The sequence below is a fragment of the Rousettus aegyptiacus genome, unplaced genomic scaffold, assembly GCF_014176215.1.
Source record: "Rousettus aegyptiacus isolate mRouAeg1 unplaced genomic scaffold, mRouAeg1.p scaffold_m13_p_3, whole genome shotgun sequence".
Taxonomy (NCBI): domain Eukaryota; kingdom Metazoa; phylum Chordata; class Mammalia; order Chiroptera; family Pteropodidae; genus Rousettus; species Rousettus aegyptiacus.
In genome coordinates, this window is record NW_023416306.1 from 47,896,554 (window position 1) to 47,963,745 (window position 67,192).

The 67,192-nt window shown below is 38.9% G+C and overlaps 1 protein-coding gene across 1 annotated transcript; it reads left to right on the plus strand.

The window, feature by feature from the left end:
• Positions 1-46,519: 46,519 nt before the first annotated feature.
• On the plus strand, positions 46,520-57,376 carry KCNV2 (potassium voltage-gated channel modifier subfamily V member 2). The gene is made up of 2 exons (XM_016138323.2): positions 46,520-47,936; positions 57,095-57,376. Exons 1-2 carry the CDS (start codon positions 46,560-46,562, stop codon positions 57,374-57,376), a joined length of 1,659 nt encoding a protein of 552 aa, XP_015993809.2. The 5' UTR covers positions 46,520-46,559.
• The last annotated feature ends 9,816 nt before the right edge of the window (positions 57,377-67,192 follow it).

Below are 67,192 nucleotides of genomic sequence, written 5' to 3' on the forward strand. Positions count from 1 at the left end.
AACAAACAGCTTTGAGACGAAAACAGCCTCCTCCCAGACATTAGCTCCAGTAGCTGTTTCCACTCAGAAAAGAAAACCAACCTCCTATATATCCTAGGATCCGAATCCGGTAACCTCCAGAAAGGACGAGACTGAGACCACGAGCTGCTCTCCCTCTCTTCCATGTCCCGTGCAGCAGGCATTGTGTTCCTAGTGCTCCCTGAACTTTCTCCATTATGAGACAGATAAGATTTCAATAGACCTAATTCATAGTGCCAGTTCACCCAAAGTGGCATACTAGCTTGCACAGAATCTCGAGTTCTCTCAGAAATCCAGTGAAAATGAGATAAGAAAGAAAGAAAGAAAAAAGAAAGAAAGAAAGAAAGAAAGAAAGAAAGAAAGAAAGAAAAATAAATTATTTAAAACCAAAACTAATTGTAGCTTCCTTTGCCCCAGCAGGAGGGCCTGGGAATGTCCTGGTGAAGGAAATTTCTATATTGCTACAAGAGGTGGAAAATCTTTGGGTTTGCCAAAGGAGGTTTGAGTTTGAGGAGTAAATGAACGAGTAGACTGCAGAATTGCTCTGCATTCTGTGAGGAGTTCTAGGGCGGGGCGGGGCGGGGCGGGGCGGGGGGGCGGGGTCGGGGACGTGGGGCCAGGCAGCAAAGTGAAGAGGGTGGAGCAACGTGGTGTGCGGTGGACATTTGGGGCTCAGAACGATGGACAACAAGAACAACTAATATACAATTCTGGACTGCTGACATTTTCTTCACTGTAAAGCTTTTCACCTCTCTAGTTCTTCAGTAAAGTGTGTGAGTAAGTGTTAATGAAAGTCCGAGAAAGGAGCCTAGTCCTAGATCTGAGTTGACATGGCGGCAGAACAGGGAAGAACCTTTAGGACAATCCATTAACTGAACTAAACTAACTCACTAGAGCTGCAAAAGCTTAGACCCAGAGAGCAGAAGCACCCCAGGGATTCAGACCTTGTCAGCTGGGACAAAGGACTTTCTACAGGATGTGAAACTGGGAGTTCAAGCCCATATATTCTGGAGCTTAAGGGGCAGAATGACTCCAGAGGACATCACAAATTATAAATTTATTAGGTGGGATCTGGTGGCTTTTAGATGGTATGTACCCAGGATTTTGCTAGTCTGTGTACAGAATTTATTACAGCAAGGGACTGTAGGAGCTGGGAGTATTTCAAACTATAGCACTGTTAAAATCAAAAGCAAACAGACCAGCCTTGAAACTTCCCTGAGCAGACAAAAACAGTTTAGTCATTAATTTAGCTTAAATGCCAATCACTGTAAAAACACTTTTTCACTATATAAGAAGAGTACACCCCTGAGCCTCATTCCATGTCTTAGTTTGAGTGTTCCCTGTTTGCAAACATTCTTTTTGGTGTGTGCACAATAAGTTTTTTTCAATTACTGCTTAAGTGATTCATTGATTTTACTTTGGCTATTTCTGAATTTTTGAAACAATCATCTTTTCAAAGTGCAAATGTGACAGCGCCACTCCCTATCTTAGATGACTTCTTGTTGCCCACAGAATGAAAGCTAAGGCCCTTAGGCTCAAGCTCGAGACCACCATGACCTGATTCCTGCTACTCAGTTCTATATCCTTCAGTTCCACAGCCCAAACTCCATGCTCTGATAATGCTCAGCTGTTTGTAATCCCTCCCACCTCCCACACACAGCTGTGCCTTTGCTTGTGCTCTTCCCATCTATCTCATTTGGCTCTTACTCCATTTAAGTTTTGGTTCACTATCACCACCTCCAAGAAGCCTTCCCTGTTTCCCCAGTTTGGGTCATGTGTCTCTTGTCTACTCAGTATGTAATTCTATAATATTATTCACATTTTTATTTTGAGGTTATCTTTTTTTATGTGTGAAGCTTCCTGACCGAATGAAATATAAATCTCTCTAATGTAAATTCAGTCTTGGTCCCCTTTGTGTCCCCTGACCTCCAGTGTATGGCACAAAGTTGGGCATTTTTTAGATGTGCAAATACTATTTGTTAAACAAATTGATCCCATGAATGTAAGCAATATTTTGTAAACAAGCATACAGAGCTCACACTTCCAGCTGAGCATTGTTCCTTGAGCTCGGTCCCCTTGAGAGGTTATTTGCTATTAACTGATGCCCCACACAAGTTGGAGGTCCTTTCATGGAGTACGTTCAGAGAGCACAATGCAACCTTTTGCATATACTATTACGGCAAATCTTATATCCTTGAGGGTTCCATGAGAGAACATCGTAATTTGTTGTGCTGGTTAACATCATTTGAGATATGGCCATCCTAATGAGGTACTCTCACAGAACATTCTTAGAGCCAATAGAACCATATTTGAAATAAACACATAACCAACCAAGGGAATGAGCCGTCAAAGGTAACACTATCCTGGTTACTATATACTGCTGAGATTATTTAAAAAATTACCCTATAATCTGATAATAATACCACCTATTACTTCATTTTTGTGTTTACAATTAACTTGCCACTTAAGTACTTTACATAGCATGGTTTCAAAAGGGCTTGATCCCACAAGCCTTCATGAGTTCTTTGATAAGGATTAAGAGATGGGAGGCCCAGTCTTAGTTTCATCACTTACTTGCTTTATAATCCTGGTAAATTCTCTTCCATCTCCAAGCCTCCATTTCTTCATCTGTAAAATGAGGCAATAAGAAAATTTGACTTAGTCCCTTCACATAGTTATTAGGACCAGATGGGATAACAGATGTGTACTATCCAAAGGTCAGTTTGTTGTTGTTGTTGTTTTTTTTTCTCTCTTTCAGGGCTGTTTGAAAGACATTTGCCTTTACATTTTTCAGGTTAACTTCTAAGGAAGAAGTTTTATTGAAGCTTGAGATCGCAAACTTTTGGTTTACAATGAAAATCACTGTGCAGGATGTTCTGTGTTTAAAATAACACCGCCCATATTGACAATGCCGAGTATTTCACACTGATGCCAAGTAAAAGTCTTTCTCTAATCTGTTGAATTTTCCATTGATGTGAACGATGTCTCTCTCCCAGTACCACATTACATTAGAACATGTCCTGGCTTTATTAACACATAAGCATTGTTTGAGTTGCAGCACCAATGAAAATGCTGAAAGACATTCTCATGAAACTTACGTTTTGGGAAATATTTTCACTCATGAGCTTGTAATATGTGGCCGTTTCAGTTCTGAAAACAAATCCATATTGTTATTTTTTTGCAGTTTGAGTTACTATGCTTTTTGGTTGGCATGGGCCTATCGTATCCTGAGAGCTGATGAAATAAAGTGAAACTCATTGAAAGTGGCTGCCTCAACCAGACAAATTGCAATATTGTCCTTAAAAAATACTAGACAGTGTAGAAGGAGATATGTAGACTACCATGTCCAGAACAAGAGATGGTGCTGATTCAAAATGACAAATCTCCAGTGTTATGGGGAGGCATCAACTTTACAGAGTTGCATTATGAACAAATCCTAAATATTTGTGTTTCTTTTATGATTCTTTAACCTGTAAAGATAAAAACAAAACAACAACAACAACAAAAAACCTCTCAAATAATCACTTTCCTTTAAAAGAAATTCCAGTCACTTAAAAATGCTGCAGCCTATCTCTGGTCTTGGCATGTCAAGAAGCAAGTGTCAAGCCAGAGTAGATTTATTTAGCTGAACTGGAAACCCTGGGCACCAAGAGTAGTTTTTCAATAACAATAGTTGCAGCCACCCCCCATCCTCCCATAGTCTCTCCATAAAGAAAAAGCATCTTCCAGCCTATTTGTAGCTTTCATCAAATGGGGTCATTTTCCTTTCTTGGGGGGAATTCCCTCGAGCCTGTGAAAGACTGAAGCTTTATCTGCAGGAATTTTGGAAATTAGAATATAATGTTCTTCCTGGTGCTTATATCAAGGCCTTCTCTGCCCACATATCTCCCACCCACAGCTGTCAGATTCATCTTCCCCAACACACTCTGCAAACATAATTTTTTTTTCTTTTTTTTTTACCATATAAATCAACGATGGTTTCAGAGCAAAGGCCAAGCTCTTAAGCCTGGCATTCGAGGCTCTTTAGATGGAGGACTTCTAGTGATACCTACCAAACATTTAAGAAAAACATAATACCTTTTCTACCCGATCTCTTCAAGAAAACTGAAAAGGAAGGAATCTTTTTTGACTCATTTCAAGAGACTTAGATACTAAAACCAGACAGATATTACCAGAAAAGAAATAGATTAAGACCCCTTATGATTATTGATGTAAAAATCCTTAACAAAATATTAGCAAATCAAACTTGACAATATATAAAAATGATAATATATCATGACCACACAGGATTTATCTTAAAGATGCAGAGTTGGTTTAACATCTGGAAATAAATCAACATAATTTATGACATTAATAGATTAAAAAGAAAAACATGATTGTCTCAATACTTAAAAGCATAAAAGCAGAGTATTCCATAAATGCCAGTGAGATCAAATTGGTTGATAGTATAGTTCAAATTTTCTGCATCTTTGCAGATTTTCTGTCTACTTGTTTTATGAATGATTGAGAGGTACTGAAATCTCTAACTATAAATTTGGAGTTGTCTATTGCGCCTTGAAGTTCTATAAGTTTCTGTCTATATATCTGATGCTCTGCTTTTGGCTAGAATTATCCAGTTCCACACTTGACAATGATAATTTGTGTGCATGCACACAAATATACAATCACACTCATACACACCCCTACAGATTATCGTCACTTATGAACACAAGTGAAAAAAATTTCAAATCAAATGTTAGCAAATCGAATTCAATGATATTGTAAAAGGCATAACTCATCATGGCCAAGTCACAATTCTAAAACTACGTTAGAATAATTTAATATTAATATGATATGGTATATTATAATAAAAAAATGCCCCAAGGGTGTTGTATAAAATTCATTAAGCATTTTTTAATAAAAATTCTTTTAAAACCAAGACTAGAAAGACACTTCTTTAAAATAATAAAAATACATAGCAATCTTAAACCAACAGCCATTTTCAAACTTAATGGTGAAATACATGAGAAACATTCCTTCTGAGGTCAGAAATAAAACAAAAATGCTGTTTTTTCTCAAATATTTTTGCAGCTTGCTCCCTTTCATTTTTCATTCATATGACTCCCAGGCCCAGGGTCCTTATGTTTCCTGAGTACATGCCAGAGATAATTGCTACAGAGTATGGAATAACTAGTATCATAGGGATTGTACCCCACTTCCTAATTTGGCCAAATAGTCACACAAAAGCATGTATGAGTCATACAAATTAAAAGATTAGAAGTAGAAAATAGCCCAAATGATTGGGAAAACTATTTCCTGATGTCTGTATTAGATGGGACAAAAACTTGAAGAGGCAACTTTTTAGTCTTATTTTTAAAGAGATCTATTCCCTGGATTATCTTAGCATATCTCTCCTCTTATTACTGAAATATTTATTGATAGAAAAAGTATATAGTGAGGAAGTTTTGGATTTTGTTTTAATAAGAACGCTATCATATTACACATATCTTATAGCCTGCATTTTTTTCACTTAGACATGCATTATGACCATTTTCCTATGTAATATATTTGTCTAATTCATGATTTTTATAGGGTATATAATGTTATAATACGGCTGTGCCGCAGTTTAATTCTTTGTCCCTATTCATGGGCATTAATATAGATTGAATTTTACTAAATTTGGGATTGTAAAGAATATTTCTACTTCCTCTGACTCATATAACAAAAGAAACCCCTGAGAATTTCTTCAGAGCACAGATGACTCTCTCCCTAATTCTGACAGAAATCTGAAAGTTTATACTCTGGAAAGAATAAACTAGAAAGACTTTGGATGAAAACAGGGCAATAAAGTTGGAAGTCAGTATTGTCCATTTTGAGATTCCCAACCCTGTTAGTTACCAGGATGATTCAACCAGATATACATTCCTGTCTATACACACACAAGAATTTGGAGGTTTAAATTTGACCAAGAAAAAAGATCTAGAATTACCAATTTTGGAATTCCGGCTAAAAATGGCCAGATCCTGGACCAAATCATGGATAGGGAAAACCATGAGTGAACACATCCTGCTCATGCCACAGTGTTTTGATTAATATTTTAGTCCCTTACTCTTAAGTATAAACGAACTGCCAAAGATCATCAAAATTTTTAGAAAAATATTCCACCAAGAAAAATTAACTAAAGAGGGAAAGAAAAATTTCAGAAGAAAGTGTCAAATGGAGAAAAAAGAAGAAATTGTTCAAAATATCTCTATAATTCATAGCTTTAAGACAAAAGATATTGCATGTATAAAATAAGAACAAGGTAGTATAAAAAGGAACTTTCAGAAAATAAGGAAAAGCTCTTGGAAGTTAAATACTATAACCAAATAAAAAGATTCATAGAAGGACCCAAAGATAAAGTTGAAAATATTTTCTAAAAAGTAGAAAAAAGTCAAATAGTAGAAAATAGGAAATAAAAATATAGGATGACTAGAGGATCAGTCTAGGAGATCCAAAACTCAAAGAGAAAGTTCCAGAAAGAGAGTTCAGAGCTAATGAAGATTATCAAAAAAATAATATAAGTATTTACTCAAAGAGAAAGGGAAAGGGCAAAGAGAAAGGGCAATCTGAAGATCCAGCACAGTAAACGCCCTGCCCCATACACACACACCACAACACATCGGCACAACACTTTAGAAAACTGTGGACAAAAAATTGTAAATATTTCTGGACAAAAAATAGGTCACAAATAAAAGATCTGATATCACAATGTCATTGAAATTCTCAACAATGCCAGACACTGGAATAAAACTTAATAATGGCTTTAACATTTTGGAGAAAGATTAGTTTAACTTAGAATTCTATACTTAAGTTTTCATCAAATGTGAGGATAAACACATTTTCAAACATCCAAGCTCTTTTTTTTTCATTAAATTTTTTTGGGTGACATTGGCTAATAAAATTATATAGGCTTTGAATGTACAATTAAACAATACATCACATATGTATTCACTACCCAAAGTTAAATTTCCTTCTGTAACCATATATTTTTTACCCTATATCTTTATCTACTCGTCCCCACCCTTAAACATGCAGTGTCTTAAAAAGATTTATAATGGACGATTATTCAGCAATAAAAAAGAATGGAATCTTGCCATTTGTGACAACATGGATGGATCTAGAAGGTCTTATACTAAGTGAAATTAGTCAGAAAAAAGCAAATGCTGTATGATTTCACTTATGTGGGGAATCTAAAACAAAACAAAACAAAACAATACCAATGAACAAACAGTACAGGTAATATATTTAATAATACCATAATAACTTTGCACAATGACAGATGGTTATTACATATATTGTGGTGAGAACATCATAAGGTATATAAATGTAGAATCACTATGTTGTACACCTAAAACTAATATAATATGCCAACTAGACTTTAATAAAAAAAAAAAGTAATTAAAAAAGATTTACCAAACAAAACATTAAATGCTTATCATTTCTAAGGAAATAAAAACTAATTCTACAAGAAAAATAATAAAAATACTACAGTTGGGAATAAAATGTAGACTGTTCTAAAAATATAAACACTCACTGTTAACAGAATCCAAAATTGTAAAATGAAAACATGTAGAGAGGAAAAATGTGGATGTAGAGAGTTGGGAAAGATTTTTGAGCAAAATTTTTATCCTGTATTGTAATAAGTCAATGGATAATATCTATCTAAAGAAGGAACTATAGCAATGAAGTCTTATCAGTTAGAAAGGAGGGTGAACAATTAGCAATAAAAGCAATAACAGTTAATGGTCCCTGTCCCCGAGTGTCTGGGATCAGGATTAAGGAGGAGACCACTGTTTTTCATTATTTTCATTTTAGAATTTCTTGACTTTTAAAACTATGCCTATATAATCTTTTAATAAAAATAAAAGATAGAGAGAAGCAAGGGCTCCAATAGCATCAACCCATAGAGTTAAGAAAATTTCTTATGTTTTGGTCTAAGGGAGATAAGGTGACCATCCAAGAAACAGATTTCACTGAATTCCTCACATTGAGGAATGTGATGCCAGAGGCACAACAAAAGGAACATGAGCTGTTTTGAAATAGCTACACAGAAAGTTTTCAAAACACAACCTGGACCAGGAACTGCTTTTCTTTGGGAACTCTTCCCTGAGCCCAGCCAGGGACAGAATCATCTATTAGAGATCTAGGCCCTGGATCAGCAAACCAAATTTTGTTAAATGTGAGAAAAAAATTAAAGAGTTGGAAGAGGATGGTGAGGATATAGGGATGGGGGAAAGAGTAGGAGAGATCTGGATGGAGCATTTATTGCCACCTACCAGGTGTCAGACACAGTGTTAAAGCATCTTAGAACCACGATAACTATTATTCTCACATCATAATAACCCGGTACTTCTATCACCTCCATTTTACCAATGAAAAAGCTGGAACTCAGAGATTAACTGGTGGGGCTTGAATCTGAGCCATTGCTTTGGTGCCAAAGTAGTTTGTAACATGGACAGAGGAAGAGTCAAAGAAAATAGAGTGTTTCCTTTGCTTCCTGGGCATATTAAAATATCAGGTTTTGTAGTTGTTTATTAATTGTGGCAAAATATGCGGAACACAGAATTTACCATTTGACCATCTCTAAGCATACAATTTAGTGTCATTAAGTATTTTCACAGTGCTGTACAACCATCACCACTATCCATTCCCGGGAATTTTTCATTATTCCAAATGGAAAATCTGCACTCAATAACTCCCCATTTCCCCTTCCTCAGATCCTGGTAACCTCTATTGTTTGCGTTCTGTCTCTATGAATTTGTCTACTCTACCTCATATAAATGGAATCACATAATATGTTCTGTTTATAGCTTGTTTCACTTAGCATAATGTTTTCAAGGTTCATCCATCTTACGGCATGTATCAGAAATTCATTCCTTTGAAAGACTGAATAATTTTGCATTGTAGGTATGACACATTTTGTTTATTCACTCACCTGTTGGTGAACATTTGCATTGCTTCCATCTTTTGGCTATTGTAAAAAATGCTACTATGAACATTGATGTACAAGCATCTGCTCAAGTCCCTGCTTTCAATTCTTTAGGATATCTACAGTTTGCTCATTTTTAAGGCTTTTCTTCTCCGTTGACCTTGATCTCTAAAAGTTCCAAGTTTCTCATATCTATCCTCAACCCATTCTTCCATCCTCACTCCAAGCTTCAAACTTCAGCCCATGAGGAAAGAACAGAGGAAAGTCTGCTTTTCCAATAGCTCCTCTACTCTCCAGAACTTAATGTCCAATACAGTTGCATCTTTAATCATTCATTCTTTTATTATTTAACACATATTTTAAACATTTATTCTGTGCCTGACATTGTTCTAAGTGCTGGGGATATTTCAAGTAATGAAACAAAAATCTCTACCATCATTAAGGTTCCATTCTACCTGCTGGCTTTCTAACCCATGTTTATCAGAACATCTCCAAAATCACAGGAACGGTTTCTACAGGACAGGAGAAAATAGGAGTGTTAATCATTCATGAATGCAATCTTTAAATATGAGTGAATTGATGGAAGGCATGGCCCTTCTGAAAAGATTTTGACCCCTTCAGAAGGAGAATGATCTCTCCTCTCCTCTCCTCTCCTCTACACACACACACACACACACACACACACACACACACACACACACACACACGAGCCATCCTAAAGAATTGGTGAAACAGAAAAACAGGATGAGAAAGAAGCAAGAGTCTACATTTGTTCTAGCAATGGCTTTGATAAGTCCCATTTCCGGGAGCAAGCTAAAAGGGCGTTTGGATCATTTCATCATGACATTTGAAAGTTTAGTTCCTCCAGTGCTTTAACTAGATCACTTAGTAGAGATAACAGACAGTATATTCTGCTGGATGCAAAGTCCACTGAGGATTCTAAAAGAAGTTGTCAGTCTCTAATAAATCAGAAAAGATGGCTTTTACTGCTTTGCTCCATATAAAGGCACAGCCTTGCACAATTTTAAAAAGGATTTTTTAAAAAGTTTCAGGCATCACTGTATAAAATACACCAATGAATCTGCAAACTATTTTATAAAGAGCCATAACTTTCTTGGCTCTGAAGTAAGTTGAAAAGAATCAGTACCGTTGCAAACTGGAGCATTAGGTTTTCCCCAAAAGGCATGGGTTTAGGGTTCAGTGACTGGCATTAACCCAAAAGCAAGTCTTGGACGAGTGCAGCCCCAGCTGGTCTGTGGTAATGCAGCGCAAGGGTTTCTTGATCTTTTCAGGGCACCAGAATTCAGTGTACTTTAGTATTTCCAGATTGAAATCAAGGTGACATATTAACACTGAAAAAATTATCTTGAAGAAGTGTGCTTCTCTATTGTGGGGCCAGAGAAATAAAGAACGGGTTACATTCAATGACACATACTGAAACAATACAGTTAAGGGCAAACATATTTAGCTAGTGTATTAGATCACTGAGTCTAGAAATATAGGTACAGGCTTTAACTAAATGTTTCAATTGCTTTGATTGTCACATAGTTTGTAGCCAAAGAGTAAGAAAGTATGTTAGTTATGTCCTAGAGGCCTGCCCGTAAAGCAAGTTCCAGGAAAAATGTTTAAAAGTGCATTTTGCTTGAGATAATTAAAAATGTAGCTAGTTAACCACAAAACAATGCTTAAACAACAATAGTCACGAGATGTTTAATTTCTGCCTTTTGCTTTACAGATAGTCACTGATGCGCAATCCTAACACATCTGCAGAATCTTGGTTTATTTAGATTACCCGACAGTAGTGACAAATGCAGCAGACAAGATGACATCAGGAACTGAATTAATCAGACTAAGGAAAACCACTGACACTTATCCGAGAACTAACCAATCAGCGTCACCCTTAATACCTAACCCTCAATCTCTGCCTCTAAAAACTCTTGATTAAAAAACCATCAAGGTGTTTAGATTTTGAGTGCTAGGTCTGTTTCTGCTGGTTTGGCACCTTGCCAATAAATTGCTTTAATTTCTCTACTGTAAAACTTGACGTTGGGCATCTGGCTCTGCTGCAGTCAGTGGGTGGACCCCCTTATTTGGTAACAATAACGACATTAATCCTCTCTGAAAAGCGAGCGAGGATTGCCAAAGTTGGAGCGCCATGTTCCAACACCAAACACTTGACTGGAAATTAACCTCAGCAAAGCAAATGGAAACAGGATAACCCACATGACACTGCTTGAAAACGTGTATTGCATTTACCCTCTAGCCCAGAAAGGAGCTGGAATGGCAGATTCCTTCTGCCATCTAACTTTTCTCAAAATGCAGATTCTCTTTAGCCTGATTTTTCTGGAACAATGATGTTCTTTAGCATACCAAGATAGAATAATGTTCTCAGGCAGGTAAGTCTCAACAAATGATTATTTAATTTTAAAGCCTGGGTTATCCTCAAGAGACTGTTTATTACATGAATATTTAAATAGTACCATCCCCTTGGAGGGTCTTAAGCGACAAGAAGTAAAAACACATGCTAAGATAAGGAAGAAAAGAAGTGGAAAGCTCCCTCAAAAGGGCATAAAATTGGTGTACTGTAAAGGTGATCTCAGTTACAGTGGATGGGCCCAGTTACAACTTGCTCTTTGTGCTAACTCTATACATTTAATAAGAGTGACTTGCTCAGAATACCCCTGCAATCGGAGATTATTTATTAGGTTATTCATTCAGTTATAAGTAACCAAGTAAATTACAAGGGGTTTTGAGCCTCCTAGCCCTGGTTGTAAAGTGGGTTCTGAATCTTTTCCCTCTTTGCAATCTCTATTTCAGTCTGCCTACTCTGTACCTGTCTTTACCTGTTGCTTGACTCATGGGCATCATCCTTTATTTCTAGTCTTCACTCACTTTTGGACTTCGCTCCTTCTACTGGTCTTTTTTTGCCACCTAATTTCAGACTTCTGCTTTAGAAGCCATAGGCCAACTGCTTTGCCCAGGCCTGCCAGTGACCCTTCAGCCAACACCTTCAAAGGGTCCGCCTGTGCCTCCTCACCCCAAGGGGAGAACAATGCTTCACATTTCACATTCTCTAATCCAGACCGTACTATTATGGGTACCCTTGCAGGCACTGAGGTTGAAGTCATTGTGTTAAGGTCCCATATAGAAGGAAACAAGAGCTCTCTCTAATGAAGAACATCTTAGCCTTGGATTTAGGTAATGTGGGTTCTACCCTAGATCTACCAACCACTTACAGGCTACGTGACCAAGTGAACTGGCTAAGTCCAAACTTCACATGTTAGTTCACAAGACCGTTTACTGAAACATTCCTGATAAATTCTCTGGTTTCATTTCTTATAACTACCTCCATCATTTCCTTTAATCCGGCTGTGTAGCCCCCATGGTAATCCTTCATACTCTGGTAAACCTTAATATCCTTATTACATGTTTTTCCTTCAACTCAAACTACCCTTCCATTCACTTCTCTACTTAATTTCTCTTTGTTCTTTGAAACACATCTCAGGGGGCATCACTGTTAGGAAGCCTTCTCGGTCACTATACCATTATCAGCACCATTACCTCTAGCCTCCTCTGTGCTTCTTTTCCTGACATCACAGATGCACAGGTCTGCCTTCACCAGTGGACTGCAAACTCCTCGGGGTCAGGCGCAGTGACATATTTTATTTTGTATTTCCTAATCCTTACATATGCCTGAGTCATACTCAATAAATGCTTGTAGTATGAGTAAGGGTTAAACTGCTTCCCATGCTCCCTCCCATTTAATCCTTACAAGGTCAGTATAAATATCCCATTTGGCAGGTGAAAAACTGAGGTTTCTCTTTTATTGGCTAGTTATCTGGTTTAAGTCATACAATTATTGAGTGGTAAAGATGCTTTGCGAACTCAGGCCTCTTCATTCTAAATCTCTATCTCCTTCCAATATATCAGACTTCATCTACCACATGAAACTAACCTCAGTGATGGATTTGAACCATGCAATTTACCCTAATGAGGGCTTAGCCCCCTCCAAAATCTTCTAGACCTTAATAGGGTGGAATATGACACATATCACAACTCTAACTAATGACTTCACAATTGATATAGGCCTTATATCTGTGCAAAGCTGAAAGACCATTTTTGTACTCTGGTAAGAAAATTTTCACTTCCTCAAACCTACAAGAAAGACAGAGGGAAAGCATATGAGTAGGAGAGAAGATATGGAATGGAAGAAAAAGCAAAATAAATAAAATAATAGTGGTTAAGAAAGTTATGATAGTTTGTGACTAAGAATGTCATAATCACAGAATTTAATGAAACACTTCTTTGCCACAACTGGTAGAACTTGTCCATCAAGGTTTCAAAGATCTTTTCTTCTAGCACAATCATCCAGTTGCTCTGTTTTTCTGTGACAACCTTATTTGCGTGGTTTTGGGACTATGATTTGAGCACTATGGTTCTTTCTATAAACAAAGATATTGCTGGAATAAGAGAGTCAGAGAAGTTTTGGATACCTGTCACCAGAATCCTGAGAAAATATACTATAACCATGTGCTTACCATGATTGACTGCCATTACTGTAGTCCAAAATGTGTGTGGGCGGGGGGGGGGGGGAGGCGCTCAAAAGAGAGAGAGGTGCTGTGCTGAGGCAGAGACGAGATGTATGTATTATCCAGCAATTAACAAATATTGACAGGTCTAATAATAGTTTATCCCCAGCTAATCCTATAATTTGCTCCTGTAAAACTATAGTTAGTTAATCGTATAGAGGCCTGAACGTCTAGCAAGCTTGTCTCAGCACCCAACTTCCTGCTGTGGGTGGGATGCCAAGGAAACACTGAATTGACACGTCTCTATTTTAATGATACTGATGCAGCTGTGTGTGCTTTGTCTGTATTTTATTGATTCAGTTATTAATGCCGGCATCTTGCCATGAATTTCCCATAAAATGTGGAACAAGTTGCTTTGGCCTACAACCTTAAAAAAAAAAAAATCAAAGCCAAAAAAAGAAAAAATCTATGTAACTAATTACAAATGTTACTTAATTTAAACTTGGGAATATTCGACCACATCTATTCCCACAAATCATTTTTAAAACTGCCCAGATCTGTGATATCTTTACATGGTTCATAAAATTGTGATGGGTATGTCTTTTTAAAAAAATTAATACTAGACTCTTCCCTGTTTTAGCAGTTTTTGCCTATGACTTTCCATAGCGTAAAACAAGAAAAATTCATCTTTATTTTTTACCCATTAAGCTCTAAGTTATAAGCAATGAAAACTTCAATTTTCACCAGAGCGAAATAATAACTATAAAAGTGACATATTATGATGATGATTTTGGCTGCAAGTAATAAAAAAAAATCTTGACTGTATTATAAAAAACGTATTATTTCACTTTATACAAAATCCAGAAGCAGAGCTGCTCCAGAGTTGGTTTCCGCAAGACTGCAATGCTGTCACATGGACTCAGATTCTTTCCATATTGCTGCTCTATCACTTTGGGCTTCTCGGCTTGTCCTCAACTCGTTCTCTCATGACTGAAGGTTAGCTACAATAGTTCCAGGACTCAAGTAGACAAAACAACAACAGGAAGACCGCTTTATTCAAGAAGTCCCTTCTTATCGGTGAAGAAACTTTCCTAGAATCCTGCAGAATTACATCACATGACCATGCCAAAGCAATCACAGGCACAAGAAAGGAAATCAGTGATTGGCCAGTGCCGTCTTTTAGCACTCGGTCTGAAGACCACATCCCTTGAAACTTATGGAAATGTGGAGGAGGACAGACATTTAAACAATTGAACAGAGTTTCACTACAAATGAGGAAGGAAGAATAACTGTTGAGTTGGAGACAACTAGAGTCTCCAACAAATGCAAAAGCAAAAGTTTCTGCAATATGGTCATTTGATGCATTCACTTTTCACTCATTTAACAAATATTTCCTGGGTGCCCACTACATGCTATATGCACTATTCTAAGCAGCAGCAGGATACCACACTAAGAAAAAGTAGACACAGTCTCTGTCCTCATGGGCCTCATGATCCACTGGGCATTTCTTGATTGTCTACATTTTGCATAATCCTGAAGCTGGAGAGGGCCATAGAGGGTAACTATTCCAATCTTCTCATTTTAGAGATGGGAAACCAGAAACTGGGAGTGACTAAGTCATTTGTTGGACCAGAGATAAACCAGATTTTGTATTATCTGTAGTTTTTGAGGCATTAATTATCCTAAGTGCATAAGCTTTTTACAGGTGTCAATACAACTTGTCATATGCCAACCCAAAATATGATTATAAAATAAACCACTTTAGGGGGAACTAGTTACTCTGTAAAATGATTTGCCACAAGATTATTTAGATGACATCTATAATTAAAATAAATTTTAATTTATAAAATTAGTGTATCATCATTTTTTGAAGGTAATTTCTTGGTAAATGATGAAAATTCAAATTTCTTCCTTTCATATCCCATCCAAAACTCCATCCCTCTCTCCTCTCCAGCTCTGCACAGTGCCAGTCAGGCTCTGTGGCTGGTAAGAAAGCCTGAGACATGCATGGAGTCCACTGAATACTCCTTCTCCCTCTACTGTGTGCGGTGGTTAAGACACACCTATACTTATAACTATAGGTCATGTCCTCTGGCATTGCTATAGACAAGTTACTCCTGAAAAGATTCAGAACCACCCAGGGCTTTGGTGCAGTCTGGACATAATTTGTAATAAACTGTGATAAAAGCGGACAAATCACAGCTCAGTAATTTTACTTATATTTATGCTGAATCATTAGTTCTGACTACTCCTTTGTGAATTGTTCCCCACAGACAGAACCACAGAGACGCACAAATGTGCAAGGATATCCACCGCAGCATTACTTTTAGAAGGCAAGATCAGAAACAATCTTAAAATTCTTCACTATATCTGAGGACATGTCTGAACATCATGTAACCAATAAAATGAAAGATGTAACTCTATGAACTGATATTGAATGACCACCAGGAAGCTTTAACAGAAAAAGCTCAGTGGAGAACATTACATACAACATGGAGCCTATTTATAAACCAATATATGAAGAAACAGAAAAAATATGTAATTAAGTATGCATGGAATGTCTCCTGAACAGGAGTCATCAAAGTATGGCCTGAGGGCCAACTCCAGCTTATTATCTCTTTTACATGCTATGATTTTTATATTTTTCACTGGTAGAAAAAAAATAGAAGAAGAAGAATATTCAAAGGAAGGATAACATAATTTCATGGAAATGACATTAAAACTCAAATTTTAGTGTCCGTAACTAACACAGATACACTCTCTGTGTTGCCAGCAGCTGCTCTTGGGCTACAATTTAAGAGTTGAATAGTTGCGAGAGAAACTTAAGCCCATGAAAAATAAAATATTTACTATTTGGCCTTTTATAGAAAAAGTCTGTTGAACCCTGCTCTAGAAGAACTTACAGCAACTAATAACTAGAAATTCCTCTTGGGAATTTTAAAATTCTTCACTATATCTGAGGACATGTCTGAACATCATGTAACCAATAAAATAAAAGATGTAACTCTATGGACTGATATTGAGCTGAAATATAAAGACAATGGCAGGAGGAACTTGTTTTACTTTCCACACTTCTGTATATTTTTAAATTTCACACCATGGGCAGTACTTCTCTTAAAAAAAAAAACAGTTTTTTAACAATAAATTAATCAATGCTTTTCTGAAACTAATTAATGATTCAATTCACTTTTAAACTGCTTGCTTTGGATAAGAAATGCCTTGACCTTGCTGGGTCACATCTGTCATTGGCTTGACTCCCTAAGGAGGCCCTTAGGGTGGCAGGGGACCAGAGAGGCGGGACATATATGTATGCTGTATTATTTTATTACTCCATTTAAAACAGCCATCCCAGTTCTGAGGGGGAAAAAGAAGGTGTTGTTAAATTTTCTTATTCCTTCTCATGGAGAAATAAAAATACATGGCTATTTTTATGTTTCATGCAAGTGCACAGTTCTTCGTGATCATTTTCTCTAGCTACACTGGAAAAGTCAATTAAAATCTTCCCCGTAATTGGCCAAACCAGGCTACATGGGCATAGAGGGTAACACCCTAGTCCTCTGATGGAGGAGGGAAGGCACTGGAGAACTTACAAATGAGTAATATAGGCAGCTTGGATCCATAAATGAACCTGGAGATTCAGAGGAAACCCAGTGAATACACCCCATTTTTGAGTGTTGATTAAAAAATGGTGACGACTGTTTTATGTCCTATGTTGTATTTCTGTTGCATTTGTTAAAAAGAATATTCTAAAACAACAGCATGAATTTGAACAATTGCTGGAGATGGGGGTCCTCAGATGATTCTGAACTATGTCCAGGGATAAAAACCCTTACTCTGAAAGAGAATCTTGAAAATTAATGTTAGCATAATTCAAAAGAAAATGTGAGCAAACATTGATTGATTGTAACCAAGTATCTGAAAATAACCTTAATGAGAAAAGTGTGTGATCTTATACACAGAAAATAAAATTTAAAAGGTTCGAATAAACACAGAACTCTATCTTCGATGACTAAATATTTGAAAGATGTCAAATCATTTCTCAAAAAAAAAAAATAACACCCACAGAATTTTTTAAATTTGATTGAGTGGTTCTTATATTATAGGAAAAAATAAGCCAAAATGTTAAAAATAATTGTGGAAAACATGGCAGCAGGGGGTGCCGGAAAGAGAGTGCACTGATGCACCCCGCCTTTCCGACACGCGGAACTCCACACCCAGGTTCATCTCACTTCTTCCATCAGTTCGGACAGTAGATAGGCAAACGGAACACTAGTAGGGTGCTTTAACCTCTGGGCTAGGTGGGAGCCTGGGGGGCAGTGGGTAGCAAAAGATAATGCCAGGCAAGCTTTGGGGGAGAGCTTGATCTGTAGGGACCTCTGGACTCCTGAAAGAAAAGGTGGCATTGCCTAATCTGAGTGTTCCCAGGTATTGGCTAGTCTCTGGAGGCTACCAGGAGCTGAGGAGGAGCTGAATGAGTGGACTAAAGGTTCCCCACCCTGAGGGTAGGACAGCCCTGTGGACCCAGTGCCATAATAGGGAGCTGATGGCTTTCCACTGCAGCTCTGCCAGCTTTCAAGGTCAGATCTCCACACCTTCTATTGCTTTCACAACCCCACCCCACCCTCTCTATCACAGGTAAGGTATGCCAGTAGCTGAATCCCAATAAGCAGCAAAGATGAAGAAACAGACTCTAAGGCAACTCTGTAGTCAGAGAAAGGGAGAATAAGGATTAGAGCAGATCCCTGATGAAATAAAGCTGACTAGAGTAGATGGCGGGCACCCTTTAAAAAAGAATTCAAAATAGTAATAATAATAACAACGACAACACTTAAAGAGTTTCAAGTTCGGTACATGAAAAAAGACTTCTGAGAACACATTTAAAACAATCGGTAAATGAATTTAAGGGGGAAAAGATCACCACTGACACTCAAATTCAGTGACCTGGAAAATCAAAAGAATGGAATGAATAAAAATCCAAGGCAAAAATTATAAGGTCGTGTAATAAGGAGGGGAAAGAAGGATAAGAGGCATGGACAATAGACTCGAGAAACTAACACGTGGATAGTGAGTCCTAAAAGAAAAAGGAAAAAGAGAAGAGATGCAGAAGAAACAAAATTTTAAAAAATGCTTCCCTGAAAAAAAAAAAAATCTGAGTTTCGGCTTGAAAGACCCTAATGAATTTTAGGCAAAATTATAGAAAGAAGAAGGGCATTTATCCTTATTCTGTCAAAATTCACAAACCCCAAGAGTAAAGAGAAAATCTTAAGTAGGAGGAATAGTTCTCTTAAAATGGAAGAAAATCTATAAGCTTGAAAAGTCTTCATCCTAGTGCTATTTAAAACAGAAAAAGAAAAAAATATATACATTTCCAACAGATGTATAACTAAGAAAATGGTAAATCTACATAAAATTTTATATAGCCATTAAAAACAATTATTAAAATTGTTCTGCAGTTACATAGAAAAGTAAAAATGTAAGACTTGACATTATAAAGTAAAACAGATAATGAAATGTGCAGTATGATTAAACACGCTTAAAAATGTACATGAAAAAGCTAGAAGGAATAGAAGAGCTGACGATAGTTGGGTTAGAGTAATTAAGACTGAAGTTTTTCCTTTTTTGCTACATAAACTTTCTATAATATAATATTATATTGATAATGTTGGAGTTAATAGTTAATATAAATTTAGTTCAGGGCTTTTTAAAGAGATGTTTTTAAATAAACAACCTGAAAAAAAAATCATGGCTATAATCTGTAGATGATATAGTAAATTTCACATATAGGAAAGTCTCGCAGCCAGACCAGAGGATTCAGGGCTGCAGAATCAATAAGCCAATATTAATTTTGAAGATTGATACTGCCTGGGGCATGGGGAGGTTTGCCCTAAAACATTTTTTTTTTTGAGGGAGGGTTTAAATTATTTTTTTGTCATATGGAATAAAAGCTGCTTCAATTCCCTCATTTTTCTGTGAGTTTGAGCAGATTCAAAGCAAGGTTTTAGGGGGAAAGCTTGTCCTTCCTTGAAAGCATTCTCTTCTCCCCCTCATTTAGTGGGGTACCTGTCCTGGTGGGGATCTTTGACCTGTACAATATGAAAAAGGCAAAAGCAGCCATAGATGTGAGGATGGGGAGCTGGCCTGGTACTAGCAAATAGATCTTGGTGTTACTAGGAGGCAGTGTCAGACAAGGCTATTCTATTATTGTGATAAAGTGAGACAAAAATAAATCCACTCCACAATCATGTCTGGGCACAGACAAAAACAAGGTGTGAACATCATCACCAAGATAACCAAATATCCCTCCATCTCAGCTCATAAGTGAGATTGCTGCTTCTTTTCAATCACAGCTTCAGCTGTTTCAGTCCTCCTACATTCTAGATAAAAATTAAGATAACCAATCCTAGAATTCCTCTCAAATTCCTAATAGCACCCAATCAAGAGCAACCTCCTGCTTCCTTGACCTCTCCCCAAAATCTCTCAACACAAGAACATATCCTGTAATACAAACCTCCTAGTATCTTTGTACAGAGACTCCCCCCAGTTCCTTCTTGCTGGTACAGTCTCCTTCAATGTAACACCCAAGACACCCAACTCAGTTCACCTGCAGGTGTGTTCCTGTGGTTCCTTGGCTTTAGAGCACCAAATGGAACAGTATCTTTATCCCTGGTTTTAGCCAACTGTAGGATGAGCAATCAAAATTTAGTCAGCAACAGAATAGGTTCTTGCCATTGTACAAAAATTGAATTCACTGTTCACTATTATCTAGCATTCATCAAAGCTTGATTGAGAGAAACAATACGATGGACTGCTTGAAGCATATTTAATCCCTCTGTCTCTCTAAGACCTCTGAAATCTGCCCCTTAATTCAAGGAGACCAATCAAGGACTCTGTGCCTGAATCCCACTGTTTGGCATCCACAGAAGTGCCGTTATTGAATTCAGCTTCAGTGTAACACTGTGAGGGACTTCATAAAACCTCTCTTGGCCACTGTCAAGATAAAAAAGCTAGTCATTATGTAAAGCAGTTTAATAACTCACAGGAGAAATGTAACTTTTTTGATACCAGAAACAGTTTTACTTCTCCTGAGCAATCGGTTTGTTTCCATTTTATATACAGTATGAGTTATATAACTGTTAAGTTTCCATTTTTCAAGTAGGTTTCTTGAAAAGTGAGCCAAAATTTTAGCAAGACTAGTCTGCTTTCTGATGTTTGTCCCATTCCTGGCTCCCTTTTATATCTCTACCATTATTTTCCTTGTTCTCTGATGCCAAATATATGTTTTTGCCATCTTGCTGCATTTTATGTACCTGCGTAAGCTGCCTTAAAAAAAAAGTCTAGTAGGCTGTTAAAGACAGACAGAAAATCAAGCCTGAATGGTGTGGCACAAATTATAAAGCGGGGTAGGCATTTAGAAGATGAACCCTGGAAGAGCAGCTAGACCTTGAAGACTGGACATGCCGAGCTGGAGAATATTTTCTCTAAAAGCTGAAACTAGCAGAGTGTGTATGGAGGTAGGGTAAACACAAGAAAGTAAAGGGACTTGGCAGACTGTTGTGTCAAGTTCATGCTATTGAGATAAATCTCGAGATGCAGAATAGGAGGGGAAGTTTGAAGAGGACTTGGAAAACAGGAGCAGGTGTTTCAGCTCAATGTAGGTCACATCTGTTTTCCCCTTTATGTGTCTAACACAACTGTCCTGGTCTATACACTCAGGCATCAGAGATGTAGGTAGCAGAAAGGAGACTGTGTTACTGTTCTAGGGCTGCCATAGCAAAGTACCACAGACTGAGGGGCTTAAATAACATTTTCCTCATAGTTCTAGAGGGTATAAATCCAAGATCAAGGTGTTGGGAAAGTTGGTGTCCTCTGATACCTGTCTCCTTGGCTTGCAGATGGCCTGTTTCTCCCCATATCATCACAGTCTTCCTTCTGCGCATGTCTGTGTCCGCATATGTACTCTTATGAGAACATGAATCATATTGGATTAGAGTCTACCCTGACCACCTCATTTTACCTTAATTATCTCTTTAAGGACTCTGTCTCTAAATATAGTCACATTCTGAGGCACTAAGGTTAGGACTCTGACATATGAATTTTGGGAGGACTCACACCTGAGTCCGTAATAGGTACCTATAGTCACTTCTGGAAAAGTCACAAAGCATATGGCAGCTAAAATATGACAGTCAACGTGTAAAAAAGAAATTTGTCTCTGCAAGATGGAGAACCCCCTGATGGAAGAAAGCTGGAGTAAGTAAATACTTCAAAGAGGTGATGCCAACCCACCTTGGCCCTATAGAAATCATATAGGGCTAATTTTTTTTCCAGACACCTCTAATCAACAATATCAAGAGAGAAAAATGAACTTTGGGCTTAATAAAGATAACAAAAGAATTTTGCAGACAATGATTATAAGGAAAACTGTGGACAATGTATGATTCATCCCTAAACCCATAAGTAATAAAGGACATGTGGTGACTCAGGATAATCATGTTGAGTCTCTCATCATTAAGCAGGTAGTGGAAACACAACCAGTGTGACTTAGACTCTTCCACAGATATCACACTGTCTGGCTGAGATGACCAACTCTCCCTTCTCTGTTCTAGAGGAAGTTCATAGATTTTGCTAACATGCCACCTCAAAGTCTTTAAGTGAGAATGCATCAGCTGAGTTCTTTGAAAGTCAGGCTTTGCTTATTCTCAATATCCTCTGCAAAAAGAGGCATGGCTGCTTAGCACTTGATCCCAGTCAGCCCTGGGCCAGCTTTTGTGATGCCGGGCCTCTCTGCTTTTCTAATCTGAGCTTGAGGTTGTTCTTAGCAGCTGTGTGTGCTTTGTAGAAATAACATTTTCTCTGTGGAAACATCGTTTCTGGCAAAAATCACCAAACTCCCGCCTGCTAAATGAATAGGAAGGAAATGTCACATCATTTTAAAAAGGATGAATTACTTCCAGTTGTGGTCCAATTGAAAAATGAATCTTTCATTAGGAAACAAACATAGAGCCCATGACATTTTCTAAGCTAGCTACTAAATATCCTCTTTCCAATAATAACTCCTGACATTATAATTTAATCACTTCAATACTAGGATTGTTGGATTAGCAAGTAGCTGCTCTTTCTGACTTGACTGAAACCACTTCAGGTTGATTTTGGCTCCTGTGCTATGCCATCCACACAACATTTCATGAGTAGACTGCCATCTCTGAAAGTTGTACCCATTATAAGTTCAGTTGATTAAAGTTGCCCTTGACTTTCATTCTAAATGGATATGTTTCATACAATAAAAACATGAAATGGATAAAAGTGGTCCTCACATCCAGCTTAAACTTGAGAAACAGAGAATAAAAACTGAGAACAAGATAATTTTGATTATAGTGTTCGAGGCAGATAAGCTGGGCGAAGGACTAAAAAGGATGAAGATGGGTTATGAGGCCTTTGTAGCAATCCCAACCTGAGATTATAACAAGTTTTTGAACATCCTGAAACTGTGGGAAAATAAAGGACCACAGGAACAAAGGCAGAATCTTCAGAAATGGCCACAGTTAAAGAAGAAAAATAAACAGGTTAACCAAAAGAATCGGACAAATACTGTTGGGAAAGGTTTTAATCAAACTTCTGAGCTTGAAAACTTTAATAGAGCCCCAAATGCTTTAATTTTAAATGAGGACTCAGGCTTTGAAGGTAAACTCAGTGTCCCAAAATCTTCAGTCTCAGACCCATCCACATCCCCAACCAAAAGAAACACCAGGATATAGAACATCAAAATACAACAGTGAGCTGAGGAAGAAGATATTCCTGACAGAAGCTATTTGCCTCCCAGTGCCTCTCCATGATCTACTCCCTAACCTTGCTGGCTTTCCAGCCTGTCCCCCTTTTGGATACTAATAGGGTGAACAACTGCGACATATGTTGTCACTGGAGCTGCTCAGCATCACCACCTGCTCCCTTCACTGATGGGGTGGCACTGATTTAGTGATGTTGTCCTTGTTGATGGGAACAAACAACATCCAAAAGTCTGAAGTAAGAAATAAAAGTTCATAACCTTGTCTGTCTGGAGAAGAATGTGTGAAGTCAGGGCATCTACTGAAGTATTTCCCCCTATATTCTCCCTCTACTAAGAAATAAGTTTCTTGGTTTTAGGAAGACTTTCATTAGGTTTTGCTCTCCTTACATTCTGTCAAGCAAAATCCTACTTTTGTTTCACTGAGAACTCTGAAAGTCCATTCCCCTCAGATTGGCACAGAATCACTAACAATATCTTAAGCTATTAATTTGTCCTCCTCTACATGCACTGAAAGAGAGAAAGAGAGTGAGCGAGAAAGGGAGGGAGGAAGGGAGGGGGAGAGAGGAGTTTTGTAGCTTAAGGGTTTTTTTTGTTTTGTTTTCAGCACCAGACTCACGACCTACATTTTAAGATTCTTTCCTAAGGCAAAGAAGACCCCTGATCCATTACTTCTTTGCACAACTAATGTATGTCCTTGTAACTTCCATCAGAAAGGTCCTCCTGTGTTCTTTCATATTTTGCAGACAATTCATTTTGGACATATGAAATTACCTAGCTTTCCTGACCTTCAAAATCTAGCTAAAACCTTCTCTCTTTTGCTTGAAATAAAAAAGTTTTGTTTATTTGTTTTTTTTTTTTTTTGCAATAGGGTACTAAATTTTTAACTAATAATAATAATAATCACAAAGAAGCCAACTTTTGAACACAGGCCTCTAGTGTTAGCACCTTTGCTCATAAACACTACATTCTGTGGCCTCCCACTGATGCCAGCTTAGTATCATTTGAAATAATAGTGATTAGAAAGATGACTAACGGTTACCAGGGCTAGGGAAGGGGGAATGGGGAGTTAGTGTTTAATGGATAGGGTATCAGTTTGGGATTAAAAAAAAAAAAAAGGATAATGGTGATAATTGTACAACACTGTGAATGTGCTAAATGGCACTGAACTGTTCACTTACAATGGCTAAAACAGTCAATTTTCTGTTATGCATATTTTTCTATAATTAAGAAAAGAAGCCTAAAAAAGGAAATAGTGATTACTACACGTGTTACTAGTCATTTAACTTTTCCAAGTCTCAGTTTCCCCATCGGTAAAGTGAGAAGAACAACACCTACCTTAGAATATTGTGATAACAAAGCTCTAACATGAAATTGCATCCAGCCCCACATGTGGCTCATCCTGATGCTCAGCCCGTGTTCAATTCCTATGATGGGTGGCCCAGTACTAAAGTCCCCATTCACTTACACTCCGCGAGCGCAGCTTGAGGAGTTGGTGAATGCGTGGGCTAAATGGGAAGTTTGTTGTGCTATTTAAAAGTGGCAGCACACTGCAAATTTTCAGCACTTAATAGGTAACTAATAAATGCTTGTACAACTAAATTGGATTGAACAGATAAACCACAAGAGAACAATACAAGGATGCTGATGTCCTATTCTGTGACAGGTCTTGATCTATATGTATCAGGGACTCTTAATCCATAAGGGATATAAAGAATATTTGTTGTTGATGAGGGAACTCTGTGGTTCACTTGATTTCATTCCAGATTTAGGCTATTTTTTAAAAGCTGACTTTTTTTATGTGCAGTTTTACTATCTTGAACAACTGGAGCCAATGGGAAATGGGTGTTTTGGGGACCATCTGTAATAAAGGAAATGGCAGTAATAGGTACAAGAAGCAAATTCACTGGGCACATATTACTTAATCCCCAGCTGGGGATGTACACTGAAAACTGAAAAATGAAAATAGGCATTAATTGGAACCATCTTTCATTTTTAAGATTGCAGAGTCTATATACAAATGAACATTATAATTAGGTAATTTAGGTTACAATGCTTTTAAATGGAGAGCATGGAGCATTAAATTTATGCCACAAATACTCAACTTCTAGAAGTATACAGTACTTTCATTCTTATTATGGTAAGTTAAGTAAAGACGAGGTCAAATGGAAACAAAAAAGAAAATAATTAAGCAAAAGAGAGGTAGGAGAGAAAGAAATACAGGGTAGGTCAGAGGATCAAGGAAAATGAGAAACCCACTGAGGGAAGAGACGTAACTACAGAGAGAGAATGAAGCACATGGAAAGCCTAGGGTGTTTAAAAAAAAATTCTCAATTGTTTCTGAGCTAAGTGAAAGAGTAAACTACTTTTGTCACACCTGGATATCACCATTGACCCTTATCATTACTATCTGATGGCCACAGTGTTCATAGTCCTGCGATTGCTGTCCCTGTGTTCCCTGTCCCAGAGAAAGTTTATCGTTCACTCAGACACCCCAGGTAGGAACCTGGTGGCATCCTAGAGCCTTCTCTCTCCCTTCACCCTTGCCACATTCTGACTATTTTAATATCTATGTGTGTTACAAATCTATTCACTTATCTTCATCTCTACTGGCACTAGTCTAGTGCATGCCTCTCTCCCCTCTCACCTGGATAGGAAAATCATTGCCCATCAGGTCTTTGACTTCTACTCTGATACCTACACTGCTGGTAGTGATCTCTCAATGGCAAAGCTAGTGTCCTGGCCAAGGTTCTTTTGTCTCTGGTAACAAAAACTCACTTGATCAGATTTAAGCTTCAAGCAAGTAAATATAAAATGCATATAATCTGGTAGGGTGTTTTTTTTTTTTTTTTTTTTCCCCTGCAAGGAACATCTCTTGTTTTGCAAGGTTCAACAAGAATCATTTGGGGGAAAAAAGCAGGACTAGGGTGAGAGAAAGCAGAGATGGGAAAGGAAAAATGATTCCAATCCTTGAACTTCTGATCTGAGCCAGGTCCCTTGGAGGCTGCTGGGGAACCCACAGGGCTGAACCAGTGACATCCCAGGTCAGCCTTGGAGAAGTGGCCCCACAGTTGAGCATGGTACAGATCAAAGTATCTCATACCTTGAAGAGCCACTGTGTGTGGGCAAGGCACTCACACTAGGGGCCCTACCCAGCCATGTCACTTAGGATAAGACTGGCCATGATGAGGGAGAGTCTGCCAGACAAGAGAGAGAGCAGCTAGCCCCAGTGCTGCAAGGTAAGAGCAAGTGAACTGCCCTTCTGGACACAGGCAAGCATCTAAAAATGTCTGGATAGCTAAAGGGAAGGAAATTGCAGAATTAGAAAGAGATAGGCTAGACTTCCTGTAAATCAAAGAAAGTGTGAGAGATCATTTGATTGGTCCAGCTTGTGCCAAGTGTCTTCACATGGTCCAATCAGCTGCAGTCAGACAGGCCATATCAGGTAGCAGCATAGCTGCAAAAAACCTATCCTGCTGGTTTTGAAAGTATAAGGGTATGAAAGTCATCATGTGAAGGAGATATAGGCTATGTCAATGCCCCCAGAATATCAACCATATCCCATTCTTTCCTGAAACTCTTTAGTTCCCTTTCTATTAACTATTCCAATGGATATCCTACTTTAGCTGACATAAGAGTCACCTAGGGAGTATTAAAACACAGATTACTGGGCTCCATCTTTGAGATTCTGATTTAGTAGTCTGGGATAGGGCCAGAGAACTGGCATCTCTATGGACCACAATACTAAGTAGCACTAACCTGTAGAATATAGTCTAAGCTTTTTGACATAATATGATAGGCTGCCCTATCTGGTTCTCATCCCCTCCCATCCCCTTAGTATCATTACCACCACTACCCCAACCTTTCGCTTCATGCCCCAGTACCTAACGCATGTAGCATCATATTTGGAAGAGCACTACAAGAATTTTATTCCAAGGCCCTATCTGTAATTCTCATAAATCTTCTCAGTTTCTCCCAAAGGAGAAAAAGTTGCTTTCAGTTACACTGATTCCAGAATACTTATTGGGCCATATTTGCTAGTAGATTATGTACAAAGGTCAAGCTCTGAATGTGAATCTCTCTTATGTCTGCTCCATGTTAAAGGGCCAGGAACCACTTCATTGTGGGGGAACTTCTGGCCAGATTGTTGTGTCATGCTCACTTATTTTCCACCCAACTATCAGAAGTGGAGGTTGACCTTTAGGAAGAGCAAGCAAGTCTGACCCCTTGTCTTTGTCTTTCTGTCTCTATCTCCCCTTCTAGACAGTCTAGTATGCTCCACAAGATTCAGATTTGGTCAAAAGGAGAAGATAGTGTATTCTCAGCCTTTAAACATAGGACCCGTGCTCTAATCCATTTTACTAAATTCCCAGCATGGAGGTTTGGAAGAAAAGCTCAACCAATAATAAAGAAATAAAATGATATTTTCCTTTTCTTTGTCATTGTTCTTTGTTGCAAGGTCAATGCATCTACCTCATTAAGAGAGTAGGATTTCAGTATTCCTATGCTCCCTGGCCTTTATGCCATCATAATACTATAAATCTCACCCTTATTCCTTAAGGGCCATTTCACAACCTAGTACAAAAGCCTGGGCCCAGAGACCTATAGCTACAGGTCCATTCCTGGCCCTGCCTCCAAATGACTCTATGACTTCTTCCCTCCATGGTTAAATGGGTATTTTAATCACCAATCTCACAGGGGTGTGAGGCTTAAATGAGCAAAGAACTTTAGAGTTTTGAAGCATATGAGACCTCGGCTATCATTGCTAAATTTTCATTCTTTTTCAGGAGCACTGAGCCTAATTGCCCAGTGCAAAACTCTCAGTCTGGTGCTCCTTCTTGGTCAAGCACCTATTCTTATCCTGATGACCCTCTTCCAAGCCAAGAAAGTCAAAACTGGGAGGGCGAAAAGAATGGCATAGATGATAGAGGTTCTGTTCATCCCTCTGGTGACCAAATCAAAGTTGTGACAGAAATAAGGAGAACACAGCAAGGAAAAATTGCCTTGGATCTGGAGGAACAAGCCATACAACTAGGGAGAAATCCAAGAAAGTACTCTGTAATGGCAGAAGGTAGGATGGGGCGAGGACGTGGGGCTGCCCAGTCCAGAGCAGCTGAGTGGGACAGATACTACGGCAGCGGCAGACGCCTCTTAAAAGAAGCTGTTGCAAGCAGATTTTCACAGTGACAGACTTGCTCGCTCTGAGCACCAGTGCTGGTTCAGCTCCGCACAGGGGGCACCAGGGACGTACAGGGAGTTGTGAAGGCCAAGGCGAGACTCGCTCTGTACAGAAGTGTCAGTGGTATCCATTGCTTCCTCTCTTGAGCTCTCCCACTCCCAGTGCATGGAAGCAGCGTGGACATAGGGGAGACATCATCAAACTGGATAACAAAGTCGCTCTACCCAGAGAATTCCCTGAAACCCTACCTCCCCCAGCTCACGGCTCCAGCCAAACCACATCCAGGTGTATCCTCAGTGAGGCAGATGCTCCTTGCTGAGTAGCATCTAGACTCACACTGGAGCCAACTGGTCTCAGTTTCTGGTGTGAACTTTTGAGGTAACTATAAGCACAGCATCTGTGGATTGATTGCTAACAGGTGGCCCCAGAGGGGTAGAGGCTTGGGTTAAATTTTGCCTGCAGCTGAATTCCTCTCAGGACTGTACCACTGGACACCTACTTCACAAATGCACACCAATAAGACTGGGAGACTTCGGAGCTTTGCTTACTATATAGAAACAGACACAGAAAGGCAACCAAAATGGGAAGACAAAGAAGCAGAAACCATATGAGAGAACAGAACAGAGATACAGGAATGATAGAGTCGAGTAATTTAACAGGTGCAGAGTTCAAAACACTGGTTATAAAGATGCTCAATGAACTTATGAGAAGTATAGATAAATTCAGTGAGAACTTCAACAAAGAAATAAAAAACATAAAAACTGAAATGGAAATTATAAAAGGGAATCGGTCCAAAATGAAGAACACGTTATCTGAGCTGAGAAGTATAATAAATGGGAAAACAAAGGAATAAACAAAATGAATAAAGAAGAGGATCAAATGACCTATCTAGAGGACAGGAAAGCCAAGGACACTTAATCAGAATGGCAAGAAAAAAGAAGTAAGACTATAATAATAATTCAAGGAGCTTATGAGACATTATTAAATGTAGAAATATCTGTCTCATTGAGGCACTGGAAGGAAAACAAGATATTGAACAGCTATTTGAAGAAATAATGATGGAAAACTTCCCTAACCTGGCAAAGGAAATAGACATACAACCTCAGGAAGCTCAGAGAAACCCAAAAACCTGGAATCTGAAGAAGTCCACATAAAGACACATCATAATTAAAATGCCAATTTTTTAAATACAAAAAGAGAATCCTAAAAGCAGCAAGAGAAAAGTAGATAGTTACCTACAAGGGAGCACCCATAAAACTGGCAGCTGATTTCACAAAAGAAACTGCAGGACAGAAGGGCTTGGCACAAAATATTCAACGTGATGAAGACTTAGGATCTAAAATGAAAAATACTTTATCCAACAAAGCTATCATTTAGAGTTGAAAGACAGATAAAGAGCTTCTCAGGCAAAAATAAGCTAAAGAAATTTATTGCCACCAAGCCAGTATTACAGGAATTGATGGAGGGACTTCTTTAAGAAGAAAAAACATGTATCAAAAACAGGAATAAAGAATGGTAACAACTAGATTCCTATCAATAAGTACCTCAAATAGAAAAGAATTAAGTGCTCTAACTAAAAGAAAGAATAGATGAATTGATAAGAAAACAAGACCCCTACATATGCTGCCTATGAGAGATTCACTTTAGATTAAAAGACACACAGAGACTAAAAGGAAGGGGATGGAAAAAGATATTGCTTTGATGAACCTAGAAGGTATTGCCCTGAATAAAATGGGATGGATAGAGACAAATATTGCATTATTTCACGTACATGTGGAATCTAAGGAAAAAAATCAACAACAACAACAAAAGCAGAAATAAACTCAGAGAATATTTAGAGGGCTACTAGATGGGAGAGAGGTTGGAGGATAGAAAAAAAAAGGCAAAGGGATTAAGAGGTACAAATGGATAGTCTCAAAATAGACATGGAGATGTAGGGTGTAGCATGGGGAAGAGGGTTAATAATGTTGTAATAAATATGCAAAGGAGAAGAAGGGTACTCAATTTAGTGGGGTCGTCACTTTGTGAGTTATGTGGATCTCTGATACTATGCGGTACAACTGAAACTAGTACATTATTGTATGCCAACTATAAGTGGAAAGAAAAACCTCACTGAATTGTGCAATGTAAATACAAGCAACTAATCATCTATTATTATATTTCAACAAAGACAAAAAAAAATGAAAAAAAAAATCAAAACTGGAGTCCAGTGAGTCTCAGCCCCAATTCAAACTGTTTTCCTCCATATGGCAAAATGTTAGTCATTTGTCATATTTCAGCCAAAAACATAAAATCAGAAGGACTGTTCTGTGACTGCTTAGGTTAAACCATGTTAACCAAGGGTCTTTGCCTTCTCGAGTCTTACAAGTGGGAATTTCCCCACGATGATATCATGTTACTAAATGCATAATGAGAGCTTCTTACAGCTGACTGGGCAGTATTAAATTTATCCTGTGGTGGACCAGTGGGGATACCATTGAAACATCCTTCTGGACCCATAGCTACTTCCACAGATTCAACGGCCTCCTTTGTTGTCTTCTGCAGATTACCAAACTGCCGCTTTCTGCGTTGATGGAGGGCACTTTATGAAGTTATATGCACAGATATGTATCCCAACCTTTTGTATAAAGGGAACTGACACATAGACTCAGCTTAACAAATTTTCCTATCAGGACTGATTTACCTTGCAGCAGCTTCCACTTCACTCTCTGGGACAAACTAAGAAGGCAGAAGTGGGCTCCAGATTAAGCAGAAAGTAGCTTTTTTGATACACCAGACACTCGCAGAGTTCGTCTTATTGTAGCTTTAAACCAACCATGCAATTGGAGCATTAAATCCTTTTATCGGATGAGGAAACAAAAGACAGGTTAAGCAAACTGTTAACGTACGTGGTCGCATAGTTAATGTCATAAACCAGAATTCAAACTGACAGGTTTGATTGGTCACAAAGTCATTAATCGAGATAAGAACACAGAGAAAACCACAACAGCAACTCAGCCAACAAATCTGTTTTCAATCGCTCCCTAAATCGCAGGTGCGCCTGTGTGGCCCTTCTCACCAGTTTCTTAGGAAACAAAGCGACTTCCAAACCTTTGTCAACATATTTCCTTAGGTCTCACCAATTCCAACGTTCTTGAGAATAGGATGCTTCAAATGTTTTTGTGCTGATTGTTTTTCTGTCTGGGAACCAGGCAGGGACTTCCCTCCTCAGACACACCCTGCCCCAGCAGTACTTGCCATTCATAACAGAAAGAAAGCAGAAAAGTAGAGAACTGAGTGCTGAGATTATATCACAGGAATAGTGTTTTCCAACATCAATTACATAACTGGCTGGAGAGTATGAATTAAAAGGATCATGCAAATAATCTCCTCAAATCATTGACCAAGAAGGCAGCTATTAAAGTGATTTAAAAGCGGTATGCTGCACTTGTCCAGAAAACTATTCTGAAGAAAGGTTTTCATGAAAAAAGGGAGGACGTAATGGATATGGAGGTGAACAGAACTGAGACAGAGGCATTCCAAAAATTGGTCCCCAAAACTCATCAGTCCCACTGCCTTGTGCATCCCCCTATGCCTCATTCATCTTCACCTCCCTCCAAGCTATGGTTCCCATATCCAGCTATGAATTAGCATCTTCTCCGGAGCTTTTAAAGATACAGAATCTCTGGTTTGGTGTCAAATCTGAAGAATAATGATCCCAGCAGGGTGGGACTAGGAATTGGTATTTTTTCGACTTGCATTTATTTATCATTAGTGGATTCTAATGCAGACAGTCACTCCAGGAGCTAGCTGCTTTAAGGAACATTGGCACGCAAGACAATTTTCTGGAAGGAAAAAAGTCCTCTGCAATTTAAATCAGAGTTCCTTGCTGTTTGACATGCTTCTGGGAGGTCTGAAGACATCTCCGTAGCATGTCAGCAGGCGCTCCTCAGTACAATTCACCTCTCCCATGAGCCACTTGTTTATTTTTAACATGTTTTCCATGTAAGGAAGTGCTAATAATTTTGTAGTGTAATATTTCAATTTGTATTCTGGACCACAAAGGAGGCAACACTCTGCTGACAGACAAACCTATCACATTCCCATGGAGATACTTATACGAAGGGAAAGAGGGAAAGTGGGATCCCATGCCAGCTTTCCTCAAAGCTCCTCTCTTTATTCACATGCGGGTGCCACAGCTAAACCTCAAACCCTGGCTGAGATCAGCGATGAAAGAAGAACAGTGAGCCATTTAGTTCACTTCTTATTCCCCAAACTAGGTTTTTGCTTAAGTAAGCAAAGGTTTCTAGCTAGATCCTCTTTGTAGAATAGCTATATCAAATAATATTTGCATAGCACTTTAGGGTTTGCAAATCATTTTTTCTCTCATTACCATCTCATCTAATCATTAGCATAATCCAGAGAAATAGGTGTTATTTCTTCCATTTAACCTGAAGAGGCTGAGGCTCAGATGGTTAAATAAATGACTTACTCAAGGTCAAACAGCTAGGAAATGGGAAAACACAATTTGAAACCAGGTGTTTTAATTTCAAGTATTCTTGTGCATTTGTCCTGCCTTCAAAAGGCCTAAGAAATATTGTTGAAGTAATAAATAAAATGATGGATGGACAGATGATTTTTTATGAAACAAACACAATGCGACGATTCAAATTAACTTTAATATACACTATTGGATATAACAAAGAAAATGTCAAAACCTAAATAAAAAATCTCTTCATGGGAAATGGACTGCCAAACAAAAACCTAAGGTGTAAATTTGCTAGTTGGCCTTTTCTTAGTAAGATAGGTGTCAGGAATTTGTCTTTCAAGCTATCACAGAGGCATAAATACAGGAGATTAAGACTCTGAACTCAGAGCCTAAGTTTGAATCACAGCTCTGCTATTTACTGGCTGTGTGACTAAGGGCAAGTTATTCAATTTCACTGTGCCAGTTTGTCAACGAAACAGGAATAATCATGTATAATTTATAGAATTGGTTGAAGACTTTTAAAATTTATACATATAATGCATTTATATATGTAATTTGAATTGTACCTGGCACACAGTAAGTTATACATTTTTTTTTTTTTTTACGTTAGTAAAAACATCTGCTCACACATAATCAACTCTCAACTGTCTGTGTGTGGATTATTCACTAAGTCTTAGGTTTTAGTTTGGGACTGGTTTTGTACCTCACATACAGAGATCTGTGGCCCATATACTCAGCTTCTCTGAGGGAAGGAAAAAGGAATTCACATGTGCAGAGCAGGTACCATATGCCAGGCACTAGGCCAGATACTTCATACAGGCCATCTTACTTAATTTTCACAATACCACAAAGTTGCCATCACAGCCCCTGTTTTACAGATGAGAAAATTTATGAGAAAATCTAAGACTCAGAGATTTGAAAGACTCTAGCTGATAAGTGGAAGAAAGATTAAATCTAAGTCTTTCTCTTTCCCAGAGGCTTGCTCTTTCAGATTATCTTTTGTTCAATATGGATATGTATGCTATCCTTACTAAATTCCAATGGCAACCATATGCCTTCCCTCAAATCACACAATCTATCTCAATCTATCTCCAGTCCCAAGGCAAATCTTGATGGCATGTAGAAACCACTTCTCGGAAATTCAAAGGGCATAGGAAGATCAACTACCCAATCAAGCCACTATCAAACCAATGCTTTCATTCAAGAACCAAGATGTGTCTTGTGCTAACAGTACTTAAAAGGTGATTGCAATGATTAATTGTGTTATAACAGGTCTCACCATATAGCAACCACCTAATAGCTGTTAACTATAAAAGACAGTCCAGTATAATGTTTGAGAGCATGAACTTGGGAGATACACTGCTGTGTTCAAATCCTATGTCACTCAATAGTGGTGTGACCTTGGACAAGTTATTTAATCTCTCCATATCACAGTTGTTCTTCTATAAACTAGGGATGACAATAACACCTACCTCAAAGGGTGGTGGTGAGGATTAAATGAGTGAATATAAATAAAGCCATAGAACAGGACCTTGGACATAGTAACAGCTATATAACTAGTTGTTATTATTATTAAGAAAATGAGGATTCTCTCTCGGGGAAAGGGTTGGTGAAACATGGAAAAGCAGGCATTTCTATATACTATTAGTGGGGTCTTATATTGATGCAATCTTTTGGAGGGTGATTTGGCAATATCCAACAGTATTTTAAATGTTTGTGTCTTCTGATTCATCAATTCCATGCAAAGAATGTAAAGTATAGATATACCAGCACGAATGTGTACATATGTGTTTGTGTGTTGAGGGAAGCAACTAGAGTTAAGAAAGAACTTCCTTAACCCAATAATATAGGAAACAACATTCTTAAATGAAAAAATATCAGAAAATCTCCTTAAAATCAAAAACAGGATAAGAATACTAGTCAATATCATACTGAAGACTAAGCCATCTATATTAAGAAAAAACAAATAAAGATTTGAAAGAAAAAAGGCTGCCACTATGTGCACACAAGATGATTGTTCATGTGAAACCCAATAGAATCTATAGAACATTTATTATTGTCGAAATTAATGAGAGCTTAGCAAGTAGGTCACTTACGAGAATAATGTAAAAAATCAACTTCATTTCTATATAGCAGCAACAAACAGAAAGCAATTTTTTTAAAAGACGTATTCCTTACCCATTATTTTGTAACAAATTATTCCAAGACTTAGTGGCTTAAAACAATGAACACTTATTATCTCTTACCTCTTAATGGTTTTGAGGGTTAGGAGTCTGGGGTAGCTCAGCAGGAAAGTCTGGCTTGAGGTCTCTTATGAGGCTGTAGTCATCTGAATCCTTGACTGGGGCTAGAGGACCTACTCCCAAGACCATCGACCCTTGTGGATGGAGTCTGCAGGCCTCAGTCCTTGCTGAATACTATCGGGTCTTAGTTCTCTGAGTGGGGACCTCTCTAAGCCTGCCTGAGTCTCCTCCTGACTTGGTAGCTGCCTTCCTGCACAGAGGCTGATGTGAGAAAGAGCAAGGAAGAGCCATAGCACCTTTTATGATCAAGTCTCTGAGTTACTTCTGCTTTATTTTTTTCCTCAGCAGCAAGTCTCTAAGTCCATCCCACACCTAATAAGACTAAAACTAAGCTGCACCTTTTAAAGGGAGGCATTGCAAAGAATGTGTGGGCATACTTTAAAACCACCAGAGAGGTCATACACAATAGCAAAAATAATCTCAGTTACTTAGGAATAAATCTAAGGAAGGATGTTCAAAACCTTAAGAACATTTGAAAACTTTAGTGAAAGACATTTTAAAAGGCCTAATAAATGCAAAGATAAATATTAGGTAGTTTCAATAGCGATTTTCTCAAGTTGATTAAATCAATTCATTTCCAATCTAAGCCCCCAACAAAACTTTAAAAATAACTTTTTTGAACTTGAAAAGCAGAGTCTAAAATTCATATGGAAATCCAGAAGCCCAAGATTAGCAAATATACTCTGGAAGAAGAAAAAGTACAAAATTGAGGAACATGTCCTATATAAATCAAAGCTTCTTATAAAACTTTATACCAATAGTGGTTAAAAACAGCATGGGATTGTCTCAGAAATAGACAAACTGGGCAATGACACAGAAAAGAGAGCCTAGACACAGACCTATATTACTGTAGAAACTTCACATATGCCAGAAGGAACACTGCAGATCAGGCCATATCCGTCTCATACATATCTCCAGGTAAATATGTTCCAGGTAAACTTAAAACTTAACTGCAAAAGGCAAAACTCTGAAATCAAAATATATATATATATATAAATATATATATATAAACACACACACACACACACACACACACACATATATATATATATATATATAGAGAGAGAGAGAGAGAGAGAGAGAGAGAGAGAGAAATGTCTAAAATGTCTATAATTTTATGGTATGGAAGTGTTTCTTAAGCAGATATAAAAATAATAGCTACAAAAATGATTGATAAATTTAACTATATTAAAATATGTAAAATTGAATATCAAAAAACAGCCAAAAAGAAAGTGAAAAATACAAGCCATATTTGGGGAAAATATTTTTAAGATAATCAACAAAATGGCAGTATCTTGAAAATAAAACCTCTCAATTCTCAAGTGGGACTGCCGTCTCAACGTAGACATGAACTTTTCATTTTATTAGATATGTCGGTCAAGAGTATTTGAAGAAGATGTTAGCAATTCAGAGGGCTCAACACTATCACCAGTAAGTGTTATAGCTCTTTTTATTTTTTTGCCACTTTGAAACTTGACTAATAATGAAACTTAATGTTTTTCATTTTTTTTATTATGGTACATTTTGCCATGCGAAAGTAGGATTTGGCATTGTTTTCTTGTTCCTGGATCAACTGAAATAGCTGCAGCAAATTGTTTATTGAGTATTTATTTTGCTACTTTGTAAATTTCCTTTTCATATTTTTTTCATTTATTACTTAATATTTTTGGAGCTATGAGCAAATTTAAAAAATAAGAAAATAATATAATCTGTATGTACATTAAAAATCAGAGATCATTCCCATAATTTATTGATATGATTTTTTCCAGAAATCCTAGCAAATCTAGGTTAAAAAAGAAAAATTGCAGGAATGAATAAGATAATTCTTATTACCTTGTAAGATGATTCAATGCAAGAGAAATGTATAATGATAACTTTTCTCCATACCAGCAATAACCATGTAAAAATTAAAATGTGGGAGATTCTACATTTCCAAGGGCAGATAGAGTAGTTCAGAAGAAATTGAACAAGGCAGACTTAGGACTTTTATAAGTAAATCTATAAAATCTTACCAAGAGTTGTAAAACAAGGTATGACCAAATGGAAAGACAAACTATTCTGAACAATTCTTCTATAGTTATATCTGGCTAAAGGCAATGGCAGGAAGAAGGCTTGGTACAAGATAACAATTCAGAATATAGGTAACCTGGCACCTTCACTCGGCCACTTAGCACATTTTTATTGGGCACTTATTAAGTGCCAAACTCAGCCACACACAGTCCAGACCTGGTCCATATTCTCATGGAGCTGATTTAACAATAATGAAATACAAGGCTTTATAAAATCATAAAACATGAGGGTCGGTAGAAGAGACCTTAAATGTCACCTATACTCTAGTACTATTTGATACATGTGGAAACTGAGTCCCAGAAAGGAGATGTAATTTGCTGAAGTTCATATAGCTAATAAGTCATCAAGCTGGAACAAGAACTCAGTTCTCTTCACTTCCTCTACATACCATTCTGCCTCTCAGATTAGTGTCTGAGGGGTTTAGACTATATTCCTCAATATAGTTTAATCCAGTACTTAGAATATATAATTATTATACATATATGAGGTATCAGACTTGAGGAAAACTGGGTATTGTGATGGTGCTCAAACTTTTAATTTGTTAGACAATAAGTAGGGTACATACAAACAGAGGCATACCAGGCAGCCATTAAAAGATGATATAAATTTGGAAATAGATCTACATATGGAAAAATGACTATTATATATCATTAAGTAAAGGTTATCAAATGTTACATTATCCTATATCTTTTATATATGTAAAATCATATATAAAGATGCAGATGTATGGAAGTATACAAGATGTAAAATTATATGTATATATACTTGTGTATGTGTATATATAGATTTATAGGGATATAATGATTTCTGGATAATATTCTCCATAATGTTAACTAGTTACTTGGGGTTGTAAAATATAAGGTGGATTTTATTTTCTTCTTTGTACATCCCTCTATTGTCAATTTTGTAATATTGATCCAGGATCTTTTAGAAAGCAATAAATTTAAGAGAGAGATCGTTCCAGGTACCAGGAGCATGACCAATGGGTTGAAATGAATGTGCATGTTAGAACATGGACATTGAATATAGAGATCACAGCAGGACCTATTCGTCCAGAAACAGGAAAGAGGAAATGAATACATATTTAGGAAAAATGCTGCAGCTTTCTAGTTTACAAATAATCTGGAGGAACCTGCATCCTTAATGATCCCCTTAGCCTCCACCAACCCTAGACTGCCAATCTTTGGGCATCTTGTCACACAGGAGGAAAACTGCATATGTGTAGAAGCCCTTACTTAGCAATCTTTCAGTTACCTGTAGCTGAATGTAATCTTAAAATATGAAGGCAATAAAACCTCTTTAAATTGACATTAGTCATATTTTGTGATGTTCTTATACAGCAGGAGCTAAAATTGAATTTTGCCAAATTAATTTTAAAACAAATCAAGAGTGAAATTATGGGGCAAGGAAAATTATCATCTTTCTTGAAAGAATAAGCTGCTTATTAATCACTAGCTATTTAGCAGCACCAAGCACAGGGTTACATACAAATAGATGCTATTTCAGTAATAATAATTTATATATATTCCATAATTTTTTTTTTGGCAATGCCTTGCTAGTCCATTCCAATTTGATTTTCAGTTCAGAATACTGGCTTTTCTCATGAAGTTCTCTAAAATCAACTGCATTGCTTTAAAGATTAAACTACATCAACAGAATAATATAAATGGACACATTTATTTAAATCTATCATTTATGCTTTTCAGTGGGTATAACTCCCACACATACACATTCATCACCTAAGGTCTAACTCTTCTGTTCTGATTTTAAGAGTTACCTTTGTGATGCAGGGACATAATATTTTAGAAAACTGCACAAAAAGCATTTACCTACACTACAGAATTTTGCTATGACTGATAACTATTGACCTATACAAAAAAAAAAAAGCAGTTTTGGAGTAAAACTACATAGGGATTTTGAATAATATTATTGAATCATCATTAATCACTTGTAATCCCTCCCCTTTGCTACATTTATTAACCCTTAAAGATTTTCAGAGAATGGCACTATTCCAATATTCTTCACATACCATCTGTTCAAGCACATTCCTTATATTCTTACTAGGTTTTCACAGATGCCACTTTTTAAATTGGCAAATCTCCTCAGGAGCATCATCTGGCTCCCATCACCCCTACTCTAGGGAGCCGCTAGTCATCACAGTAATACCAGCATTAGAGCAGATGTTCCATACTCTCAGGCATAATTCCCTTTCCTGGTAGAGTTTTTGAATGCAAATTTTGAGATGAAAAATAACTTTTGGATGCAAGCACTTTCTGGAAATGCTTGCCCTCTGTGTCAAACGCAGTGCTCAGCAGCCTTATTTCCGCTCTTCTGAAGACCTGATGGCAGAGAGTCTCTTTTTGCTCAAAGTACAGGAAGCAGAAATAGAGAGATGGAAACCAGAGAGAACACTGGAAAACCAAAGGAAGTGGGATGCAAAGCTGTGTTGTATTGTGCAAGGCTAAACTTTTTAAATATCGACCTGGTCTACTCCACTACAGCGTTCTGGTTTGGGCAGAAGAGAACATATCGTGTTTGCAAGGTATGTGAAATCCAACAACATACTCAATACAAAATGGAAGACTGAGAAATTTTCCACAGAATTAGATCATTGAAGGCAATTAGTTTGGACAACTGAGCCCATCTCTCTATTAAATGCCATGATCTGATATTTAAATTACCCGAAACCACTCCTTCCAATTTATAACTTGCTTGTTTCACATAAAAACAACCTCAAAGTGAAAACTATATGCAATGATGATAAAACAATGTCAAGTTAGGGGGTAAGGGCACTGGTGTGGTGTTAGAACAGGGTTCTAGAGTCAGGCATGTACCAACTCACCTTTCTATGAGACTCTGGGCAAATGGCCTGATTTATCTGACACCTCAGTTTCCTTATTTCTAAAGTAAGCAGTGGGACTAGACGACCACTGGGACACTCCCAGATCGAAAGCAGCACAGCATCTTATACACAGTACATATGTTTACACTTTATGTTGAATTGGATTGCATCCATTTCCAAAATGGCATAACAGATGTTAACATCTGTTGCATCGGCTGAGGCAAGAAAAAAAGAACCATGTTGAAAGTCTGTCTACATATGTTTAGGAAAAATAATAAATGAAGATCAGAAACCAAGGTGGAGGTTTTCTAAGGCGTATATTGTTATGGGATGCCCATTCTGTTGCTGCAGTACAAAGTGCCTGGAGTGGATGCTAGCTGAGTCCCAGATTCCAGATCCAGCTCTGCCAGCCATTCACCAAGTGATATCAAGCTAGAAACCTGCATCTCTGTGTTACAGATTCTTCAACTTTAAAAGAGGAAATTAAAGAGGATGGATGTGCTTTGGAAAGTTGGGTGCACCCTCCAAGTTTAAGACTGATTACGACATCCATGACAAGAATGTTTAGTTAACAGCTTTCTCTTCTTCTCATCACTCTCTTTCTTTTTCCAAACTTACAAACAATTTCGATTTGGTCGGCAAGAATTTTAACCAACTAAAACATTTTGTAATTATTTGCTGTTTTATTTATTACACATTTCACCTATGATGAGACAGGTAAATTTAAAGAGGAGGAGGTAAACAAATACCCAAATAACTCAATTACTGGAAAAAAATTCACCAGGCTTAATTTAGTATGGGGTTAAAAAATTTTTTTTTCCTTTTATTGGAAGTTGGAGATTGTTGCTTTTAGTAATTTCTTTGTTTTGGCTTGGGTATTCATCATCCAAATCCTTATCTCAACTTCCCAGTTTACAATTACAATTTTAGTTCTTTACTGAAAGGGACTTCAAAGGCTTTAAAGGAACTGCAAGTAAATTTCCCAAGTAAATGCTAAACCTGTACTCCATCTTCCTTCCTCTCCCCCTCCCCGCCTCCAGGACAAAATCCGGGTAAATATACAAAGGTGTTTATATTCAGTAACCTTGTTCTCACCTTATGCTTTTGTTCCTCCCTTTCGCTACTCTTTTCTTCCCAAGACATTTTAAATCTCAACCTGTTTTGAACAGTCCCACCTCAAGCCCACCCTCCACCTACTCAAACTCCTCAATCCCATCCCATCGCTCAACTAGTTGTCCTATCACTGTTACTTTTCCTCTGTCTCATTCCCTTTAGTCTTAGAAGTGGTAGGCCAGTTTATGCGGACAAGCTCCTATGGCTAAGGGGTTAATGTCTTGACATTTCATTGCTCCTTGTAGCACTGCATATTTAGAAGAAACTGATCTAGACACAGATATCTTCTCACTGCCCTGTCCAACATGGTAGCCACTAGCCATATGTGACTATTTAAATTTAAATTAAATAAAATTTAAAATTCTGTTCCTCAGTGGCATGAATCATGTTTTAAGCCTTAAGAATGTTTCTGTCAACACAAAATTCTATCAGTCAGCACTGCCTAACACAACGGAATCAATTTTAATGTGACCATTATTTCTGTGTTGAGAAAGTTTAAGGTGCTAAAAATAAATATATTTATGTATTATAGGTATATAATCAGGAATTAGAGTAGGAGGTGGCTGGATGAGGGAGAGATGACCATCTTTTGATGAGTATTAGATGTCAGGCATTGGCATAGGAAGGTAAAGTAGAGGAGCATTCTTTTCATATTAACTAGAAATCCTTCGACAATCATTTTACAGATAATAAAATTAAGATGAAAAAAGGTTAAGTAATTTGCCCAATACTTTGACATCAAATGCAAAATCAAGTCTATTTGAATTCCAATGTCTGTTCCGTTGTACCGTGCTTCCTATCAATTTCTGTCACCAAGGAAATGCAGGTAAGACTCCCGGCCAGTGTTCCCAGTCACACTTCCCCAAAGCTCACTAGTTTTCTTTCCATTCAGAGTGGGGTTGGTATTATGTTACTGCAGAGAGATAAATCTTTTCAACATTTTATTTTGAGATAATTATAGATTCACATGTGGTTGTAAAAACTAATACAGAGAGATTGCACGTATCCCTTCAATACATATGTTTTTTAATCAGCTACATACTGACACTCTTCTGGGTGCTGAGGTCACAGAAACAAGATTGTCTTTACCCTTAAAGACTTTGGAGGCCATTGGGGAACATAAATAAATTATATAGAGTTGGTTAAAACAAAAATGCAATGCATGTTTACCTATCAATTAACTAACAATAATAGCAATGATATTCTAGCTAAGCTCCTGTGAAAGAGACATTCCTACACTTTACTGGTAAGAGTATAAACTGAAGCGAATGGGAAAGCAAGTTGGCAATATGTATGAAATATTTTAATCTTTCAACTAATATTCTTTGAGTGCCTGCTATACACCAGGCACTGGGCTAGATCCTGAACAAAGCAAACACTTTCCATCCCTTCTGGAACTTACAGTCTTGTCTTGTTGTAGGCAGATAAGCTTTTGTGAGAAGTGCTATGATAAGCAAAGCAAAGATATAGAAGCACTTGTGAGGAGAGCTGAGTGCAGCATTAGGTGCTTAGGAGAAGATAAGAGGAAGTAGTCTTCCATCTATTAACAGGAGCTAGCTAGAGAAAGAGGAGACAGGTGGTGTGGAGAAAGTCTTCTAAACAGAAGGAATAGCAGGAACAGCACATGGGAAGGATCAGAAGTAAAAGAGAAGAGCCTAAAAAGTTTGGCAAAACTATCTCAAGGAATAATTCAGAATACAAAAAAAAAAAAAAAAAAAAAACCCACAAACAAACAAACTGACCCGCCATTCAAAAAAACAAAACCTTTTATCACATCATTACTTATAATTGTGGAATACTGAAAAATATCTGCTTCAATAAAATAGATTTGATCAAGTTATAGGTGGTTCATCCATAATATGGAATATTTTGTAGCCATTTAAAATTATGCTTACAAAGTGTTTTATAAGGTATCAAAAATGCCTATGTTAAAATGTTGAATGAAAAAGGCAGGATACATAATTTTATATCTAAGATGACCATAACCATGTTAAATGTGTGTGTGTAATTATCTGGAAGGAGACAGGTTAAAATATTGTCTTTGGATGTGAGATTATAGGTGGGTTTTATGTATATGCTTTTTTTTTTTTAACATGATAGGTAGTAAAACCCTGCTCCACCAGCTGTGTAACCTTGGGCAACTCAACTTCTGTGCCTCATTTTCCTCACTTGTAAAATAGAAATAATTATAGCATCTATGTGATAGATTGTTGTGAACATTATCATAGTACAGTATCGGGGCAAGCTACAATTATTATTGTATCAATTATTAGTATTATGCTATTTAAAAATTTTTTCTATAATGCACCCATGTAACTTTTATGTTGGGAAAAAATTTTTAAATAAGTGTGTTGTATTGTTAGTGGTATGTGTTGCACAAATGAGAAGGGGCAGCTAATTCTCTTGGGAAACAGTGAAAGATGTCAGGGAAGAATCATTGAAAGAGAAGAATGCTATCTGATCTGACTTCTGAAGAACAAGGACTTTAGGAGAATAGAGCAGGAGGGAATTCAAGACAAAGGACACATCAAGCAAAAGCTTAGAATCTTGGTAATTACAAGGCAGAAGGGGCTTGGAGATCATCTAGTCTTACTTTTCACCCATTCAGGTTTCCCTCTGCAGCACGCCCTAAAGATCCTTAAATGCATTCAGGGAGAAGGAGCTCACTGCCTTGTGAACAAACGCGTCCCATGGCTGGATGGTCCTCTTTGTTGGAAAGTGTTTCCTTATATATGGATATTCATCTACCACTGCACTTGCATACATACCCATCAGAGCAAGATCTAAGCAACATGCCCACACCAACAGATGCATTTGGGTATAAGTCACCTAAGTGTGGTCATCAAGTCAATATTCCTCATTCCACTGCATGGTGGTGATTCTTATGCTTTGAGATGCCTTAAAAACAATAGAGTAATGTTTGTTAAGTGCAAAAGCCACAAGAGTGTTGAAAGTTTAGGTGAGAAGTATTATGTAATTGCAATAGAAAGAGAAAATTTTAAATACGAAAATACTTTTTCTCTTTATAACTGTATAATTGATTCAGAAGGAAAAAAAGTGAATTTATACAACAGGTGAAAGTGTGACAGTATTTGGGATAATATAAAGAAGAGATGAAACTGGAAAATGGTTAAGTATGCAGCTAGAGAAATAACATCAATATTGTATGCCAATGAGAGGACACCAGAAATACATTGAGGAACTTAATGGTTAGGGCTGGTGAGGAACTTTACTGTAAGCTTGTAGGTCTAAGCTCTATTGGAAGCTAAACAGTATCAGTGACTGTTATACTAGCAGGTACAGAACCAGTAGCAACTGTTACCTGTCCCAACACCTTTGAAGTATCATTAGAACTCAACTACATGATAAGGATAGCACTGCAAATCAATGAAGAAAAGACAGATTATTCAATTAATGTGTTGGGACATCTGTATAAAAAAAAAAAAACAAAAAACAGAAAATAAAGTTGGATCCTTATTTCACTCTTTATATCAAAAATAATTCCTGAGAGATAAAAACCTTAAATGTGAAAAATGAAACTATAAGAAAATTGTTTAAGAATCACAGAGGAGTGAAGACTCTTCTAAATAACATAATGCCCAGAAGTCATAAAATACATATTTTACATGGGAAAAAAATTCTCACCAAAGGATAAACTCAGAAAAAAAATATGTGTAGTTTATATAATAGGCAAAAGGTCTGTTTTCATGATATATAGTTTTCCTATGAATCAATAAGAAAATACCAGTAACCCAATAGAAAAGAGAAATACAATAGCTCTTAACCTACATTCATAATAAAATATAAATTAAAATTTACATACCATTTTTACCTATAAAATGGGGAGAGCTCAAGAAGTGTGATAATAGTCTCATAAACTGATGGTGAGCTGTAAACTGGTAAATTTTTATGAGGGAAATTCAGCATCATCAATCAAAATTACAAATGTGAGGTCTTGGACTAGCAATTCCACGTCTAACAATTTATTCTTCATAGATCCTAACATATATAAAGTCCTGTGTGTATAAGATTATTTACTGCACCATTGTTTATAAGAGCAAAGATAGAAAACAACCTGAATGTCACTACCAGCCGACTAAGCAGCTATTTTCAAAATGAGCAGGTATTAATGTTCAGATATGAAAACACCTCTAAGATATGTGGTTAATTGGCAAAAGCAAAATATATAATATGATATAATTATGTTAATAATAGAGAGCTCTTCAGATCAAAGATAGAAGTAGCCTTTTGGTTGTATATGCTTAGAATATTTCTGGAAGGATAACCAAAAAGTTCTAATGATTATTGCCTCATTAGAAACACACTTGATAGATGAAAGTCCAGATTGAGAGAAACTTTCTACTGCAATGCACCTTTGTAGCTTTTGAATTTTTTCTCATTAACATATATAAGCTAATCAAAATAAATTTATTTTAAAAAAAAATTCCCTGCACAAAGAAAATCTCTTGCTCTTCTCTATTTTTTATTCACTCTTTCGTTGTTCTTGCAAATTTATATCACCTACAAAACCATGAGCAACTTGAGCGCTGCAATTGTGTCTCCATTGAGTTTCCATTTCTAGCATCTGATACGGTGCCATACATATGAAAAGAGACTTTTTTAAAAAGTGATTTCTTGAAGAATCGATAAAGACCTTTTCCTTGGGAAGAAGTCTGGTGACCTTTATATATAGCCTAATATAGCAGCTAAGCAGGGCTGCAAGGCACTAACGACAACTACCCAGCAGTCTTGGGATTCTACCTTGAAATGTGCCCTTTCTGTAAGAGAAGGGAGGGTGATAAAGAGACAAAAACAGAGAAAGACAGAGATCAAAACTGAAACTGAACGATATTCTATAGCTAATTCAGTTGATCACATCTCAGCACAGGTACACTGAGCACTTCCTAAGGGCAAGGCCTCGAGTGGCCCACATTTTTATTAGCAATAATCTCTGCCACCTTCTGATTATCTACAGATTTAAGACTACATAATCATCCCCTACGTCACAGAGTGGAGGGAGAGGGGGAGGAAAAAGGCTAAGAGGCTCTAAATCCCTCCTAACACTTGCTTCTTCCAAAGATTAGAGCAGTCAACAGCCGCCTGCATACGTGCTCAGACCCCTGCGGCAGGCTTGCCTTAGGAAGGGGCGTTCTCAGGGTAATTAATGCCTCGGACCCTGACATCTGTGGCCCAGGCCAGTCTCTCTAAGACAGTGCAGGGCACATGATCCCTCCTGCTAGTGGCAGTGAGCAGGCTGGGGATCCTACGAGAGCCAAGAAGGAAAAGCAAGGGGTCTGCTTCCTGCGGCCATGCTCAAACAGAGTGAGAGGAGGCGGTCTTGGAGCTACAAGCCCTGGAATACCACTGAGTGTGACAACAACACACTCCATGCAGGGAACAGCCAACACCGCAGGAGCATCTGTTCCTTGGGAGCCCGTTCTGGCTCCCAGGCCAGCATCCCACCGTGGACCGGGGGCAGCTACAACTACTACATCGAGGAAGATGAGGATGGAGAAGAGGAGGACTGGAAGGACCTGGCCGAGGAAGACCAACACCCAGAGGAGGCCAACACCGCCCAGTCGGAAGGCCGCGCCACCTTTCCAGCCATGTCATCGACACTGAACGTGAACGTGGGTGGCCAGAGCTACCGCCTGGACTTCACCCAGCTAGCCTGCTACCCCAAGACGCGCCTGGGCCGCCTGGCCACCTCCGCCAGCCGCAGCCGTCAGCTGGGCCTGTGCGATGACTATGAGGCACAGACGGATGAATACTTCTTTGATCGCGACCCGGCCGTCTTCCAGCTCGTCTACAACTTCTACCTGTCTGGGGTGCTGCTGGTGCAGGACGAGCTGTGCCCGCGCAGCTTCCTAGAAGAGCTGGGCTACTGGGGCGTGAGGCTCAAGTACACTCCACGCTGCTGCCGCATCTGCTTCGAGGAGCGGCGCGACGAGCTGAGCGACCAGCTCAAGATCCAGCGTGAGCTGCGCGCCCAGGCGCAGGCGGAGGAGGCAGAGGAGCTCTTCCGAGACATGCGCTTCTACGGGCCGCAGCGGCGCCGCCTCTGGAACCTCATGGAGAAGCCCTTCTCTTCGGTGGCCGCCAAGGTCATCGGGGTAGCCTCCAGCCTCTTTGTGCTCATCTCCATCGTGGCGCTTGCACTCAACACGGTGGAGGAGATGCAGCAGCAGGCGGAGCAGAGCGGCACGCGGCCCATCCTGGAGCAGGTGGAGATGTTGTGCATTGCCTTCTTCACGCTTGAATTCCTGCTGCGTCTAGCCTCCACGCCCGACCTTCGGCGCTTTGCACGCAGCGCCCTCAACCTCGTGGACCTGGTGGCCATCCTGCCGCTTTACTTGCAACTGCTGCTTGAATGCTTCACGGACGAGGACCAGCGGCACAGCAAGGGCTCGTCCAGGGAGCACGATCTCGAGACTGTGGGCAAGGTGGGCCAGGTACTGCGCATTATGCGCCTCATGCGCATCTTCCGCATCCTGAAGCTAGCACGCCACTCCACCGGCCTGCGAGCCTTTGGCTTCACCCTGCGCCAGTGCTACCAGCAGGTGGGCTGCCTGATGCTCTTCATCACCATGGGCATTCTCACCTTCTCCGCCGCGGTCCACTCTGTGGAGCATGACATGCCCGGCACCAACTTCACCAGCATCCCCCACGCCTGGTGGTGGGCCGCGGTAAGTACCATGGCCTTGGGCTTTCTCACTCTCTTTATCAGCCCAGTGGGAGCTGGTCCTCCCTTTCCTTGGTTATCAGCCATCTGTCTTCATCCCCTGCTCATTCTCCTGCCTTGTGCAAGGACCATCCCACCGCTGCCCCCAGTTAAGAAAAACAGAAGTGGTGTTAGAGGTTTGGAAAGATACAGACAATGTAGTCCAGTAAGTAACCCGATCTGTATTGGTCCTGGGAATCTCAAAACCTAGATTTAGTTTTAAAACCCTTGACGGGTAGATTTTAAGTGGGTGGGTGGGGGGGGGGGTGTCCATTGTTGATATATGTGGGAAGCTTCCTCCTCATCATCCCTATTATTTGCCACTCATTGAACACTTATTGTCCTAAGTAGTTTATAACATAAATTTATCTTACCCTTATGAGGTGGTTATGATCGGTATTTCTGTTTAAAACAGAACAAGTTGGAAATAGCTTCAATTTTTAAAGGAAACTGTAGATTTAGTCAGTAGAGGAAATGAGGCTTGACTGAACACTATTAACCCTGAAATCTCACTGTTTTTAGGTACGTCTGAGTGTGTAAAGAGGTATCTAAAACTGAAACTTGTTCCAATGTCACTAAAATTCTTTCAGGACCAGATAATATTGTCCCATTTAATAACTAGAGGAATTGAGATTCAGAGTTTGGGTGTAGACACAGCTAACGGTGGCAGAGCGAGGATTGGAACCCGATTGTCAACTGCAAAATCATGCCCTTTCCGCATCCCATCACTGCCTCTTTCACGCTTTTAGTTCTTCTACAGGCCTTGCACAGTTAATATATTAGTTATATTCGCCTTTATAATAACATGGCATTTACTCCCTGGGGTGCTAGACTAAATCCCTGGAAAATCCCCAAATTCCTGGAAATGCTGACTGGATCTTTTCAGGTTAATGAATAAGTTGACATATGAGTGTAAGGAAACTGTACAGTTTCCTTATTTTCTTAAGTAAATTATTTGTAATGCCTTTAAAGACATTAAACAAATATAACCAGTTTTTTCCATGTTAGAAAGTCGATATTTTCAACATTAACATTAGGTATTTTAGAACCCAGTATGGCGTAAACTTCTGAGATGAGTCAGCCCAGGCTAACAGTGTAGTGTGGTGAAATGGAAGATTTAGACTCTAGTTCCAGATCTGCTAATAAGCCACCATGACCCTAAATAATGAGCTGTGAAACCTCCCTCCCTCACTCTCTACCTCAGTTTCCTCATCTCTAAAAGGGGAAGGTGGAGAGTTGGACAGTTCACTGAGTCTTCCTTCCCTGGAAAGCGAGTGCTAATATGTACAACAGAATTTGTGAGCATTCTTCAGTGACAGGATGACATTAGGCTCTTCCAAATGTGCTAGCCAAATGTTTCTCCTCTGATCTTACTCTAAATTACAAAAGGTTATTCCCATAGTAGATAAATCACGTGAGCAGATGAAGCGGACAGAGGATGATTTGTCCCCAGCAAATGACATTTACTTTGGAGTTGAGTAAAGCAGGAAGGGGAAAGAGCAAAGCCAAATGATGATAGAATTCTAACTTTTAGAGAGTCAAGTTTCTATTCATCCACATATCTTAGAAGGCTAGCATAGATAGGCTGGGCCTAGTGGTCTCTTTCATACTATATTTACAACCCACAAAAGCTTTTTTAAAACTTTTTGAGTATATAAATATATATATATATTTCAAATTTTGTTAATATCGAATTTTTCTTTTAAAAATATTTCATGATGTGAATATCTATTAATCCCATTTAATTTTCTTAATCTGTTTAACATAGTAAGGATGTTTAAAACTATCAAATTGTCTCATTTTTACAGTGCTCAAGATTATTTTACTCAAAAACAGTGTTTTTCATACATTTTACAATAAAAATTGAATCAACATTCAGGTTTTATCTAATATATATATATATATATATATATATATATATATATATATATATATATTCCACCAATTATTGCTTTTTTACCAATATGAGTTTTCTTTTGTGGCCATTATCTCTATCAGGCACCATTTTCTCAATACAAAATTTGCACATGTCAACCTTACCATTTCCAAATCTTAACTTTTACCTATGTCCTTTGTCCATTTTATTATCTGAGAACTATTTATACTAGTAAAAATCATTATGAATTAGATAAAAGACTGATAAGTTGTATTTGTTTCTAAACTAATCTATGAAAACAAGGGCAATTCCCTTGAACATTCCAGGACTGTTCTTGTCCCCAGGACTGATGTCTTATTAACCCAGTTCTTCTCTATACTTTTGCTGATGCTGCATATTGAGTACTAAGGGTTTGTATTCTCAAAGAGAAAAGAACACTGTCAAAATGGAGGGGGAAAAGTCTTATTTCCTTATGTAGATGCAAAGTAAAATGATGCAAATTAATAAGACTCTTTCCTCATGTTACCCACAAAAAGTTTTATTCATTCATTGAGCAAGAATTTTTTGAGCAACTCTGGAGTGCCAAGTATTATTATGAACACTAAGGATACAGAGTGATACAGGAAAAAAAGGTGGATTTTTTTTCCCTCATGGAGTTAACATTCTAAAGGAGAAAGATAATAATTTCAGATATTGGTGTGTGTGGTATAGGATAACAGAGAGTGACTTGGGTGGCAGAATCTACCTTTGATGCGATGGTCAGAGAAGCCCTCTTGGAGATCACATTTAGGTAAATTTTGAGCAATGAGAAGAAACTCATCTAAATAAAGATGACTAAACAGACATGAGAATCTAAGAGGTTGAATACTAGAAGTAACTCTGATCAAATAGTCTCCAAGCACTTTACTGATCATACATCTCATAATTAAAAATTTTTGAGCACATCCGTGATATATATTTATTCATAAATTCTAAGTTATTTATTGCCACAACTATGATGGTTCATAAACCACCCTAAAACTCAATGGCTTAAAATGCCAAGCAATTCTTCAGCTCGTGAGTTTGTCAACAATTTAGACTGGCAATTCAACTAGAAGGTTCTTCTCATTTGGACTAGAATCAGTCACTCACATACCTATGGTCAGTTGCCTGACAGCTGGAATCAAGGAGAAAACCAGGCCACATGCTTTTCATCCTCCTGCAGACATGTATCCATGGCCAAGGCAAAGGACAAGAGAGAGGGAGTGCAACCCCAGTCATGCGAGCAAGTGTATGAGCTTCTGTTCCATGTCATTTGCATAACCCATGGGCAAAAGCAAGTTACAAAGTCAGACTGAGACTTAAAGGGCAGAGCAGGTTAGCCTACCCGCTATAAGAAAGCATTGTAAAGTTCTATGGTAAAGAGCTCAGATATAGGAAGATATAAAGAATTAGGTGCAGTAATTCAATCATTCTATTTTGGTAAGATATTCCTGCTCGAATATATTATACATATCAGAAAACATACACTCACACATTGAAATTTAAAAGATGAGGTAAAGAATAAAAGGATTGATATTTTCTTCCCCCAGTCCAGTGCAGCGTCCCTTGTGATGTAGTCACTCACATTGGAGATAGATTCTCTAATCCACTCTTCTGTGTGCATTTAGTGGTTTCAATCAACCCCAAATCTGACTTGCTATTACTGATCTTCCCTCTGTCTATGCTAAGGACCCACAACCTTCCTCTTTCTATTCAGGATTTTCAGAGGAATATAGTAACTTTCATTTCTGTGAATTCTCCTACAGCTGCAAAACAAATCCCTCGTGGACACTCATGTCTGCAAATGCTCATGTGTTAGGATGTAAGATAGACCAGTCCTACTCATCTATCATATGGAAGTTACTTGTGAGCCCCAATGTAATAGGAAACATATGTAAAATGCTAGCCTGTAGTAAATCTGCAATAAATGGAAGCTACCGTATCTGACTAGCGAATAGTCTTTATCACATGGAGGCAATAACCTTTGCTGCCAGATTCATTTGGAGGAAAATAAAACAGAAGTGACTCCTTCTCAACTGAGGAAAGAGAGAGACTGTAAGACATACAAAAGGGTCAACTGTTTCATTTTGGGAAAGCTTCTGAGTGTCCAGATAAATAGGCCTATGCTTGGAGCAGCTCCAGCCACGTTGGGACTCTCAGGGTTGCCTGGGTGTGGGAAATGCTGGGCACAGCTCAACAAGAACAATTAGTTCTATGATGAAGCTGTAACCATTGGCCTCCAGTGTGGCTATATTTCTATGTAGAAAAGGGCAATTGGACGGTTCCACAAACCGTTTCCTCCTGAGCTTACCAGAGCGAGTTAAAGCTGTAGAAACCAAACAGGAAACTATGTCATGAACTCATTCCTTCAAAAAAATAAATAAATAAATAAATAACAAAAACTTTTCAAAAGGAAAAAAATTATCTTGCTGATATATCAGATAATTGTGCCCCAGAGACCTAGCTCCTATCTTTGTTTTCCTAAAATATGATATAATTTTCTTGCAAATGAGTGGAACTTATGATATCACTGAGATTTTATTATTTTCTTTTTATTGATTACTTACTTGCTTTGAGGAGACCCATTTGGAAGGTGACTCTGTCAAGTTACAATCAGGAAAACGGAAAACAGTGTTTTAAACAGAGGGAATTTGATACAGGGAAGGCTAAAAGCAAAAGGGAGAAATTGAGAAAAACCCAAAGATTGGTAACTGTAGGAAATAGCTGTTGGTTCTAGAATTGGGGGAACAAGTAGGAGAAGGCAGAATTACTAGAACCAAGGAGTACAGAGGAGGAGCCTCTGTGTAGCTGTCACAAGGACCTTTAAGATGTCACCGTGAGTGCCAGGTGTGCTGAATATGCCTGAGCAATAGACGTGCACTGTTATTGGAGGATGACAGAAACAGGAACAGGAATAGAGACCCTTATCTCCTCATTGCACCTTCCAGTCTCCCAACAGCGTCTTTCATTGGCAGAACATAACCAGAAGACAGTAGGCAAACGAATCTGGGAAATGTAGTGTGCAGACTCCAAGTTGCAGAATTATAGAATAGAGTACAGAAGGATGACAGAAGCCATTAAAGTTCTCCTAGCTCCTTTGGCAATTGCACAGGAGCAATACGAATGGGGCAAAGGTTATTAGGCACTTCTATAACTTTTGATCTTGTGGACTCCTGATTTGGGAGTGGTGCCCTTTTACCTCTTTAAAGTCTGCTCCTCCTATTTGACCAATATGACCCAAGTGTGTCATGATAGACTTATAGGGAGCAGGGAGAAGAGAAGCACCAGGTAAACTGAGGATGTAAAGGGCATCGTTATTCTTGCATACCTTTCTATGGGTAGATTAATAGGTCCCAAACTTGCTTTAGCTTTTACACACCTCCTCCTTATTGCACAACTATTTTTAGGCGAGGCAACCCTTGGTTGACCTCACAGAAAGGACCTCATCAGCTTACAATGCCTTTTTTTTTTTTTATGCCTACAGCACCGGGTCTTCCTAGGTAGTCTCCCATCCAAGTATAACCAAGCCTGTCCCTGCTTAGCTTTCGATATCAGACGGGATCAGGCCTGTTCAGAGTGGTATGTTTGTAGACCTTATTATGCAATTTACATACATGTCAGAACTGTAGTAATCAGATGAGGCTGGTTGTTCTCTTCAAGGTAGTCACCCGTGACCTGATTCTAACAGTGCTTCCACTGATCAAACATTCTTTGAATTCCATTGAGGAATTATCTTCAGAGTCTGTGACATGTACATTCGTTTCTTTGTAATGTTGCTCAATCTACCTTTTGGAGGGTGGATTTAATGTTTCAAACGAGTCAAGACCGTTGAGTTTAAGACTGGCATCTAAAGTTAATCCTTGAGGTAGTTAATCTAAATGAAGACATTAGATAATTATGACCTAATTATGGCCCAACAAGACCACTTGTTTCAAGGTCATGCCGCTGAATCCTCTGTGCAGATTATAATCCAAAGAGGAATTCCTATGATATTTGCAGCAGTAACATGGGTAGGCTAAGTATATAGCCTTTGAAACTTTGGAGGGTTCAGGTATGTTATTGAGGTATGTAATAATTTTCTCCAGGAAACGTTATTCTTTGGGAAAACTAGAAGGGGTGTTAATTATTTTGAAAAATCAGTTTTACTTCATGGGATCATAAGTCCTAGATGCATGGATTACTGGCTCCCAAGGCTTAATCTATGTCTAGTACATTATGAAGGAAACAAACATTCCTTTTTGAAGGAGAAATTCAAGTATAGTCATTCTAAAGTTTCGGAGAAAAACTGGATGCTTGTCCTCCTTGTAATGTTTGGCAGGCCAGGATTTGCTGATTAGTGGGTGAGCTGCTTGGGGAAGGTCACATTCTGGCTTTGGAGACCAAAAGGCCAGGGAAAATATGTAAGTTTTCAACAGGATGGTAAATTTCCAGTTTATAGAATAGCTGAGCCAGGCAGTTTTTTCAGGATATTAAGATGGATTGTAGAAATTTTGGTCACCTTTCCAAACCCAACTCCTGCCAATGTGAAACTTATTCTGAGTTCACATTGATCAATCTGGTATCTTCAATTTTTAATGCTCATTTAGGGAGAAATGGTTTGGACTGTGGAACATGGAGAAAAAGTTCCCTAAAGCCAAGGAATCCTGAGTTTTTTTTGGAGCCAAGGAGAGAGATCACTGGTTGAATCAAATTATACACAAAACAGACAATGCATAAGTTAACTATGCATTTTGAACAAATTTTTCAGCACAAGTCATAAAGAGCCTCCTAGCAAAAGATATCTTTTCTTTAAAAATAGAGATTCAAAATATACAAAAATATTTAGACCGTATTATTCACATCAAATATTTAATCTTCCTTAAGCCAGTTCTCTTTGCTCTTGACTTTTCACTCAAAGTTCAGCCAAAAAAATAAAAAAATGAAGTTGGGTTTAGGAGCGAAGCAAGGCCAGAATGAGGATTGATCGGAGATTTTAAAAAGGTACTTTGTCTCAATTATTTTCCTTTCTCTGTATCCTAGCCCTCCCCACACCAATCCTGTATGCTTGAGGGCCTGGTTTACCACAAAGTCTCTGCTTTGGCCTTTCATGGATACTTCCTATTCTAAACTACCTTTGCTGTCACTCATCCCTATATCCGAACTCCCTTTAGTCCTCGTCCAGGGGATGGAGGCTGACTAAACATTCATACAGAGGTGTGAGTGAATCTGATAGTGACATATGAAAGCTGTTATTCATTTCACACACCTGGACAGATATCTAACTCAGATTCTCTCACTTTTGGTGTAGCCAGTGACAAGAAGCATGCACACTCACACAAATATGAGTACACTTTGAGATTAACCCACAATCTCACTTTATCACTGCCTCTTATCATCCTTTGGTCCAGAAGGTAGGAAAAACATATTCTTTCCTGGAGCCAGCATGCCGCTCACCCTATCTCCCTCACAAAGCATTCAGCAAGGGCCGGAGAGGAGCCTCTTTTCACAGCCTGTTGGTCTCCTAAGCATAAAAACTAACACTATCTCTCACAAGCCATGTGCCAGGCACTGCTTCCATTCCCAGAGCAACCCCATGGTAGATACTACTAGTCTCCCTGCATTTCAAAGGTAGAAACAGAGGCAGAAAGAGTTTATGTGACTTGCCCTAGTCACAGAGCTGAGAAGTGGATTCAGACCCACCCAGCCTAACATAATACCTATTTCCTTAGTCTAGTCTACACCATCCTGCCTCTTAAATGCTTGCTTGTATTCTTCCCCCAGGGGAAGTAGCAACCCATCCTTCAGCAGGTGTCTCACCAGTGACAGAGCAGAGCGAGTACTTCATATGCTCCTAAGGGGAGATCCAAGCTTTCTCTTTTTGTGGGCTGGATGGAGCTGCAGTTCCTCTCAACTCCACCAGGTTTGCCTAGCTGGCCCACTTCTCCATTTTATCTTAACTAATCAATCACACTTATTCTAAGTTCAAACTGACCCTTACATCATCAAAACAAAAATGTTTACATTTCTAACCTAAAGTCATCTTGATACAGGTCTACAGGATGACTATGTACATTTTATTACCACCTGGCTGAAAATTGTGGAAACAATACAAATCAATGAAGCAAACTGAGTTGTGCAATGCACTTCCCACTCCACCCCTACACTGTAAGCAACAGCTCTGTTTAAAGGACTTCTAGCAATTTAACCAATAGTCTGGGGGACCAAAATGAGTCTTAGTATATGAGGCATAAAAAACAGGCCCCTAGAGATTTTCCCGGGTTTTCTCTAGCTACACTGACTGATAACTAGTCCCGTGGGTATCTGCACATTAAAACAGAAGCTTGTTAACCTAAATAAATCTCTAATTAGCGGAATCTAAAGCAGTGTGACAATAGTGATGGGAAGAATTTCATGCCGGGTGAACGTATCTTTGGTTGACGATATCTTACAAAAAAGTTTCTTCACAAAATGATGAGTGTATTTCTCCAGACATTTGCAATTAAAGTACCTTTATATAAAACATCTCATTTGAACTACATAATAACTCTGAGAAGTATTAAAATTGTCTCCATCTTAAAGACGAGAGAAAGACAATGAAGGAGGTTGTTCAATGACTTTTGTGTGTCTGATACTGTGTTTAGTATTTTAGATTCATTTTCTTATTGGGTCTTCACAAGAAGCCTGAGAGTTAGGTGATATGCTCTTGTTTTAGATAAAGGAATGAAGGCTTAGCAACTGGGAATATTTTGCCCAAGGTTACTCTGCTGGGAAGGGTCAGAGTCAGGCTTTGAACCCAGGTCTGACTGGTTCCAAGCCCAAGCTCTTTTCAGCATGCAGGTGATGTAAGCAAAGCCAGGGATCCTGATCCTAGAGCTGACCCCAGCTGAGGGGAGGCAAAGACGACACTTACCGAGCCCGCTCTACACAAGGGACTATACACCTTGTCCTATATGCTCTTCACAGCAACACTTTAAAGTTGGTATTGTTTCCCCTGTAATATATATAAGAAAATTTATAAGTAATAGTCAGGATTTAAGCCCAAGTCTTTCAGCTCCAAAGCTTGTGTTCTTTTCATGACCCAGGGCTTGCAGGTAAACTTCCTGGTACTTCCTAAATCTGGCTCCATGGGGAACTATTACACAATCCACGAGCATTTTCAGAGAGACAGAGGACAGTTCCCTGCCTGCCTTCTCCCTTCTCCTCCCTCAGGGTGCTAACAATTAAAGCCTGCTTTCCTTCCAATACAGGTAAGCATCTCCACTGTGGGCTATGGAGACGTGTATCCAGAGACCCATCTGGGCAGGCTTTTTGCCTTCCTCTGCATCGCTTTTGGGATTATCCTCAATGGGATGCCAATTTCCATTCTCTACAACAAATTCTCCGATTACTACAGCAAGCTCAAGGCTTATGAGTACACTGCCATACGAAGGGAAAGAGGAAAGGTGGAGTTCATGCAACGAGCCAAAAAGAAGGTGGCGGAGTGTTTGGCTAGAAGCAACCTGCAGCCTGCCCCAAGGCAAGAAAATTAATATTCCAGAGGACACATGTGGCTAGCAGATCCTGTGGCCTCCAAAGCTTCCTTCCTCCTTCTTTCTCTTTACTATCAGGACTGGCAGTGAAAGGACACGTGAGGCAGACGTACGCAAAAGGCATTACGTTTACAGAGTTCTATCTCTAGAAATGTTCGTTTTAACCGAAACTCAGACTGCCTCATATTGTTTTGGGTGAGAGTCTGGCTGACCTTCCCAATAACAGATATTGAAAATTCTTTGAGAGGAACAACATTTTACATTTCTCTTAGAGCTTCTCATGGCTTCTCAATAAATATTTTTGGGCTAGAGTTGACTTGAGAAAAATTTTCTTACCTTAAAGAAAAAAAAAAATCCTTAAATTTCCAGAAAGAGAGAGAGAGCATATGTTGCAGCAGGAATTATATGACCTTTGGAGTTAGACAAGCCTTGCTCAAAAGCCCAGATCTACCAGGCGTAGGGGTTGGGACAAGTTATTTTAACTATCTGAGTCTCAGTTTCTTCGATTGTAAAATGTAAGTAATATGACCTACCTTATAATATGAGCATGGGGAATGGAGATAATATTTGTAAATGCTCAATAAATGGAAGCTTTTAAAACTGTTTGAGTGGATGTTGTCTAGTAGGTTCTAGAGGAGATTTTGTCATTGTCCAGCCCTCCACCTCTCTGGACATTTGGCAATTTCTAGAGATGCTGTCGATTGTCACCATTGTAAGAAAAGATGAGGGAGCTACGGGTATCTAGTAGGTAGAGGCCTGGGATGCTGCTAAACATGCACAGGACAGCCCTGTAGCAAGGAATTATCTGACCCAAAATGCTAACAGAGCTGAAGTTGAGAAACCCTGGTCTAGATTTAATAGGAGAGCCTCCAGACCTGCCCTGTGAAACATGCTCAAGTGTGCTAACCCGCTCACTCCCTTGAAACCTTAACATCATAAGTGACCTGATATTTGAAAAAAGGTGGACAGAAGTCCTACTATCGGAAGGCTGCTAGATAAAATACAGAATGTCCAAGTAAATTTGAATGTCAGATAAGTAATATTTTTTAGAAGTATGTCCCAAATATTGCATGGTATATACTTCCACTAAAAAATTATCTATTGTTTATCTGCAATTTAAATTTAACTGTATTTCCATTTGCTAAATCTGGCAATCTTATACTATGGCTTTTGAGAGACAAAGGTTCCTCATATGGATGGAAATTATCCCCACATCCTAAAACCTCACCCAAACAACAAGATCCTCAGCCAAGTTGGACTTCTCTTCCCTCTTGTCAAATAAGAAAGAAAAATTTTGAATCAGGCTCAGAAAGAATTATGAAAACAGAGTTACAACATGCTGGAGGTCAGAGCACAGCTTACATAACCACCTGACATGCTCAGTGCAGCAGCTGCCCCTTTCCAGCCCACCTCCAGCTCTCCGGCTCCTTTTGAGGTCTCTATGGGAGGGGTTTGTTGATGAAGTACATCTGCTGGGGCTGTTAAGGGCACGAACAATAGGAAGGGCCAGTGTCCATCACCGCACCGTCTGCTCAAGGCCCAGGGAGAATGACCCCTGGTTGACCAGCCCATCAGGAGAGACTCCCTGAGAGAGAGGGATGGGGACTGGTAGGGGGAAAGGTGAGGGAGGCCCTGGTGAGGAAGATGAACTTTTCCAGGTCCCTGAGAGGGAATCTGGTAAATGACAGCAGTCCCCTCCTCCCCATCTCACTGGCCACATCTGCTTGGACAGCTGCACTCTGCCTCCCAAGAGAATGAGACTAACAGAAAGGAGTGAAAAATGGAAAAAAAAAAAAAACAACCCACATTCCATGAGCTCCACTGTGCGCCAGGCACAGAACTAACATCATTTAGTCCTTCAACAGCCCTACGGAATAGATTTCAAGATAGTCACCTATAGAGACTTAGCCACATCGAATTTGACATGGTCTTTGCATCTAGATTTGAAACATGGCTCTGCCATTTACTATGAGTGTGAACCATGCGCAATTGTCATTTTCATAAAAAAAAGGCTGAATATTGGCAGTTTCATATGGTATAACTTAACGATTGTGTGGTTACTTAATTTCTCTAAGCCTCAGTTTTTGCACTGTTAAAATGGAGATAATAGTGTCTTTCTCAGAACTGTGCTAGTAATTAAATGGTATATGTATTATAAGCCCATAGCACTGTTTGGCTCGTTAAAGAACTAAATAAATGTGGGCTGCAATTATCATCATCATTAATATTTTGCTGTCTGTCCCGGAAAATTGTACAAGCCCAGATAGAGTCGCTTGTTATCAAGAAGATTCTGTGGGTGGACAGCTTTCGAATTCTGCTGCCAGCCCCATAGCCTATCCAGACCCATGCACAAGGAGCCGGACCAATCTATCCAATAGAACTTGCTGTAGAGATGAAAATGTTATGCACTGTTTAATACAATATAGCCATGTATGACTATTGAGAACTTGAAATGCAGCTAGTGTGATTCAGGTATTACATTTTATTTAATTTCAATCAATTTTATTTAATAGTTAAATGACCACACATAGCTATAGGCTGCATGTTGGGCAATGGAGTTGTAGGCCTTCCTTCTGCCCTCATGAGGGCATTTGCCCTGAGGTCAGGAGGGGTGCTTGGCTTTTGTGGGGAATGGTACTGAGAAAAGAAGAAAACATAGCAGCCTCCCTGTTCTGGCCTGGAAGGTGGGATGGGTTTCCAGGTCAACACAGATATTAATGGAAGCAGAGATTGTTGATCTGATTGATGGCTTGAAAAGACTTCCTTTATTAGAGAGGAAAGAAGATGCAATCTTTCAAAGCATGTGCAACACAAAAAGAGCTCTAAAAGGATCATCTCCATCATTTTAGTGGGCCCCAACCTTTACCCTGAGGGACTTTTGGACTCCCTCACTGTGCCAGCCCAAGGCCATATACCACCCAAACTCCTAAGCCAAATTGTTCGAAAACATACTTTCCTTATTTTACTTCAGCTTCAAGGATATAAGCAGACATGTTCACATGAAATCTTTCTTAAAATTAAAGGAAAACATTAGGTTACCACACACACGAATAAGTTCTCAAAGAATCTAGGACCAGGAAAATAGGTTTAAATTTTTCTGAGCTTAAATTCTCTTCTCCCAGGCCAATGTCCTGGCCCCCCAAATTAAGATGAATGTGGTTCCCTACACTACAGTGCTCCCTCTTCCCTCCTTGTTCAACTTTGATGTGACATCTTTAAAACACATGTGTATTCCACTTTGTTATCTATTCTTGTGTGCTGGGTCTTCTCCACATGTCCTAAAGCATTATTTGCCCTACTCTGCCATGCTGCATGGTCCAAGGCTTCTGTACCATCCTGGTTCCCTTGTCCTCCGGCAGGATATCTTCAGATGAGAGGGAGAGAATTCTGGATATTTATCCCCCACCATCTCCCTATGTGGCCGTAGTCTGGGCGGCGGCTGAGTTTCCATAGCTATGATCAGCTGAGCAGCCTCTTGATCGGTCACAGCACTTATGGGTCCCAGTAACACCTTTCTCCCATGTCCTCCCTATGGGTCATCTGGTCTCTTGCATTGCAAGCCACTCATTATCTCACCACTCCTCGTAGGTTCTCTTAATCCTGCCCATACCTATGTAAGTAATTTTTTATTAAAATCTCTTTACATGAACCCATTGAATATGCCATCTATTTCCCACTGGGATCCTGATAAGTACATCTTGTCTACCTTAAGAAAAATATATTGTTCATATTCCCCAAATCACTGCTGAAAAGATGAGGCATGTTTATCTGAGGATTTATGTCTCTCCCACATATCACCCAAGAATGAAAAACAGAGCCCTTGGATTTATACCCCAGGAGGCACATCCAGCTCACAGATGGTTGGTAGGGCAGTGATGACTGGCACTCTTAAGTGCCAATAAATGATTTATTCTTCTTGTCAAAGTCTCTGCTCTTTTTAGGAGTTTTCAATGACTCAATCTGTTGAATTCACTTCCTCTGCCCCATTCCACACACAGTAATGAATTTTCATGACATGATGGAACAGTGTGCATAAAATGAGTTGGAATATAAGCACCTAGGGACAGAAGGTATCCTCTGAAGACATCGAAAAATTATCTTGGCCAGGTTCCTACCTTTACTCAGGTAAGGTTTTATTAACCTTATTTTGTAAGTGATATAACTGAAACCAAGAGAAGAAATGTGCCCAGAGATGACGAACATCCGTCTTCGTGCTGCCATTCCCCTTTCCTATGCTCATAGCAGATATTTTTAATCACATCACTCTCTCCCATTGGAGAGCCTTTTCATCACAGTTCTCTAGCAGCCAATGCACACCTGTCAGAGGTGACACTCAAGACCTATCTACTGTCTTGGCACGTGCTCACTTTAAAAATTAGGAAGTGGTACTAGAAACATCTCTATAGCCTTCTAGTACACTTTCCTTTTTGAAAGAGTCTCCTATAATTTCAGAAAACTCCTGCAGACTATACTTATGCTATCCTCAATATTACTAAGTCTTTGTAATCGAATTTCCCTAAGCCTCATTTTATACATTGTAATATGGAGATTATTAAAGTCTTCTTCGGATGATTGACATTAAAATGCAAAGTACCTGACACAATACCTATTACATACTAGATGTTTACTTAGTTCATGGTAGCTCTTATTATTCATTCTTTATAAACAGAATGTCAGTGATATCCACCACCCAGAACATGCCTTTCTGTGATGCTCATTAGGATCCATGCTCATTGGTTTCTTGACAAATATTTTAGTTCTCCTGGAAGTAGATTGTATCTTTCTACCACATTCAAGCTATATATGGCCAAGTGGTTTGGCCGAACAAATATGAGCAAAAGAGACATTTTACTTCTTCTGGGCAGAAGCATTTAATTACTGTTTTGCTATACCAGTTTGTTTGTTTGTTTGTTTGGTTTGGTTTTCTGTCTTCCAAATCGTAGGATCAAATGTCAGGATGGAGCACCCATCTGCCAAGTGTTCTGAGTGACAATGATGAACAGAACTCTAGGCTGACCCCTGTTGGGCACGTAGTATAAGTGAGAAATACACCTTTGTTGGGTAAAAGCCACTGAGATTTTGGAGTTGTTTCTTTCTCCAACCATAACTTAATCCATCTCGATGAATACTTCTTTTTGTGTCAACGTTCCAGGGAAGCTGATATTTCATTTCACAATAGAGAAGTGACTTGAAATATTCATGTGTCTTAAATGTTCATGTCTCTTTTAAGTCATTTTCTCATTCTCCTATACACTACTACTTAAAATGCGTCAAATGCCCATTATATGCTGAGCCTTGTTCTGAGCATTTTATGTGAGCTAATGAACATACTTAGCACAATATCTGGCATATAGTAAACATCCAGATTCATGCTAATTATCATCATCATTATCACTTACATCATTATTACGCATCATCTCTAGTCCTCATAACCCAGAGAGGTAGAGATTGTTCTTATCTCCATTTGACAGATGAGGACACTAAGGCACAAAGCAGTTAAGTAATATGACAAGGTTTCAGAGGGAGAAAAAATGCAGCAAGGATTTGAATTCAAGTATGCCTGAAACCAAAGTCCTTGTTCTTTCCACATTGCTCCATACGTTCCAATGAAGACTGTCAAATTCTGTGTGGTGTCCCTTCCTGATACCTCTGCTTTCCACTTTTTGGGCCAATGTCCCACCATCAGATCTGTCCCCTGGGTTATACCACTTGCAACAGTTATAGGCTAATTCATTGAGGAAGGACAGAAACTGGCCTCCCCTAAACCCACTCATCCATGGAAATAAAAATTTGGTATTCAGGAAAAAGAATGTTTTCAACCAGCTTCAAAATTCACTATCAAAAGGGGTTTCTCCCTCTCTCTTCTTTCAGATTTCTTCGAAATCTCTAGGCTGTTGCTTATTCCCATTTTAGAAGTAGTACAGGCAAGGGGGCAGCGATTGGTTTGTCCTGTCCTGCCCATCTCCCTAGAGCTGCAGGGGCCAAACAGGGAGGAAGAGAAAGAACTCAAACACGACAGACCTGTCACCCAACCTCCACTCACCATATCTTCCTTCAGGCCATTTATTTCATTAAAGCAAAGGATGCTCAAGGGAACCTCAGGAAAGGGGGCAATTTCATTTTATCCACACCTCAGAAATTAATATTCTTTCCAGAAAAATAATTTTCTTTGTTCTCTGAGAAAGCTAAGGAAAGGAGAAAAGGGGTCAAGGAGTGAGAGTTAAGAAAATGGGAGGCAGAGAAGGAAAAAGGGAGAAAAGGAAAATAGAAAGATGTATACAATAGGGGAATAGAGGGAGGTTAAGATAGGAGGGAAGAGGAAGAAAACTGAGAAAAGAGGAGAGTAGCAGTGAAACTTTTCATGCCTTCGTGATATCAGAAATCCATCTGAATTTTCATTTTTTTCAAAATTTTAGCTGATATTGTGTTGTCAATCTGCTACATTTGGGGTGTTTTAAGGAGTCCCCTTACCCTACATTCCCTCAGAAAATCTGCTACTCAATCGGTCCCAGTCTGGTTCATAACTGTAGTTCATTTTGAAAGGACAAAGAATAGTGCGGAGGAGGAACTTTCTAGTCCAATGCAACTGGGTTCAAAATGCTGCCCTAGCACATTTTTTTTTTCATTCAACAGTATTGATAAGTCTATATAAGGGATGTTGCAGCTGAGCTATGCACCCAGGTCTTCAGAGCACTAGCTCCTCTGGGACTACCGGTGTAATAAACCTGAGTTGTCCAGCTCTCTGAGTTCAGCTTGGTTTCTCACCAGTCTGATTTTGGATCCTTTCCTCAACAAGACCTCACTTAGGGAGGGAATGGGGAACAGTGAAAAGGTGGAAAAACCAACAGGTTGGAAGAGCTGGTGTGGTAGAAGAATTTTAGAAGTTTAGAGACTTAGAGTGAACTAGAAAAATTGAAAGTGATGAACAGAAAGTGAGATATTTGAAGTTGACTTTAGAGAATCGCTGCAGTTCCCTTGATGACACATTCTAGAGTAAGATCATGGGAGTGAGTGTCTGAAGTTGGGTAAAAGATAAAACCACTCAAAGAAAAGGCATGAAAGACCTGAGAGACAAGGGTATTTGGAAGTTTCATCCATGTAGATATTAAAAGCTCTGTGTCCTTGGGAAGGCTACTTAACCTTGCTGAGCCAGTTTCATAATCCATCAAGTGGCCCCAAAATACCTATCTCACAGGGTTGTTGCAAGGGTTAAAATGAGACATTGTCCAGAAACTTCTAGAAGATACAGTCCAGCATGTTATAGGGGCTCGGCACTATAGGGTCCACAGCCTGTGGCTCAGGTTACACAAATCTGAGTTCAGATATCTCTGCCACTCACTAATTCTATGACCTGGGACTAGTTATTTAACATCTCTGAGCCTCAGTTTCTTCTATTGAAGATTAGCAGAATAATACCAGGTGCCTATGGCTCTCGTGAGGAATAAATGGAAGGCTGATGTAATGAGTTGTAGAGTTTTGCCTCCTTCCTCTTGCTGGAAGAGACTCCAAAGCATAAAAGAGTAATTTTTCTCTCCCTACTCCTAAATATTTCTAAAGTAAATCAGCAGACCTGTGTGTTCTGGGCTCCTTTATTCCAGGGGGAATTAGAAACTTCTTTAAAAAGTTTTCAGGGCCGCCACTTAGGGCTTTGTTTGGAAAGCCAGAGCATATTAAGGTAGGGAGCACGCTAAACTGGAGGGCAACACGGACTAGAGTTCGGAGTTAACACTGGGCTATGAGTAGCCCAAACCCAAGAGGAGAGAGGTGAATTACCTGAGATGGGAAGAGAGGAGGCCCAGGTTCTGCAAGGAAATGGGAGAGGCTCTAGTGGCATCCTAAGGCAGACTTGGGGAGGGGCAGGACTGTTACTGAGAGAGCACAGAGTCCTCACTTCTCTCTCCAGCCCCTCCACATTGGGAGCTGTTTCTTCAGCCTGAAAGTCGAGGGTACCACATTGTGTGTAACACATGTCGCATTTTTTCCCCCTGTCTTGTACTTGGCTCAGAGTGTAGCAGTCCGCCTGTTTGAGACACAGTCGAGTAGCTACGGTCAAGGTCATCCTCTACACAGGTGTCCCTGGAAGTCACTTCGCCCTTTCAGCGTGGGGTGGTGGCAGCTGCATGCAGTACAGCTGCTTTGCTATAGAAATTGTGGGCGGCTGGGGTGAAGTTACCTTGCACTTGACGTGTCCTGTTTCAGTTTACCCTCAACTCAGCCTCCAAATTTCAAACTCTCGCTTTCCACTCACTCATTTCTTGGTGATTTAGGCCCAATCATTCCAGTAAAACTCACTGAGGGTTAGTTTTTTTTCCCCTGGAAAATGGGAATAATACCTATGGCATAAAATTACTGTGACTTAGATAGATAATATAAATCCTTGAAATGGGTGTGGCAATTAGTAGATGCTAAATGAATGGCAGGGGTGGTGGTGGGAGAAACAGTAGAACTAGTAGTAACAGTACTACCACTAAGACAACAGATAAAGTGCTTGCTGGCCCAGATTTAATCAGTCCCAACAGTCCTGAGAAAGTTGTTCCTCTTTCACCTTTGCCAGAGATTGCCCTGGTAAAGTTGGAAGAACTTTCTAACTCTCTGCCTTTGCTTCTGTATCTGTCAAATAAAGATCATCTCATCCACTTTAGGAAAAAATAAAAAAATAAAAACCTCGCAGCTGGAAAGGCCCTTAGAGAAAATCTGGTTCAACCCTTTCTCCTCTGCATCCCATTTTACAGAGGCAAAAATTTAGGCTAGAATGCAAAGCAGCCTACCTCATTCATGCAATGAGTACTATTTCCAAATCCACAAAGGCCTGGTTGTTTTTTATTTTATTTTATTTTGCTCATTTTATTTTGGGAGGATGAGAGAGGAGGGAAGGGTCAAGTGATCTAGGAAGGTAACATTGTCCTCCCTTAAGAAGATTTTGATTTATTGGAAAACAAGCTTTATCCATGAAAAACAAGTTTTTGAAAAATGGGATAGTGCATGAGAGGGTCTCTGAAAAACAAATATTTGTAGAGGTAAATTGTGTTAGCCAGCCTGCAAGGTGGCCCCCAATGACCGCGAGCATTCATACTCACACCCTCCCTCATTGTACCTGAGTTGATGTCGTTGTGATCTATAGAATATAGCAGAAGTGATGAGATATCACATCTGAGATTAGGTAATACGACTGCCACTTCTGACCTGGGTTCTCTCTCAAATCACTTGCTCTAGAGACCAGCTGCCATGCTCTGAGGACATTTAGGAATTCAATGGAGAGGCCCACGTAGTGAAGTATGCAGGCAACAACCTGAGAGGAACTAAGTCCTCCTAAGAACCTCACACTGGGAGTGAGCTTGCAAGCAGATCCGCCAGCCCTAGATGACTGCAAGCCCAGTGACAACTTGACAGCAATCTCAAGAGAGATTCTCAGCCGGAATCACCCACTAAATCTCGCCTAAATTCCTGCCCCACGAAAACTGTGAGGGAATGCATATATTTCAAGCTGCTAAATTTGGAGTAATTTCTTACACAGCGAAGGATTGCTGCAACATAAACAGACCATTATCATTCTCATAGAGCACCTACTCTGCGCCAGCCCTGTGTTCCCTGAAAAACAGGTAGCAAAGAGTCAAGACAAATTCTAGCTGGGAATTATAACAGCATTGGGTTGGGCCTTCCCTTGGAATGGTCCCTTGAAAGCAGAGTGTGGTACAAACTGATGGGGAAGATGTAGACCCTCAAGAGAGCTTACCAAAGTAAAGCCATGGTTTCTTCGTTAAAGTGAGGTCACAAGGCTCGTGTGCCTGCATAGATGTATGTGAAAGAGAAACATAC

Excerpts from the sequence above, each read along its gene's own strand:
- KCNV2 (XM_016138323.2), top strand. The coding sequence starts at position 46,560 with ATGCTCAAACAGAGTGAGAGGAGGCGGTCTTGGAGCTACAAGCCCTGG. Across the intron at positions 47,937-57,094 it reads ACGCCTGGTGGTGGGCCGCG|GTAAGCATCTCCACTGTGGG; the intron begins GTAAGTACCATG and ends CTTCCAATACAG.